The following is a 72,089-nucleotide window of genomic DNA, read 5'->3' on the forward strand; positions in this document are numbered from 1 at the left end:
ACGTTGCGCTTTGGGGCGTTTCCAGTCGCGGGCGCTAGGCCTACCCACACAAGTGAGGTATCATTTTTATCGGGAGACGTGGGGGAACGCTGGGTGGAAGGAAATTTGTGGCTACTCTCAGATTCCAGATCTTTCTGCCACAGAAATGTGAGGAACATGTGTTTTTTTAGCCAAATTTTGAGGTTTGCAAAGGATTCTGGGTAACAGAACCTGGTCCGAGCCACACAAGTCACCCCATCTTGGATTCCCAATGGTCTCTAATTTTCAGAAATACATAGGTTTGGTACGTTTCCCTAGGTGGCAGCTGAGCTAGAGGCCAAAATCTACAGGTAGGCACTTTGCAAAAAACACCTCTGTTTTCTTTAAAAAATTTGGATGTGTCCACGTTGCGCTTTGGGGCGTTTCCTGTCATGGGCGCTAGGCCTACCCACACAAGTGAGGTATCATTTTTATCGCGAGACGTGGGGGAACGCTGGGTGGAAGGAAATTTGTGGCTCCTCTCAGATTCCAGAACTTTCTGCCACAGAAATGTGAGGAACATGTGTTTTTTTAGCCAAATTGTGAGGTTTGCAAAGGGTTCTGGGTAACAGAACCTGGTCCGAGCCACACAAGTCACCCCATCTTGGATCCCCTAGGTCTCTAGTTTTCAGAAATGCACAGGTTTGGTAGGTTTCCCTAGGTGGCGGCTGAGCTACAGGCCAAAATCTACAGGTAGGCACTTTGCAAAAAACACCTGTTTTCTTTCAAAATTTGGATGTGTCCACGTTGCGCTTTGGGGCATTTCCTGTCGCGGGCGCTAGGCCTACCCACACAAGTGAGGTATCATTTTTATCAGGAGACATGGGGGAACGCTGAGTGGAAGGAAATTCGTGGCTCTTCTCAGATTCCAGAACTTTCTGCCACAGAAATGTGAGGAACATGTGTTTTTTTGGCCAAATTGTGAGGTTTGCAAAGGATTCTGGGTAACAGAACCTGGTCCGAGCCACACAAGTCACCCCATCTTGGATCCCCTAGGTCTCTAGTTTTCAGAAATGCACAGGTTTGGTAGGTTTCCCTAGGTGGCGGCTGAGCTACAGGCCAAAATCTACAGGTAGGCACTTTGCAAAAAACACCTGTTTTCTTTCAAAATTTGGATGTGTCCACGTTGCGCTTTGGGGCATTTCCTGTCGCGGGCGCTAGGCCTACCCACACAAGTGAGGTATCATTTTTATCAGGAGACATGGGGGAACGCTGAGTGGAAGGAAATTCGTGGCTCTTCTCAGATTCCAGAACTTTCTGCCACAGAAATGTGAGGAACATGTGTTTTTTTAGCCAAATTGTGAGGTTTGCAAAGGATTCTGGGTAACAGAACCTGGTCCGAGGCACACAAGTCACCCCATCTTGGATTCCCCTAGGTGTCTAGTTTTCAGAAATGCACAGGTTTGGTAGGTTTCCCTAGGTGGCGACTGAGCTACAGGCCAAAATCTACAGGTAGGCACTTTGCAAAAAACACATCTGTTTTCTTTCAAAAATTTGGGATGTGTCCACGTTTTGCTTTAGGGCGTTTCATGTCGCGGGTGCTAGGCCTACCCACACAAGTGAGGTATCATTTTTATCGGGAGACGTGGGGGAACGCTGGGTGGAAGGAAATTTGTGGCTCCTCTCAGATTCCAGAACTTTCTGCCACAGAAATGTGAGGAACATGTGGTTTTTTAGCCAAATTTTGAGGTTTGCAAAGGATTCTGGGTAACAGAACCTGGTCCGAGCCACACAAGTCACCCCATCGTGGATTCCCCTAGGTCTCTAGTTTTCAGAAATGCACAGGTTTGGTAGGTTTCCCTAGGTGGCGGCTGAGCTACAGGCCAAAATCTACAGGTAGGCACCTTGCAAAAAACACCTCTGTTTTCTTTCAAAAATTTGGATGTGTCCACGTTGCGCTTTGGGGCGTTTCCTGTCGCGGGCGCTAGGCCTACCCTCACAAGTGAGGTATCATTTGTATCGGGAGACATGGGGGAACGCTGGGTGGAAGGAAATTTGTGGCTCCTCTCAGATTCCAGAACTTTCTGCAACAGAAATGGGAGGAACATGTGTTTTTTTAGCCAAATTTTGAGGTTTGCAAAGGATTCTGGGTAACAGAACCTGGTCCGAGCCACACAAGTCACCCCATCGTGGATTCCCCTAGGTCTCTAGTTTTCAGAAATGCACAGGTTTGGTAGGTTTCCCTAGGTGGCGGCTGAGCTACAGGCCAAAATCTACAGGTAGGCACCTTGCAAAAAACACCTCAGTTTTCTTTCAAAAATTTGGATGTGTCCACGTTGCGCTTTGGGGCGTTTCCTGTCGCGGGCGCTAGGCCTACCCTCACAAGTGAGGTATCATTTGTATCGGGAGACATGGGGGAACGCTGGGTGGAAGGAAATTTGTGGCTCCTCTCAGATTCCAGAACTTTCTGCAACAGAAATGGGAGGAACATGTGTTTTTTTAGCCACATTTTGAGGTTTGCAAAGGATTCTGGGTAACAGAACCTGGTCCGAGCCACACAAGTCACCCCATCTTGGATTCCCCTAGGTCTCTAGTTTTCAGAAATGCACAGGTTTGGTAGGTTTCCCTAGGTGGCGACTGAGCTACAGGCCAAAATCTACTGGTAGGCACTTTGCAAAAAACACCTCTGTTTTCTTTCAAGAATTTGGATCTGTCCACGTTGCGCTTTGGGGCGTTTCCTGTCGCGGGCACTAGGCCTACCCACACAAGTGAGGTATAATTTTTATCGGGAGACGTGGTGGAACGCTGGGTGGAAGGAAATTTGTGGCTCCTCTCAGATTCCAGAACTTTCTGCCACAGAAATGTGAGGAACATGTGTTTTTTTAGCCAAATTGTGAGGTTTGCAAAGGATTCTGGGTAACAGAACCTGGTCCGAGCCACACAAGTCACCCCATCTTGGATTCCCCTAGGTGTCTAGTTTTCAGAAATGCACAGGTTTGGTAGGTTTCCCTAGGTGGCGACTGAGCTACAGGCCAAAATCTTCAGGTAGGCACTTTGCAAAAAACACATCTGTTTTCTTTCAAAAATTTGGGATGTGTCCACGTTGCGCTTTGGGGCGTTTCATGTCGCGGGTGCTAGGCCTACCCACACAAGTGAGGTATCATTTTTATCGGGAGACGTGGGGGAACGCTGGGTGGAAGGAAATTTGTGGCTCCTCTCAGATTCCAGAACTTTCTGCCACAGAAATGTGAGGAACATGTGGTTTTTTAGCCAAATTTTGAGGTTTGCAAAGGATTCTGGGTAACAGAACCTGGTCCGAGCCACACAAGTCACCCCATCGTGGATTCCCCTAGGTCTCTAGTTTTCAGAAATGCACAGGTTTGGTAGGTTTCCCTAGGTGGCGGCTGAGCTACAGGCCAAAATCTACAGGTAGGCACCTTGCAAAAAACACCTCTGTTTTCTTTCAAAAATTTGGATGTGTCCACGTTGCGCTTTGGGGCGTTTCCTGTCGCGGGCGCTAGGCCTACCCTCACAAGTGAGGTATCATTTGTATCGGGAGACATGGGGGAACGCTGGGTGGAAGGAAATTTGTGGCTCCTCTCAGATTCCAGAACTTTCTGCAACAGAAATGGGAGGAACATGTGTTTTTTTAGCCAAATTTTGAGGTTTGCAAAGGATTCTGGGTAACAGAACCTGGTCCGAGCCACACAAGTCACCCCATCTTGGATTCCCCTAGGTCTCTAGTTTTCAGAAATGCACAGGTTTGGTAGGTTTCCCTAGGTGGTGGCTGAGCTACAGGCCAAAATCTACAGGTAGGCACTTTGCAAAAAACACCTCTGTTTTCTTTAAAAAATTTGGATGTGTCCACGTTGCGCTTTGGGGCGTTTCCTGTCGCGGGCGCTAGGCCTACCCACACAAGTGAGGTATCATTTTTATCGGGAGATGTGGGGGAACGCTGGGTGGAAGGAAATTTGTGGCTCCTCTCAGATTCAAGAACTTTCTGCCACAGAAATGTGAGGAACATGTGTTTTTTTAGCCAAATGTTGAGGTTTGCAAAGGATTCTGGGTAACAGATCTTGGTCCGAGCCACACAAGTCACCCCATCATGGATTCCCAATGGTCTCTAGTTTTCAGAAATGCACAGGTTTGGTAGGTTTCCCTAGGTGGCGGCTGAGCTAGAGGCCAAAATCTACAGGTAGGCACTTTGCATAAAACACCTCTGTTTTCTTTCAAAAATTTGGATGTGCCCACGTTGCGCTTTGGGGCGTTTCCAGTCGCGGGCGCTAGGCCTACCCACACAAGTGAGGTATCATTTTTATCGGGAGACGTGGGGGAACGCTGGGTGGAAGGAAATTTGTGGCTACTCTCAGATTCCAGATCTTTCTGCCACAGAAATGTGAGGAACATGTGTTTTTTTAGCCAAATTTTGAGGTTTGCAAAGGATTCTGGGTAACAGAACCTGGTCCGAGCCACACAAGTCACCCCATCTTGGATTCCCAATGGTCTCTAATTTTCAGAAATACATAGGTTTGGTACGTTTCCCTAGGTGGCAGCTGAGCTAGAGGCCAAAATCTACAGGTAGGCACTTTGCAAAAAACACCTCTGTTTTCTTTAAAAAATTTGGATGTGTCCACGTTGCGCTTTGGGGCGTTTCCTGTCATGGGCGCTAGGCCTACCCACACAAGTGAGGTATCATTTTTATCGCGAGACGTGGGGGAACGCTGGGTGGAAGGAAATTTGTGGCTCCTCTCAGATTCCAGAACTTTCTGCCACAGAAATGTGAGGAACATGTGTTTTTTTAGCCAAATTGTGAGGTTTGCAAAGGGTTCTGGGTAACAGAACCTGGTCCGAGCCACACAAGTCACCCCATCTTGGATCCCCTAGGTCTCTAGTTTTCAGAAATGCACAGGTTTGGTAGGTTTCCCTAGGTGGCGGCTGAGCTACAGGCCAAAATCTACAGGTAGGCACTTTGCAAAAAACACCTGTTTTCTTTCAAAATTTGGATGTGTCCACGTTGCGCTTTGGGGCATTTCCTGTCGCGGGCGCTAGGCCTACCCACACAAGTGAGGTATCATTTTTATCAGGAGACATGGGGGAACGCTGAGTGGAAGGAAATTCGTGGCTCTTCTCAGATTCCAGAACTTTCTGCCACAGAAATGTGAGGAACATGTGTTTTTTTGGCCAAATTGTGAGGTTTGCAAAGGATTCTGGGTAACAGAACCTGGTCCGAGCCACACAAGTCACCCCACTTGGATTCCCCTAGGTCTCTAGTTTTCAGAAATGCACAGGTTTGGTAGGTTTCTCTAGGTGGCGACTGAGCTACAGGCCAAAATCTACAGGTAGGCACTTTGCAAAAAACACCTCTGTTTTCTTTCAAAAATTTGGATCTGTCCACGTTGCGCTTTGGGGCGTTTCTTGTCACGGGTGCTAGGCTTACCCACACAAGTGAGGTATCATTCTTATCGGGAGACGTGGTGGAACGCTGGGTGGAAGGAAATTTGTGGCTCCTCTCAGATTCCAGAACTTTCTGCCACAGAAATGTGAGGAACATGTGTTTTTTTAGCCAAATTGTGAGGTTTGCAAAGGATTCTGGGTAACAGAACCTGGTCCGAGCCACACAAGTCACCCCATCTTGGATTCCCCTAGGTCTCTAGTTTTCAGAAATGCACAGGTTTGGTAGGTTTCCCTAGGTGGCGACTGAGCTACAGGCCAAAATCTACTGGTAGGCACTTTGCAAAAAACACCTCTGTTTTCTTTCAAGAATTTGGATCTGTCCACGTTGCGCTTTGGGGCGTTTCCTGTCGCGGGCACTATGCCTACCCTCACAAGTGAGGTATCATTTTTATCGGGAGACGTGGTGGAACTCTGGGTGGAAGACAATTTGTGGCTCCTCTCAGATTCCAGAACTTTCTGCCACAGAAATGTGAGGAACATGTGTTTTTTTAGCCAAATTGTGAGGTTTGCAAAGGATTCTGGGTAACAGAACCTGGTCCGAGCCACACAAGTCACCCCATCTTGGATTCCCAATGGTCTCTAGTTTTCAGAAATGCACAGGTTTGGTAGGTTTCCCTAGGTGGCGGCTGAGCTAGAGGCCAAAATCTACAGGTAGGCACTTTGCAAAAAAAACACCTCTGTTTTCTTTCAAAAATTTGGATGTGTCCACATTGCGCTTTGGGGCGTTTTCTGTCATGGGCGCTAGGCCTACCCACACAAGTGAGGTATCATTTTTATCGGGAGACGTGGGGGAATGCTGGGTGGAAGGAAATTTGTGGCTCCTCTCAGATTCAAGAACTTTCTGCCACAGAAATGTGAGGAACATGTGTTTTCTTAGCCAAATTGTGAGGTTTGCAAAGGATTCTGGGTAACAGAACCTGGTCCGAGCCGCACAAGTCACCCCATCTTGGATTCCCCTAGTTTTCTAGTTTTCAGAAATGCACAGGTTTGGTAGGTTTCCCTAGGTGGCGACTGAGCTACAGGCCAAAATCTACAGGTAGGCACTTTTCAAAAAACACATCTGTTTTCTTTAAAAAATTTGGGATGTGTCCACGTTGCGCTTTGGGGCTTTTCCTGTCGCGGGTGCTAGGCCTACCCACACAAGTGAGGTATCATTTTTATCAGGAGACGTGGGGGAACGCTGGGTGGAAGGAAATTTGTGGCTCCTCTCAGATTCCAGAACTTTCTGCCACAGAAATGTGAGGAACATGTGGTTTTTTAGCCAAATTTTGAGGTTTGCAAAGGATTCTGGGTAACAGAACCTTGTCCGAGCCACACAAGTCACCCCATCGTGGATTCCCCTAGATCTCTAGTTTTCAGAAATGCACAGGTTTGGTAGGTTTCCCTAGGTGGCGGCTGAGCTACAGGCCAAAATCTACAGGTAGGCACCTTGCAAAAAACACCTCTGTTTTCTTTCAAAAATTTGGATGTGTCCACGTTGCGCTTTGGGGCGTTTCCTGTCGCGGGCGCTAGGCCTACCCTCACAAGTGAGGTATCATTTGTATCGGGAAACATGGGGGAACGCTGGGTGGAAGGAAATTTGTGGCTCCTCTTAGATTCCAGAACTTTCTGCAACAGAAATGGGAGGAACATGTGTTTTTTTAGCCAAATTTTGAGGTTTGCAAAGGATTCTGGGTAACAGAACCTGGTCCGAGCCACACAAGTCACCCCATCTTGGATTCCCCTAGGTCTCTAGTTTTCAGAAATGCACAGTTTTGGTAGGTTTCCCTAGGTGGCGGCTGAGCTACAGGCCAAAATCTACAGGTAGGCACTTTGCAAAAAACACCTCTGTTTTCTTTCAAAAATTTGGATGTGTCCACGTTGCGCTTTGGGGCGTTTCCTGTCGCGGGCGCTAGGCCTACCCACACAAGTGAGGTATCATTTTTATCGGGAGATGTGGGGGAACGCTGGGTGGAAGGAAATTTGTGGCTCCTCTCAGATTCCAGAACTTTCTGCCACAGAAATGTGAGGAACATGTGTTTTTTTAGCCAAATGTTGAGGTTTGCAAAGGATTCTGGGTAACAGAACTTGGTCCGAGCCACACAAGTCACCCCATCTTGGATTCCCAATGGTCTCTAGTTTTCAGAAATGCACAGGTTTGGAAGGTTTCCCTAGGTGGCGGCTGAGCTAGAGGCCAAAATCTACAGGTAGGCACTTTGCATAAAACACCTCTGTTTTCTTTCAAAAATTTGGATGTGCCCACGTTGCGCTTTGGGGCGTTTCCAGTCGCGGGCGCTAGGCCTACCCACACAAGTGAGGTATCATTTTTATCGGGAGACGTGGGGGAATGCTGGGTGGAAGGTAATTTGTGGCTACTCTCAGATTCCAGATCTTTCTGCCACAGAAATGTGAGGAACATGTGTTTTTTTAGCCAAATTTTGAGGTTTGCAAAGGATTCTGGGTAACAGAACCTGGTCCGAGCCACACAAGTCACCCCATCTTGGATTCCCAGTGGTCTCTAGTTTTCAGAAATACATAGGTTTGGTACGTTTCCCTAGGTGGCAGCTGAGCTAGAGGCCAAAATCTACAGGTAGGCACTTTGCAAAAAACACCTCTGTTTTCTTTAAAAAATTTGGATGTGTCCAAGTTGCGCTTTGGGGCGTTTCCTGTCATGGGCGCTAGGCCTACCCACACAAGTGAGGTATCATTTTTATCGGGAGACGTGGGGGAACGCTGGGTGGAAGGAAATTTGTGGCTCCTCTCAGATTCCAGAACTTTCTGCCACAGAAATGTGAGGAACATGTGTTTTTTAGCCAAATTGTGAGGTTTGCAAAGGATTCTGCGTAACAGAACCTGGTCCGAGCCACACAAGTCACCCCATCTTGGATCCCCCAGGTCTCTAGTTTTCAGAAATGCACAGGTTTGGTAGGTTTCCCTAGGTGGCGGCTGAGCTACAGGCCAAAATCTACAGGTAGGCACTTTGCAAAAAACACCTGTTTTCTTTCAAAATTTGGATGTGTCCACGTTGCGCTTTGGGGCATTTCCTGTCGCGGGCGCTAGGCCTACCCACACAAGTGAGGTATCATTTTTATCGGGAGACATGGGGGAACGCTGAGTGGAAGGAAATTTGTGGCTCTTCTCAGATTCCAGAACTTTCTGCCACAGAAATGTGAGGAACATGTGTTTTTTTGGCCAAATTGTGAGGTTTGCAAAGGATTCTGGGTAACAGAACCTGGTCCGAGCCACACAAGTCACCTCATCTTGGATTCCCCTAGGTCTCTAGTTTTCAGAAATGCACAGGTTTGGTAGGTTTCCCTAGGTGGCGACTGAGCTACAGGCCAAAATCTACAGGTAGGCACTTTGCAAAAAACACCTCTGTTTTCTTTCAAAAATTTGGATCTGTCCACGTTGCGCTTTGGGGCGTTTCTTGTCACGGGCGCTAGGCTTACCCACACAAGTGAGGTATCATTTTTATCGGGAGACGTGGTGGAACGCTGGGTGGAAGGAAATCTGTGGCTCTTCTCAGATTCCAGAACTTTCTGCCACAGAAATGTGAGGAACATGTGTTTTTTTAGCCAAATTTTGAGGTTTGCAAAGGATTCTGGGTAACAGAACCTGGTCCGAGCCACACAAGTCACCCCATCTTGGATTCCCAATGGTCTCTAGTTTTCAGAAATGCACAGGTTTGGTAGGTTTCCCTAGGTGGCGGCTGAGCTAGAGGCCAAAATCTACAGGTAGGCACCTTGCAAAAAACACCTCTGTTTTCTTTCAAAAATTTGGATGTGTCCACGGTGCGCTTTGGGGCGTTTACTGTCGCGGGCGCTAGGCGTACCCACACAAGTGAGGTATCATTTTTATCGGGAGACGTGGGGGAACGCTGGGTGGAAGGAAATTTGTGGCTCCTCTCAGATTCCAGAACTTTCTGCCACAGAAATGTGAGGAACATGTGTTTTTTTAGCCAAATTTTGAGGTTTGCAAAGGATTCTGGGTAACAGAACCTGGTCCGAGCCACACAAGTCACTCCATCTTGGATTCCCCTAGGTCTCTAGTTTTCAGAAATGCACAGGTTTGGTAGGTTTCCCTAGGTGCCGGCTGAGCTACAGGCCAAAATCTACAGGTAGGCACTTTGCAAAAAACACCTCTGTTTTCTTTCAAAAATTTGGATGTGTCCACGGTGCGCTTTGGGGCGTTTCCTGTCGCGGGCGCTAGGCGTACACACACAAGTGAGGTATAATTTTTATCGGGAGACGTGGGGGAACGCTGGGTGGAAGGAAATTTGTGGCTCCTCTCAGATTCCAGAACTTTCTGCCACAGAAATGTGAGGAACATTTGTTTTTTTAACCAAATTTTGAGGTTTGCAAAGGATTCTGGGTAACAGAACCTGGTCCGAGCCACACAAGTCACCCCAAATTGGATTCCCCTAGGTCTCTATTTTTCAGAAATGCACAGGTTTGGTATGTTTCCCGAGGTGGTGGCTGAGCTAGAGGCCAAAATCTACAGGTAGGCACTTTGCAAAAAACACCTCTGTTTTCTTTTAAAAAAATGGGATGTGTCCACGTTGCGTTTTGGGGCGTTTCCTGTCGCGGGTGCTAGGCCTACCCACACAAGTGAGGTGTCATTTTTATCGGGAGACTTGGGGGAACATAGATTAGCAAAACAAGTGTTATTGCCCCTTGTCTTTCTCTATATTTTTTCCTTCCAAATATAGGAGAATGTGTAAAAAAGACATCTATTTGAGAAATGCCCGGTAATTCACATGCTAGTATGGTCAGCCCGGAATTCAGAGATGTGCAAATAACCACTGCTCCTCAACACCTTATCTTGTGCCCTTTTTGGAAATACAAAGGTTTTGTTGATAGCAATTTTTTACTCTTTATATTTCAGCAAATGAATTTCTGTGTACCCGGTATAGAATGAAAACACTGCAGGGTGCAGCTCATTTATTGGCTCTGGATTCCTCGGGTTCTTGATGAACCTACAAGCCCTATATATCCCCGCAAGCAGAGGAGTCCAGCAGACGTAACGGTATATTGCTTTCGATAATCTGACATTGCAGGGAAAAGTTACAGAGTAAAACATGGAGAAAAATTTATGTTTTTTTCACCTCAATTTCAATATTTTTCTTTTTCAGTTGTTATTTTCTGTAGGAAACCCTTGTAGGATCTACACAAATGACCCCTTGCTGAATTCAGAATTTTGTCTACTTTTCGGAAATGTTTAGGTTTCTCGGATCCAGCATTGGTTTCATGCCCATTTCTGTCACTGACTGGAAGGAAGCTTAAAGCACAAAAAATTGCAAAAATGGGGTATGTCCAAGTAAAATGCCAAAATTGTGTTGAAAAATTGGGTTTCTGATTCAAGTCTGCCTGTTCCTGAAAGATGGGAAGCTGCTGAGTTTAGCACCGCAAACCCTTTGTTGATGCCATTTTCAGGGGAAAAACCACAAGCCTTCTTCTGCAGCCACTTTTTCCAATTTTTTTGAAAAAAACGAAATTTTCACTGTGTTTTGGCTAATTTCTTGGCCTCCTTCAGGGGAACCCACAAAGTCTGGGTACCTCTAGAATCCCTAGGATGTTGGAAAAAAAAGGACGCAAATTTGGCTTGGTTAGCTTATGTGGACAAAAAGTTATGAGGGCCTAAGCGCGAACTGCCCCAAATAAGCAAAAAAAGGCCTGGCACAGTAGGGGGAAAAGGCCTGGCAGCGAAGGGGTTAATAATAAAGACGAATAAAGGTTTTGATTAGAATTGTAACTAATAGGGAATAAAAACGATTAACCTTTTTGAGAGTGATGGTATTTTCTTATTAGGGACATTTTAATGGTAGTTGTTGATTGTAATGCTTATTGATGATCCATTGGTTTACCACTTGGCTATGATACTCCATGCAATCCAAAACGTTCATCGACCTATACGCATTCCCTTGTGAGTTTACTTACTAAGGACCAGGCGTGCTAGCAGTTATTGGTAGCAGTTTGATGGTTAGTTTCCTTGGGGAACTAGTTAAGTGGTGACTAGTGGTCACCACTTAACTTAATGGTAGTAGTTTAAGTTAAGTACAGCTGTTTGTATTTTATGAGGTTTGAATTTTGTTTTCTGAAATGGCAATAGTAGCAAAGATGATATCCCCTTAAACCCAGAAATGACTTTCCCAGATCCTGGATCCCGTTGGTAAGATTGAGTATGTTCTATGCATATTTTTGAGATAGTATGAGAGTAGTAGGTTGCGCTTGCACAGGCTTAAGCAAATCGCAGGTGAATTGTGATGTATGTGAGGTAAAAGTAGGGAGTCTGTATACTCCAGTTAAGGGTTAGTAGGAGTGTGTGTACTCCAAAGTGTGAGAGTAGGGAAGTCATCGAACTTCATATGTGTGTGGTGCTTTGTGCAAAACAATTATCCACATGGTTGTTGGTGATGTACGGACCCTGTGTGGTCTAAGACTCCAGAGTATATTGACAAGTGTAGGAGACACTTGGTTATATGTTGTAATCTGTCTGGTTTAGTAGGTTGATCGGGCGTGGTCAAAAAGTCAGAGTGCATGTTAGTTGAGTAAAAGAAGCTTTGACTGAGATTTGGCGACTCCTATGTGCACCAGGACAGACCCATTAATCAGTTAAGAGTGGAATTCGCGGGTCGAATTTTGCTTGCGAATGTGGGAGAATGAGAAAGAGGAATAGCTAAAGAGCCAGAAAGAACCATTAGTGAAAATCTGTAGGGTCCCTTAAGCGACTGTGTCCCTTCCTGTAGTAAATCAGCAGGTTTGTTTTAGTTATTATTTGGTAAAGGTGCTCGCAATAAAATTGCATTAGTTGAGTGAAATTGAGTTGAGGAAGACAAGCCGCAAGACTTTGTCAGCCACTGTGTGTCAGTGTGACGTCAGTGTGTGTCGCGCTGGGAGAGGTCGGTTAGTGAGAAGAGCCGCAACCGGATTGGCATCCATCCGTAAGAGGCAATTGGTCGAGAAAACGGGTGAAGGGAATCTCAGGAGTAAAAATCATTTCATTTATTGAATTAATAGCATACAAGAACAGGTAAAATTAAGTTTTTCAAAGCATTAAAGAGTGTGATGAGGGGCGATTCTTACATGAAGACGTCAGTGGGGGAGCCAACCCCCCCGGAGGATTCTCCGGCGTATCTTGTGATGACAGAGAAAGGTATAGCTCCGTGTCTCTGGCTAAAGCAATAAAGTAAATTGACTAAGAATCAAAGGACATTAGCTTTTCCAGAGCATGGTACGTTCAATTTAAGAATTTTGGACCAGTTGCGATTGTCATTGTATGACATGAAGCCACTGCCGAGACCAGCCCAGTTTGAGGCTTTAGTAATTTGGGAGGTAGTGGCCAGACAGCAGCAAGAACTGAAGTTCAATAGAAGGATGAAGAAAGTAGAAAAGTCACTAGCAGAAGCTAGATGGGATTGGGAGCAAAAGAGATGGAGAATGGCAACTATGAAAGAGATTAAAATGTTTCCAGCAATTACAGAGGGCAATGAATCAGAGAAAGGGGATAGTACCAAGGAAGAGGAGAGTGAGGGAAAGAAGAAAAGGAAAAAGTCTTATGTGGATGACGATGACTCTGATGTTGAGGATCTCATTACACAGTTGCTGAGAGATAGGCCGCCACCTATGTCGACCTATGCAGGGGGTCCGGGAACTAATGCTACAGCCCCTCCTGCTACGCCTGGAGCATCCCAGGGAGCAGCGGGAGCTGTACAAGCAGAAGGAGGACAGTTACCAGGGTACTACAAAGTACTCCTGTCGCAGGAACTAGTACTGTAGCTCAGGCGCAGATACATCCACATTCAGTACAGAGGATTTATCCAGATGTACCAGTTCTTGAGACTGTTTCAAATATCATGGTGCCGAGGGAGCAGGTGCTTCCAAAGCCAATGTTGATTCAAACAGACCGACACCAATGTTGTTGCCTAACAGGAACTTCGGATTTTATACCAGTTATGAATCAGGCAATGGGAGTACCACTCGCACAAGGTGCAGGTGCTAGGGCAGCTCCAGATGCAATGTTGCTACTGATTACTGTTGAGCCAGCAGTACCTTTATAAGCACAGAAGAAAATGGAAACAAGGGAACAAACTGACATGTCACAGAGTCTGGTGAGAAGGGGAGCGGGAGACTCACCACAATCGATATAATCTGCAGGACATGGTCTTGGTGAGCTTAGATCTCCTATGGGTCCTAGTCCTCTTGTGACATTGCCAGATGCGGTACATGTCTCTAATGCAAATCAAAGCTTGAGACTCCTGACACCGCAAGCTTTGGGAACAATGGCACAGCAGCTGCAAGTCCCGAATATGAGTAATATTTCATTGCAAGGGTTAACAGCTCAGCACTTAAATAATTGGCTGGATAGTCTAAATTCTTCACAAAGTGCACCAAAAGGGGAAGATCAGCTGAACCGAGTGAGGTTAAATATTGAAGCAAGCGAGTTAGTCGAGGCAACAATGGGACTGAATAGGTTAGAATCCTACACTGAAGAAGAGCTGAGATATTTATGCCCAAGGAAATTAGTGGAATTGGCATGACTTTAATCTTAAAACCACAAAGCATTTGAGACAAAGTTACAGATTAGATTTTGAGGCAAAGGATTTTGAACACATGAGATCAGCTGGAATGAAGGCACGCTTAAGGGACTTACTGCAGAATGCACCAATCACGGAAAGTGGGAAGGCAGATGGACAAAGAAAAAGGAGAAAGAAAACGAGATTCCCAAGAAGGAGCAGAGGGAGTCGAGAAAGGGGAATCAGTTAAAATGCTTCTGATGAGAGAAATTCCAGGGGGTCAATTTGTTCATGTCCCATGGCACAGAAGCGATATACTGTCTTTTACAAATGATTATCCCAAGTTGAGAGAGAAGCCAGTTGAATGGTATCAGCAGACTGAGAGGTTTGTGGAGCTCTCTAAATGGTTGTGGGAAGTCTTCAATACCTTATTGGAGATAGTTGTTCCAGCCGACTTATGGGTTGAGTGTAAGATGGCAGTAGACTGGCCAACGAGTGAACCCAAGAGGGATAAGGTTACAGGCGCACCGTCACCTGAGGTAATGAGGAATTATTATAAGGTGATTGAGTTCCTGAAGACTAGGATTTCTCCTAAGAACATTGATTGGCAGCGGATTGATAGGAAAGTCCAGGAGTCTAAGGAGTCAATACATACCTACTATGAAAGGTTATTGAAGGCTTTTAAGGAGTACAGTGGCAAAGAAGCAGTTGAACCAAAAGACATGTTACATTTTGTGTTTAGATTTGTTGAAGGGTTGAGACCTGAAGTAGGGCAGATGATTAAGAATCATTTGATTTGCTGGCAGGCAATGCCGATTAATGAGGTGCTGCAGTACGCTAAATATTGTAGTGATGAGACTAAATTGAAACAAAATAAGTTGAAAGAAAAGGCAATGGTGATGCAGATTAAGGCAGCCCAATCAGGAGTACAGGGAGCTTTAGTGCCGCTGATTCCGCCGCAACAGAGAGCTGTCATGTTTCAACCTCAAGTGAGGGGTAGAGGACGCGGAATGGGTATGATACGTAGTCCGGATCTAGGCACTGTGGTTGTTCAGAATGACATGCAGGGCATGAAAAAGATGTTGCCATGTCATTTGTGCATAAAGGTGGGACACTGGAAGCGGGAGTGCCCATTGATGGTGCAGGAAGAAATGGTTCAGCAAAGTGATGTTGGTGCAGCTCAAACTGTAAGGGTCCCTAAAATGAGGGGCATAGTTCTGAATGCTCAAAATCAAGGTCAGAATTTCTTGCCTGTACAACGGCTGCAGGTGCCTCGAGCACAATTTACTTCTCTATCACCAGTACAGCAGCAGGTTTCTATGGTGCCTAGACAGTAAGGGCCTGATTCTAACTTTGGAGGACGGTGTTAAACCGTCCCAAAAGTGGCGGATATACCACCTACCGTATTACGAGTCCATTATATCCTATGGAACTCGTAATATGGTAGGTGGTATATCTGCCACTTTTGGGATGGTTTAACAGCGTCCTCCAAAGTTAGAATCAGGCCCTAAATGCACATACCCCAAGCACTGATGGAACAGCAACAAGTTATGGTTGCTCAACAGGTCACAGGTCAGAGACAGGTCAATAGTAACAATACAGTACACCAGTTTCCATTTCACAGTGAAGATGAAATAAATGAAGGATGGATGAGTGATAGTTCGGATGAGGGAGCCTGTATTCTTGCTGCCTCCCTAGAGGTAGATCAGAGAGGACCTTTTGTGAAAGGAAAAGTATGGGACATAAGGTCTCGTTCTTGGTTGACACCGGAGCCACGCACTCCACAGTGAGGAGTGTGGAAGTACCGAATTTACCCCTTTCCGGCAGGACAGTTCAGGTTGTGGGAGTAGAGAATAGACAGTTAACGAATCCTATCACAGAACCAGTGCAAGATGAAATTGGAAATTATTTGGGACTGCATAGATTCGTGGTGTGTGACTCAAGTCCCATGTCCTTGCTAGGCAGAGATTTATTGTGCAAGACCAAATGCTCTATAAATTGTACAGATGCAGGGATAGAAGTCCAAACAAATAGTGATGATGAGGAGGAACAGGCGTCAGCCATGGTATTCAATAATGCTTGTGAAGAATACCCATTGATTGAAATTTTCCAGAAGTTCACTAAAAAGGAGTTGTGTGCAGGCTTGCAGGGAACCGTAAAGGAGAAGGTTTGGGATTTGACAGGAAAGGAAGTGGGTTTGATCAAAAGAGTGGAAACTATTAAGATCACTTTGAAGCCGAATGTTGAATTTCTGAAACTTCCACAGTATAACAAGGCGCAAGATGTGAAGATGAAAGTGGCGTAGATAATTGGAGATTTTCTAAAACAAGGAGTTCTAAAGAAAGTGTTGAGCAGCCCATGTAATTCACCAATAATGGGACTGAGAAAGCCATGTGGAAAAGTACGGATTGTGCAGGACTTGCGAAAAGTGAATTACATGGTGGTTAAGTGCTGTCTGATTGTACCCAATCCAGCAGTGATACTGTTGCAGATTCCATGTGAGGCAGAGTGGTTCATGGTGGTTGACTTGTCACAAGCTTTCTTTTCAGTGCCACTTCACGAGGATAGTCAGTTTCTTTTCAGTTTCAAATTCATAGATTAAGTCTATAGCTGGTGTAGGCTTCCACAAGGGTACATGGAGTCGCCATCCTTGTTCAATCATATTCTAAAGAAGAATTTGGAGTCATTGGAATTACCATGCCAATCAACTCTTGTACAGTACATTGATGACCTATTGATTGCATCCAGAAACAGGGACTATTGTAAGCATGACTCGAGTGCCCTGTTGAATCATTTGGGGGACTTTGGACACAAGGACTCACCTGTGAAATTGCAGTATTGTCAGAAATCTGTCAAATATTTGGGACATCAAATTGAGAATGGGCTGAGAAGAATTTCCCGAGAGATGATAACAATGATTTTGCAGAGAAATCCCCCGACTTCCCAGAAGGATGTACGCATGTTTCTGGGAATGGTAGGGTATTGTAGACAGTGGATCCCACATTTTGGTGAGATAGCCAAACCCCTACAGCAGTTGACTCACAAAGGAGTTACAGATCCCATTATCCTAGATGAGGATCAGATGAGGGCATTCACTGAATTGAGAGAGATTTTGTGCAGAGCACCAGCGTTGGGAATGCCTGATTACACAAAGCCTTTCACATTGTTTTGTCATGAATGTGATGCTTGTTCTTTATCTGTTTTGACACAGGTCCATGAAGGTGCTTATCGCCCAGTAGGTTATTTTTCAGCTACTTTGGACCCGGTTGCAGCAGCGTTACCAGGCTGTCTATGAGCAGTAGCCGCAGCTGGTCAAAGTCTTTGCCAATGTGAAGGGGTGGTCATGGGATACCCAGTGATGGAAATGGTACCACATTCTGTTGAGATTTTACTGACAAGGACGAAAACGCAACATTTTACAGGGGCCAGACTGACAAGGTATGAGACAAGCATTTTGGGAGCTCCAAATGTAACTTTGAAAAGATGCACAGTGTTGAATCCAGCAACATTATTGCCAAGTGATACTGTCGAAATTGAAAAGGAGGAGGACATAGAGGATGATTGTCTGGAGGTGACCGAACTATGTACAAAGCCGAGGCCTGATATTAGAGATACTCGGTTAGAAGAAAATGATCAAAATGTCTTTGTTGATGGCTCATGTCTTAGAGGAGGAACAGGCACCTTGAGCGCAGGATATGCTGTATGTACCATTACAGGAACCCTAGAAGCATCATGGCTTCCTGGTGTATATTCAGCACAAGTAGCAGAACTGATGTCTCTTACTAGAGCTTGTTATGTTTCTACCAGGCTGCGAGTGACAATATACACTGATAGTCAATACGGATTTGGAATTGTTCATGATTTTGGTCAATTGTGGTCGCATAGAGGTTTTATGACCTCCAATGTAACACCAGTACGAAATGGCGACAGGATAAAATAATTATTGTACACAGTTCAGATGCCTGAGGAAATTGCTGTGGTAAAATGCAGTGCACATCAAAAAACGCAAGATTTCATTTCCTTGCGAAATGGGTATGCAGATCAGGTCACAAGGTTCTGCGCCCTGAACTGTATATCATTCAAGGATAAGTGGGAATTGATGCCAGAAGAGGAGACTAATTGTGCAAGTTTTGCATTGAAAATAATCAACACCCTGGAAGAATTGAAAACATTACAAGAAAATGTAGACAAAGAAGAGAAAAAGCTATGGTCAAAGCTGAAGAGTCTACAGAGACCAGATGAACTCTGAGTATCTGAGGAGGGCCAGATGGTATTGCCGAATTGTCTGTTGACTCAGATGGCTCGGTATTACCATGGTCAGGCACACATTGGAAGAGATGACATGATTAGGCTGTTCAAGGTTGATTGGTTCAATCCAAAATTTAGGCAAGCAGTTGAAGCAGTGTGTCACAGATTTGTGATCTGTCAGCAGTTAAATGTGGGAGAAAGAACAGTGGTGAATCTGAGCCACATTGGAAGAGCAGGTGGACCATTCAGCAGAATGCAATTGGATTTCATTGACATGCCTGCATGTGGTGGATTGAAGTACATGTTAGTGATTGTGTGTGTGTTTAGTCATTGGATTGAAGCATACCCCACATGTAGAAATGATAGCCTTCCAGTTGCAAAGTTGTTACTCAGAGAATTGATATCACAGTTCGGCTTCCCGATCTCTTTAGAATGAGATAGAGGAACGCACTTCAATAACGAAGTGGTAAGCTCTTATGCGCAGCATTAAACATTGAACAGAAACTCCACTGCAGCTATCGTCCAGAGCCATCAGGACTTGTAGAGCAGATGAATGGTACTCTGAAATCGAGGATTGACAAAATGTGTGCTGCCACAAATCTGAAATGGCTGGATGCATTGCCACTAGTGTTAATGTCAATGAGAAATATGCCTGACAGGAAGACAGGGCTGTCCCCACAGGAGATTCTTATGGGAAGAGCAATGAGGTTGCCAGCAATACCAGCCAATGCTCTTGTCAATATTACAGATTATATGGTGTTGGATTACTGCAAGGGTCTAACTGATGTGGTTTGATCTTTCTCTCAGTAGGTACAAGCCGTTACCCTGCCACCTATCCATGACCCAGGTCACAACCAAAGAGCAGGAGATTGGGTCGTGATCAAAAAGCATGTGCGAAAGACTTGCCTTGAGCCACATTGGAGAGGTCCATATTGAGTGGTGTTGACAACTACAACAGCTGTGAAATGTGCAGATTTGCCATACCAAGAAAGTGGTGAGTTCTCAGGATCATTATGTTGAGGACACCAACAGCAGCAAAACAAATAGTTCTACCTGAACCAGAACCGGAGCAGGCCAAGTCTGAAGTAGATCCAGAATTGGTGGAAGACAGATTGATCACCCCAGTGAGAGACGAGGGTGCAGAAGTTCAGGAGACAGAACGAGAAATTAACCTGGCAGAAGTGACTGGAGAACCAAGCACAGGGGAGGTTCTCTCAGAAGCAAATGGTGTTGAACCACAAGGAGATCAGGTGCCAGAGCCTGAGGGGGAAAGAGTTGAGACAGGTCAAAGCCAAAGCGATCTGACTCCTCCTGAACCCATTGCAGGTCCATCAAGAGAAGGCACTACAGATAACACGAAGGCGAAAAGTCCGATCTTAAAGAGATTGTTGACAGAAGGGGCAAGAAAAGGAGACCATTGGCCAGAATCTCAAATAGGCAAGAAAAAGGACTTGGTTATAAATGAGACAATAGAAGAAGATACAGATACCACAAGGAAAGACAAATTGAGTGATGGAGAACTAGCGAGACAACGAAAGTTGAAAAGAAAGAGAGTAGCAAGTCGAAGATACGCAGGACCTGAGTGGGCATATGCCGCAACAAGCGATTGGCAAAACAAGTTTATATCTTTTTGCTCTGACAGGGAAGTTCCGAACAGTATTTTGATGCAACTTGAAGAAATTAATAGACTGAGTTGTTGAGCCAAAAGAAAGAGAAACAGAAAATTATTGCCTTTACAGGAAGAGACACTGATAACCTGATATGACACTTAGAATCCCAGAGATGACAGCTGCTAACCAATTTTGACAAAGGACGAAAAAGGGGTCTTTTTGAATGAATCTGAAGCATGACAAAGAAGTATATATATATATATATATTTTTTTTGCACACTAATTAAGAGTTAATTCTACTTTCTGATTCTTTACAGATCATGGCTGGATTAGATAACAACATTGGGTACTGTAGGTATTTGAGTGTACGAATGGCGATTGTGTGTGGTATATATTGTTTGTAATAATGATTGTGAGAATGTCAATTCATGAGATGATAGAGGCTGATGTTACATCTGTATTTGAGACTACTACACTAACAGTTTTAGAGAGGTTTAAATTAGATGAGCAATATTTGCATGATTATACTAACACAAAGGGAGAGCTGTCTTCTAATGTCTTTTATCGGTTGTTGAGTGAATGTGTAGAAACGATGGATGCAAAGGACTGTCTTGTGTGCACCCGAATATCTTCTCCTGTAGAAGAAGGGGTCACTTATCATAGTCTACCTCTGACTTATGGTATAACTTGTAGTTTGCTACTAACTCGATTCTATAATCAGGAGTATATACAATACTTTTATTCAAATTATGACGTTGTATTTTCCTTTGTTCTTATAATTAGATATTTGAGTAAGGTGGCTAAGGATCATGATATAGTATTAGTTAGAGGATACTTTGAGCCTACACTGACCTTTGGCACGGCGTATGCGCATAGTAACAATTTAACTTGCTTATTAACACCTATAGAAAAGAGCTTTATTGGGCATATTGATGACAGGAGAAAAGCACTAAAAGAGAAATTAGAGAAAGGGTTAGAAAAAAGAACTTACAAGAATGATTACGTTTACACTGCTATTAAAACACAGACGAAATTAGCTTTAGATGCATTGTGTAGGGAAGCTTTGTATATATAGGCCAAAATCACGCACTGACACTTTATTTGTGGGAACGAGTGAATGTAGGCATGTGTTTTTGTTTCGGAGTAAATGGACATTGATGCTGAATGGTGCAGACCCCGTGACTCCTGGAATTTATTATATTTGTGGACTTAATGCTTATTACCGTCTTCCTAGAGGATGGTATGGGACATGTTACCTGGGAATAGTTTTTTCTAAGATTCATCAAATAGATGATCTGAAAAAGATACTGAAAAGGACTGAGTTACACCCGATGAGACAAAGGAGATTCTTTAGGGTGATCTTCAGACAAGACTGAGATTTCATCATTGCAAGTGGTGTATTCATGGTATCAGAAATGGTTTCTTTGCAAAGCGTTTCTACTACAGGTAGTTGATCTTCAACTCTGTTAACACTGAAAGGTTGTTCTTTGGAAAGAAATGGAACTGGAGTCTCTTCAGAAATCACCTTTACATTGGTATCTACATTTTCAGCTCTTGCCTTTGAATTGATGATGGTTTCTTGCAATAAAACACTAAGAACAGTACTTATCATCAGATCTTCAAATACAAGATTCAAATTCAAGTCTTTAGTTTTAGTGGGAAATATTACATCTTTCAGCACTTGAGCTTCGGTTTCAGATTGCTGGTTTTCAGGAGTCTTTAGTTTCAGGGACATAGCAGGTGACATTGGTGTGGCTGATTTTATATCAAGATCAGATACCGGTTGCTCAGAGATCTGTTCTTCACTAATCGTGGAGCTGGAAACAGGATACACATTGGCAGGGATCAGCAGGTCAGGATCAGTGGTTGAGGCTGCAACTGTGTCCAGTTCTAGGAGAAGGCTCTCATTTCTTATGACAAGCTGTTTAGTTTCAGATTGCTGGCTTTCTTCCTTGTCTGAAATATCCACAGTTTGCTTTGACACAGAAGAGATTTTTAAACTTTCTGAGAAGTCCATTACATTCTTAGTAATTGGGGGTATTTCTTCACGGTAAGAAAAATCCATTAGTTCACTTGAAACAGGAACTGTCTCTTCATTATCTGAAAATCCTATGATATTGTTTGAAAGGGCAGGAGTATCCCCACAATCTGAAAATTCCGGTGTGTGCGCCATTTGAATATCACTATCTGCAGGTTTGTTCACTGCAAGGCAGGAACCACTGTCATCACTAGATTCAGAATCTTCAACAGTGTTGCACAACTTGCCATTAATCTCCAGTAAAGTCATATCTTGGTTTCTTAAGGTGCAGCTATTGGAGTCTGCATCAGACCTCTCTTCTTTCTTTGGCTTTATTTGTTCTGATAGAGGGGCTGAGACACTTCCCTCTGAAGACTCTGATCCATCCTTTGAATCAAGAGGTGTCAAACCTCTCAGAGATTTGAGAGATTCAGTCATTTGTACAGGAATTTTCACTGGAGAACTACAGGCTGAGAGAGAGTCTGAAGAAGAGGCTGATATATTTATAACTGGAGCTGTCTTTTGACTGTCATTAATAGAAGGGACAATCTGCTCTATAGAAGTCTTTGGAGAGGCACACAAAGTAGCATACTGTTCTTTAAGCCAAAGCTGGTGATCATTTTCTTTTTTCAAGTTTTCAAATTGCCTTGCAGTAGTTTCCATCAGCTGCTCTGTTACTTCTTCTACCTTACAGATAAACAGAATGTCTGGTTTTGGCAACAGTGAAACATGCATTGATGAAAAGAGCCCACATGAAAGATTTCTTGTGTATGTTACAACATATTCATCATAGAAGTCCAATATCTGCCTATTAATCTGCCCAAACTGCTCTTTTAGTGTGTGGATGCTCATATTGCTATCAAACCCACTCAGAATAGAAAAGGGTTTAGCAGAGCTTTTAGGGATTGAGACTGGTATATTATCATCCAGTTTGGGAAGAGCACCAGCCTTTTGAGTTGAACTAAGGAATCCCACAGTTTTTACTGATCCCTTAGATACAGGGTCTAGCCTGCTGACCTGAAAGCTCTGAGGGACTGATAGGTCTTTATAAGAGTCAGCACTGCACTTTGAATTCTGAGAAACTGGCCTAGATGGGCCTAGATGGGCTGAAGCACTCAACAGAAAACAAGGGAATCCGTAATGTGGCTTCTTGAACAGTGTCAGGGTTCATTGTTTTGACAGAATCCTGGAAGTGAATTTGGGATGAACTAGCATGAGGCAAGGAATTAACCAGGTTTTCTTGAGAGTAAATGTCTTGTGCAGAAGTAGCGTAAGCACTTTCACTGTTAGGAACATTCTCTCCTGTTTGAGGTAATAGAACCTCCAAAAACCCATTATTACTTTGTAATTCTTCTACAGACAGGGATTGGGGGTCATAATCACAGATATTATAATAGTTGAACATTGATGGATCAGCAAGCCACGCAATAACAATTACAAGTCTATCCTTTAAACTAAGGCCTTTTTTAGAGGTCTTCAGAGAATGTCTAGGTTTAGAAAGGGGTGTCTTAACATGACAGGAAAGCATTTTAGGTCTGTGTGTGCCTTTGCTGCCTGGGGAGCTTGAAATTTTTGGGTCGTGCATTCTGTCACCGTTTCGGGCGGGTCTGGTTAGGACAGCCCTTGAGGTCACTGAATATCATAAAAAGGTAGTGTGGTGGGGCAGAAGAGCAGCTAAAGGCATAAACGGAAAGGACAGCTATTAACAGGCACAGGAGAGTAAAAGCAGAGCAACCCTTGTGTGAACAAACAGGAAACAGATTACTAATGGACAAACATGCTGGGGTTGTGCACAGAGTAAGGCACAGAACCTCCCACAGTGACAGGGAATGTCAATGCCTCTGTGCAGTTTGCTCTTACAGATAGTCACTCTGCCAGCCCCGTAGAAAGGAGGCAGCAGAAGTGATTCTGTCTCTGGACCCTAGAGCACAAACAAGGATAGTACTTACATACACAGGACACGCTCTTGTGGGTCCAGTTGGAAACACAGTGGCGATTCCTGAGAAAACAGCAATAGCACACTGTCACTGTTAGGCATGAAAGACAACGTGTAACACTAGACAAGGATGGGGGCTGGAATTGCCTCCTGGAAACCAGGAGCCAACCCGAGTACAAAGGAGGACACTTATACACTGGTGAAGACTGATAGAACACTTACCAGACACAAAGAACCAAGAAGAAACAGAAACAGAAGGGAACAAACAAAGAGGCAGAGGCAAGAACTGGGAACAGGCTCAGGCTGAAGTAAAGGCAGGGCTAGGACTTGAAAACAGGGTGCAACCTTCTGGCTGGAACAAACAGAGATAGGACTAGAAAACTGAGAGCAGGCTCTGACTGGAACAGCCAAGGACAGGACTGGAATACAGGGAGTAGGAATGAGTAGTAAACAGGACTGGGAAACAGAGAGCAGGTTCAGGCTGAAACAAGGCAGGACCAGGACAGAGAAACAGGGAGCAGGCTCTGGAAGAAACAAACAGGTACAAGGCTAAGAGATGGGGGTAGACTCTGGCTGGAACAATCAGGAGCAGGGCAGAGAAATAGGAGATAGGATCAAGCTGGAACAGCACAGGAACAAAACTGGACCACCATCCGACAAGGGGTCTGTAACGCAAAGGAATCAAACTCCAATGCACGACGGGGATCTTGAGGAAATGGCTGCTTATAAGCAGTTCCAAGCTGGGCTGCACAGGAGAGGTCTCAGGTGTGTGTAGTTTCAGACACTTCCAAGTCCTGGGGGAGAGGATCCGGTGAAAAGGAGCAACTGGATTTCTCCCATAGAAAACAATGGTAAACAGAATCCGGGCTTTCCTGACTACCAGGCTGTGCATTATGGGATTTGCAGTCCCAGGAAGCAAATGTAGTACTACACAAGTGTACCATGGAGAAAAGAGAAACAAACAGGAGTCAGCAAGGGACTCTAGATAAGTATTTAAGGTGATTCCCAGGCTTCCGGCAGTCCCCTTACAGCGCCCCCTAGAAATGGGACGACAGAGTCATAACAAGCAGACCACCAGGATTTCCGGGGCATTAACACAGCCACCAAAAGCCTGGCAGAAACCCATCATATGAAAGGAGACTCTCATCTCCAGGGACACAGAGGACTCCGTGGCCACCATGAAATCAGAACCGATGCTGTTCCACAACATGACCGTCCAGGAGCACCAACACCGACAAAGACGACAACGGTGAGTACATCTGCCTAGCACACAAGGGAGAGAGGGGAGAGTGACATACACACGCACAACACACACCATACACACACACCACACACCCAGAACAACCTGCAGACTAAATCAACAGCAACAGTACCCAGGAGCAAAGAAAGCTAGGACACATACCTCTGGTCCAACCACTGTAATTATGTTGGATAACAAGCCCAGCTTCAAATAAATAAATAAATATGTACATATTTACAGGCAGGGCCATTGGTCAGTCCAAAGTTTGTAAATGGCCACAGGGCAACGTCCATGGCCCAACTTGACTCCTGACAACCGGGGCACTCTACTGGGCAGGGACATCATGGAGATGGCAGACAGGCACCTCAGGAGGTGAGGAGGTGTTTTTTTGGGGGGTCCTTGGGCTTGGGTTTGGAGGGGGCAGGTCCTTGCCCTTCTGGGTAGTGGGCAGAGAGGTGGCCTTGGGACGGGAGGTGAAGTGCCACTCCTGTTCCCCTTAGTGGCGGGGGAACTCTTAGGGGGATGAACAGGAGTAGAATGAGAGGTGGAGTGACTAGGCTGGGGTAGGGGACTTTCCTCTTATGGGCAGGATGGGGGGTAAGAAAGAGGTCAAGGCAGTAAAAGGAAAATCTTCTTAGGACCAGTGGGACGGGGTGTGGGAGGAGGAATAGGAGTGGAAGTAAAGGAAGTGGTTGTAGGAGGAGGAGGTGTGCCAGACTTGGGTGCAGGTGCATGGACAGTGTGCGTTTGTGAGGTGGATGGCTGTTGGGTGTCTGAGTGGGAGCGTTTATGTGTCTTTGGAGGGGAGCAAACAGGATGGGGGAAGACAAACAGGACGTGTGGATGTATGTTGTGGTGGTGTCTGCAAGTGAGGTGGGTGTGCTGCATGAGGTGGTGATGGTGGTGGTGGTGATTGCGCATGTGGTGTGTGGGGTGCATGTCTGTGGGTCTGCTGTTGTGGTGACTGTGGGCAAGGCTGTATGGGTGGCAGAATCTTGGACTGTTGATGCAGTTCATGCAGGTGTGAGTGCTGATATGACTGTGAGGGAGGCGAAGGATAGGGAGACAATGGAGGCAGAGGCTTTTGTTGTATGTGCATCTCTGTGTTGGCTGTGTGTGTGCTTGTGGAGTGAAGTTTGGTGCCTGTGTTTGTCTGTGCGAGTCCTGTCTGTTGTTGTAAGTGCGTGCTTGTCAGAATGTGTGCATGGGATGGGTTGGGGAGAGGAGACAGAGACTGGGAAGAGGATGTTAGAAGGGGGGGACAGAAGAAACAGTGACATTGGCTGCCATCAGAGAGGAGACTAGAGCCTGAAATTACCTCTGTAGGGTCACCAAGCCTGAGATGCCAGACCCTGGATAGCATTCACTATGGTTGACTGCCCTACAGAGATGGATCTCAGGAGATCAATAGCCTTGTCAATGAGGGCAGCAGAGCTGACTGGGGCAGGGCCTGAGGTGCCTGGGGTGAAGGAGATGCCCACCCTCCTGGGTTAGTGGGCAGGAGCAACTGGGTGGGCAGCTATTGGGAGGGCAGTGTTGGTACTGGGGTGGCGGAAGATATTATAGTTGGGGTTGTCCCAGAGGGGCCCGCCACCACTAGGGAGCTTCCACCAGAGGAGGATTCGGAGTCAGTAGTATCAGCTCCAGTCTCTTTCCTGGTGCTCTCCTCGCCCTCCAACCCCTGGTCCCCTCGCCCTCGGTGGACACTGCCTCCTGGGTCCCGTGGGTTGCAGCTCCCTCACTCACCTGTGCTCCTGCCTCTTCGCCAGATGATGCTAATGCACACATGGATAAGACAACAAAAGGAGAGATGGTGGGGGAGAAAGAAAGGGAGCACAGGGTAAATCACAGCACCAACAGTACAGATGGCATACACATCACAATCACTCCCTGGGACTTACATTGCGCCGTATGGACCACAATGACAAACCATTGTTTAGGTACTAAAGTAGGAAGGAACCCAAACACTACCATCTGCATACCTACTAGGACCAACTAAGCCCTGTCTGGCATGGTATGCTAGCTCCCTAGCAATTCCAATAATCCATGTGGCTCCTGTGCTGCCCATCCAGCTCAGGATTGGCCACCGCCAGTATACGGGCCATTAGGGAGGGGTCAGACTCCGGTGGGCCCCCCTCCCTCACTGGAAGGCCGTTCCCAGCTGGGCCTCTCCGATCTTCCGGCCCAGTGTCTCAGGACCTCGCCCCCTTTCCTGCAGTGGCTGCTCCACCGGCTATGGACCCTTAGGGTTCGCAACGTCATTGCATGCAACAACCCCTTCTTATGATGGGCGCTGAACTGCAGAGGGAACACAGACAGAAGGTCACCATGAACCAGACAATCCAGTCTGTCACACAAATGGCTTACATTCTGCACTTGCCCCTCATCAAGCGCACACACATGACCCATTCCTCTGCATTCACATTGCCTGCAGCCATAACCCCCAAATGCAACATTGCTAGCACACAGACATCTACATGCAGACATATCTCATGAAATGTACCCCTGTGGCACGGGCCATGGCAGGTTCCAGACACAGGTCACAGAAGTGCACGCAGTGGAGATGTATCACCGTGGAAAGTCAGGAATCAAGTGAAGTTGTAGAAAGAAAATGGTGTTCACGTCCACTGGGGTGAACACTGTCACTGTCGGTGTTGATCATATTTGGTTCCCACACTCCATAGAACCCCATGTTAGCCAAAGAGGAATAGCATGGTGGTGCAGACCGCCTACCGCCACAACACCTAACACTGGCGGAGTGAGGTCACTTCCAACTGTCCCTGCATACAGACAATACAGCAAACAAAAGGTGGTAAATGCCATAAGCTCACACATCCAATCAAATGTATATACAGTGTTCTGGGACAAACTCATGTATTGCCGGGTGCCAGCCTGGTGCAACACCCAACCACCAAGGGTGTTGGAAATGCTGACTGATGGCGAGCTGGTGCCTTGCTTCAATGGAACACACCTTGCCCTGTAGGTTGTTCCACCTCTTCCTTACATCATCCCTTGTGCGTGGGTTTGTTCCCACAGCGTTCACCCTGTCCATGATCCTTCACCATAGCTCCATCTTCCTGGCAATGGAGATCTGCTGTACCTGTGCTCCAAACAGCTGTGGCTCTGCCCTGACTATTTCCTCCACCATCACCCGCAACTCCTCATCAGTGAAAGGGGGTGCCTTTGTGGGGACATGGGTGTTGTGTTGTGTGTGTGTTGTGCAGAGGGTGTTTCAAATGATGTGGTGGGTTGTGTGGTGTGTGACGGATGAATGGGTAGTTGTGATGTGTGTGTGCAGTTATCCCTGGGATTGGCCTGGCAAGGTGTAGCGGTCTTCTCCTGTTTGCAAAGGACTGTGGGTGATGTGGGGGGGTGTTTTATAGTGCTGTTAGTGGGTGTGTGGGGTGGGTGTATTTGTGTCAGGTGTGGGTTTTTTGGACTGGCCAATGTTGGCTTTTTTTGGTTTTGGGTGGCCATTTCCGCTGCAACGGTGTGCACGCCAATGATTTACCACCGTTGAATGTCCGCTGTGGTAATTCATAGGTCATTATTTGGAGGGTGTCATTTTGCTGCCGTAACGGTATGGGTGCTAGTTCCGACAGTTTATCGCGTTCATTGTGGATTTTTGGTTGTGGCTGGTTTCTGCCGGTTTTGTGTGTGTATGTCATAATGTAGCGGATGGATATTCACCTCTGCGGCGGTATGTTGGCACCATCACCACGGCGGTATTCGGAATTTACCACCAGTGTCATAATGAGGGCCTTATTCGTTTGAAAATTAAAATCATGACTTGAGTATGTTGGATTTTTGTTGTTTTGCTCTTGTTTTGTTTAGATAAATATTACCTATTTTTCAAAACCTGTATTGTGTCATTTTGTAGTGGTTCACCATATTACTGTGTGTGTTGGTACAAATACTTTACACATTTATTCTGAAGTTAAGCCTGCCTGCTCGTGCCAAGCTACCAAGGGGGTGAGCTCAGGTTAACTGAGTATCATTCTCCTTTACCCTGACTAGAGTGAGGGTCTTTGCTTGGACAAGGGGTAACCTGACTGCCAACCACAGACCCCATTTCTAACATTCACGATGGCCTGCACATTGATGGGGTCGGTATGTTTGTGGTTCCTGTAGAGGTGTTTGGTTGCTTCAGGAGGGACAAGATAGACATGGGTGCAGTTCATGCGGGAAGCCAGCAATTTGGTAGAAACCTTGCTTGGTTCCCTGCTGCCGTTACTGGGTGTTGGGGACCTGGATGTGGTTGGGTGTGAGTCTAATGGTGTCATCCAGGACCTTCGTAAGGAAGGCAGAAAGGGATGGTTGGGAGATCTCACCCACTTGTGCTGCAGTCTTCTGGAATGAACCTGATGCCAGCAAGTGAAGCCAGGAGTTTGGCCATGGGTGGAATTGCTGTGTGACTCTGCACTCTTGCTGTAATGTCTAGTGCAATGTGGTGGAGCAGACGTACAATGAACTCCCACCTCAGACAGTAGACTCTGATCACCCCTTCTTCCCTGAGGGCAAGGATGCTTGAATGCTGGCAAAAGATCCTCTCTCGCCCTCTATGCTGCATTTGTGGTTGCTGTGGTGGTGTTTGTGGTTCCTGCAGTGGTACTGGTGGCACTTGGCGTCATCGCTGTCATCTTCTACAGGTGCTGAGCTGTAGAAATAACACTTCCATGGTGTCCTGTTGCTTTCCAATGCTTCATCTCTGTGTGTGGCCCTCCTTTTAGGACCTGGTCTGACCAGGTGTTAAAATTTTGACTCTAATCGGACTAAGCAACTTTTTTTGAGCTGGTCCTTTGTGTGCGTCGTTTTTCCATGGGGTTCTAAATTTATCGCTAGCAGCCTAATGTCAGTTTTTAGGAGGGACCACCTACCTTGCATATCATTGTCATTAAACGATGCAAGGTGAGATGGCACTCCGAAAAAATGACGCAAAGTCCAAAATTTGGACGTTAAACTGCTCGAGCGTCAAAATATAAATGTGCTGTTAAGTTAGCAACGCTTTTGCATAAAAAAAATGCACTAGGGGCTATTAAATCAGCCCCTATGTCTTATAGATGATATTATATGACTCAGGGTGCAACAGTATCCTAACTTCTAAACGTAATATTATGTTGTTACAATTAATTATCTGCACACTTAAGCATGATGTCACGTAAATAATCACTAAACTGATCTTAACTATTTTGCCAGCCTGCATAATCCATATGAGGTGAGAACAATGAGTTACTGTCAAAATTCTCAGAAACATTTGCGGAGCGGCTTGATTACATTGCATTAAACATTATGGAAGATAAGAAAAATACAGGGGTTATGTAGTGCTAAACTTGATGATTTGTTTTGTCATGGAAAAAAAACATTAAACAAATATGTAAAAACAAAATGTAAAAATATACCCAACCATGATACTCTGTACCACGAGTTACATTCGAGTAGGCTGGGGAGGTGTAGCACAACATACAAGTGTGCCTGCAGCATTCTTTAGACATATAAACATTCTAATTTACTAGCATGCCCTCATGCAGTGCGGAGCAAAGGGACATCATCTTTCAGAGGATTCCAAACTGTTTACGTTATAACCGATAATTTGTGAAAACAAATCAAAGGAAATAGCAATTAGAGCAATTGTACATGTTGAGAAAGTAATTGTAACCTACTGGACTTCGTTTGCACGTTGTATTGCGTTCTTCAGCTGATTTTAAAAGTGTGATGGTTCAATATTTGTATAGCTAGCGTTGTTTAAAATAAATCTTCATTTTCATAGGTAAATGCCCTTTGCTTTTAGACTTGGATAAATGAATGCTTCTTGTAGAATTCATGTCAATTCATTGGGAGATATAGGAATAGGGGGCTCAAGCGGAATATTTATAATTATTGTATTTGTGTCCACAGTAGTCAAAGAGAAATTCAACAGTTATCCTCGATATGTGAAGTTTCGATGTTATGATGATGTGGAGTTTGCCGTTCTCATTGGTGTGCTTTTAAAACATAGAAGTTCCATATTCACAGAAACACATTTTGGGCTAGGCATTTAATTTAACAGCCAGTGTATACATCACCCTACGACCTGACTACAAAGAGCCTTGAAATAGGTGGACAGTAAAACACGATTTATACAAGAAGCAGTAAAGCTGCCATGCTGTATTATGTTGATGGTGATTATGTTGGTGTTTATCCTGCGGTAATACGGCCAATGGCAAATATGTAGCCTCAGCTCATTAACATTTTTTGTTTATCAATAATTTCCAAGATAATTTCCCTTCTCGGAATGGTACTGTGGTGTCCTTAAGGGAATACAAATGCTACTGCAAATGCTTGTAAAGAGCTTGGAGACGCTCACACGTCGAATAAGATAAAACCGCATAGAAAGATGTTCTTGAAATTACCAGGGGCAAATATGCTGAGCTCCCCAGGATATTCACTCCTGCTCTAATTCAGCTTGTGAAATACTAAGCATACTCATGGAATTTATCCAACCAAAAACCTGTTAACAATTGATTTCTACATCTCAGGATCTCTGTAATGATCTATTTTTTCAAGAGACTATGGGGGTCATTATGACCCCGGCAGTCGGCGGTAATATGGAGGAAACTACTGCCAACAGGCTGGCGGTACTGTCCTCCATATTATGACATTGGCGGTTTGGCTGGAGCCAAACTGACAATGTACCACACCGACCGCCACAGCGGTAACAGCTGCCGGGCTGGAGACCTCAATCTCCAGCCCGGCGTCCGTCACTTGCCCGCCTGCGGCATTATGACCCCGCCTACCGCCATGGTTTTTGTGGCATCCTTACCACCACGAAAACCATGGCGGTAGGCACTATCAGTGACAGCGAATCCCTTCCCTGTCACTGATAGGGGCCTTCCTCGCCCCCCTCCCCCGGTTTCATCCCCGCCCCCTCTTCCTCTTCATACACGCCCCTCCCTTCACACATGCACACATGCATGCACACACCCCACCAACATTCATCCACGCATGCATAAATCCATTCACAGACACATCCACACACACTTACATACATACATGCAGACGCACATTCACACAACTCAACATACACACACTCACACGCCCAAACATGCACACACATACACTACGCAACACACACCCGTATACACTCACTCACAGTCATACACACACACACCCACACACACAACATCCCCCACCCCTCTCCCCTTTCGGAGCACCCACTTACCTGGAACCAGGGGGCTCTCCGGCAGGAGATGGGACAAGGCGCTGCTGCCAGCAGCAGCGTCCACCAGCAAAACACCACCAGTCCGTATTAATTCTCATAATACGGCTGGTGGCGGTCTACTGGCGTGGCGCTGCTGCCTTACCACCATCCTACGGCATGGCCACAGCCGGATCTCCGCCAACCTTCTGGCGGAAATCCATCTGTCGTCATGATATGGCGGTCTTTTGGCGGCCATCGCCACGGCAGTAGGCGGTATATACCGCCTGTGTCCTGATGAGGGACAATTTACTCTATCTATTGTAGTTTTTCTATCCAACAGTCTATTGGCACTCTCTCTTTCATAGAGACCCCTTCTGCAATCTAACAAGGTAACACTCTAGCCAAACTAGCACTTTTAGATATGGATACTGTTTGCACTACTACGCGTTCCATGAAATCTGGATGTATTTACTTACTATGTATTTTCTTAATGTCCAAGTACTTTAGCACTCTTCTAACTTCACTCAGTGAAAAAAAAACCTCTGTTGATTCTCTAGTACTTGTAAAATATAGACCAATATCCCTGTTACCTTTTCCTGACAAGCTGCTGGAAAAGCAGGTCAACACATAACTCACAACCTACATAGAATCCAATCATCTTGTAGATTACTCTTATTCCAGTTTTAGAGCCTCCCATGGTAGTGCGATGATTTTATTAGCAGCCATGAATGACATAATCAGAATCTTGGATCAAGACACTTAGATGAACCTAATCGTATTGGACCTCTTCACAACTGTTAACACGGTCTTGTACGCTATCTTACTTAAACATATGCACAAGCTCTGACTCTGCTAATACACCTTTAAATGTTTCAACTCCTTTCTGACTAATAGATCTCAAATTGTTGTTCTCTCCCCTTAACTCTCGGATACTATTTAGAATATTTGCAGATTTCCTCAGGGCGTCTCTCTGAACCACATTTTGTAACATTTTCATGACCCATTGCCTGGAAAGCCACTCTCTAAAGTGAAGTTCAACAAGCTGAGCAAATTGAATGCTCTATTGTTTTAGAAGCATATGATACTCACATCTGCCCGTGAAACCTATGACCTACACGTGGCAAGGTCACGTGGCAAGGTCGTGGCAGATACAGTCCCTCTTAAATACTAACTTCACAAGAGACTTTCATGGATTGTTATGTTGCATTTTAACACATCAAATACCACAGGGATTGTACACTTTTTTCAGGCCATGGGATCTGGACTTGTAAGTACATTCAATACTGTTTTTGGAATAATACCATCAGCCGTTCAGTTACTTTTTTCTAGTGTTTTTGGAGGTTTCCCAAAGTTTTGGTATTAAATTGATAGTATTTTGCTGTTGCTACTTTTAATTTGCAATGGCTGCCCCATTTCAAACATAAAGAGTGATGGAGCTCCCCCAGCCCAACTGTGTCATGAACGCATGATGCAGAACTTTGGAGTATAACTGTTGGAGGAACTTGAGAAAAACTGGTCATTGTCTTTTAGGGCAGTGTTCTGCTGTGTGCAGTCTGTTTTCCATTGCTTATGGTATCCTTTTGAGGATTTGATGGAAGTGTGTCTTGTTCAGCAGCAAGTAATTTCTTTGGACATGAATCTGATGAAGTTGCCGATGAGGGTTAATTCCTGGAATTGTCCTTTGAGATTGTGGTTGTTCTGTGATGCCTTCAATGAGCCATCCTTCATGGACCAGGCCACTTTGGCACCCGGGGCCCCGGCATATGGCACGGCGTGGAATGCTACCCCCTCAGCTATGACTGAGGCTAAGGATCGTGTGTGATCCTTTTGGACGAGGCTCTGGTGGCACTATCGTCTGCCAAAGTGGGGCCACTTTTGAATTCCATCTCCACTGATGTGTTTGATGACCTCATGCAGGATTAGAATGACTTTTAATTGCTACTGTTCTGCTTGTCAACATGGACACTTTTTTATAGTTATTTTATAGTATTTTAATACATTTTTTATTCCTTTTAGGAGATATTAGAATCTGCACTCCAAAACTAGCAAGGAGAGGATGTCATGTGGACCCTTTTTAGTGCGTGGGTTGAGCACCCCTGTCTGAGCTTGATTTCACGTTTTTTGCTTTTTACATTCGTACACATTTATATTCATGTTTTTGCAAGCCTGCTTTTAGCGATTGTTTTCACATATTTTATCCATTGCTTCTTCTAATAATACAAGTTTCATGTTGCACATTTAATCAGCCACTATACTACATGCAACCTGTACCTTTTGTCCAAGGCTGCTACATCTCTATCTCCGAGACATAGCATTACATCAGAACTGTTCTCCAAACGATGACTATGCCATTACATAAACTACACATAGGCCCATGTAGGTTGGAGGGCATTCTGTTGATGACTGTACTTAGACACGTAGTTCACAACAAACAGCCTGGCTGACCCCGGCACTGACTTTCAGCTTCTCAAGAGGATTGCCATCCATATAACAAGCAGATCCCTGCTATTCGAATCAGGTATGGGGTATGGGGGTGTGGCTAATCCCTTAGGTTGGGCTAGGCAGAGGGTTACAACCACTGTGCTCTTAGATCTAGACATCGGGTTTTGGTAGAAATCTCTACGACATCTACAACCTAGCAACATGGCGGTTTGTTTATTTTTAAACTCTTACTGTAATGTTGGTTACTTTGCTTTGTTTCATCTGTCAAATTATCACACCATATGATTTTTAAACTAGAATGTAATGGCATCAATAAAGGAGGTGAAATACAGTTAGCATTTTGTGTCCTGCCTTGGCATCCCCGAGCAACCGAGTGAAAGGGGTATCATCTGTTTCTATGACTTCCCTGAGGAGCCACAGTGAAAATCACCTTTCACCCTGACAAGTTTGGAGGTTTGGGCAAGGCATTGTGAGCTGGCCAGGAGGTAGGCTGATACCTATCAAGCTACCTGGGCTGCACTCAGTCTCCAGCGCCCTGTGGTGTTGCTGTCCTAAACAGGCATTTGTATTACCAAAATAGGAACCACATAGCAGTCCCTACAGCTGGTCCACACTCCATTACTGTCATCCAGAACTTTGGATATTCTCCAGCCTAGCATGATCCGAGTTGGTGTTATAAGCTTTTAAGACTACATATGCAGTTATTCTTTAAAAATTCAGAACTCGTTTTCTACATATTGGATTTTTGTCATGTTGGTCTTGTTTTGTTCATTAAATTAAGATCTATTGTTTTAATTTGCTGTGGATTATGTTTGTGTGGTGTTTTTACTGTTGTACTGTTTAAGCGATGCACAAATACTTTACAAATGGCCTCCTAAGTTAAGCCTTCCAGTTCTATGCAAAGCTGCTAGAGGGTGAGCATAGATTACTTTGTGGTTTGTAACTGACTTACCTGAGTATGTTTGTAGTTCCTGCTTACAGGGTGCATAACTCTGCCAACCAAAACCTAATTTCTAACATTGGTGAGGATAGGACTTGGTATACGTTGTCTTCCATATAAGACCAATTCAAATCACTTGTCTCTAATCCCCGTTTGCATTTTCCCCCACTATCTCTGATTGGCATTTTTAATGTTTTAATTCTCCATTGTTGGCATTTTTGTTTTCCTCTATAATAATATCTCTGATTGAAGCTCCCACATCTGCACCTGCAACTGCAAAGATGGACTGTGAGATGGCCAAACTGGAGAGTTACACTGTGGCCCAGCGCAAGGACTTTTGAAAGTGATTTGGGCTTTCAACAAGAGGCTTCGCCAGGAAGGTGAAGCTACGAAAGGTGATGAGGGCCTGATTAAAAGTCCGGGAAGTCTGGGATGCACCTGTGACCCCAGAGAAGGAGGAGATATTAAAGGGTGGTGTGAAGCTGCACCAGGATTCACTGAAACTGTATGTAGGGCAGGGTGCTAAAAGCATGGAGGCTCCCCAATCCCCCAGGGCAGGGAGCAGCATCTCATCTAGAGGGCTACCCCCAGAAGAAGTAGGGGACAGGAAGGAGGAGAAGAAATTAAATTTGGAGCTGGCTAAGCTGAAATAGGAGAAAGAGAAGACAGATAGAGCCTTGAGGGCGAGAAGGTTGGCCATGGAGGAGGGGATAATTATGTTGGCTCAGGAGTTGAGCCTGAAAGAGCTGGAACTTGAGGCAGGAGGACAGAGTCCAGCCAGGATGGTGGCAGCAGTTCTTTAGTGCCCTCTGACAAGAGGACCCACATACCCAAGGGTCTGGTGTCTGACTTTGTGGTGGAAGATGACATAGACAGATGGTCTGAGGGCTGTGAGATAGCTTCACAGATGTGCAAGGTCCCTGAGGCGGATTGGGGAGCTATTATATGGAGGCACATTCCTAGTGAGAAGAGGGACACTGTACTGGCTCTAGAAGGGAGAGGGAGTATGAGGTATCCCCCATGAAAGAGGACCTACTCAGGAAGTTTGTCCTCACCCCAGAAAAGTACAGGCAGAAGTCTGGGGACAGACAGTAGCTATCCAAACAGACATTGGTAGATTGTGTTGGTTCTTTTTGCAAAGCACTGATGGTTTGGTGAAGTGCAGTGATGTAAACGATTACCAGGGGCTTAGTAGCTTTGTTGCAAAGGAGCACATGTTCAGTCTTTGTTTTCCAGATCTGCACCAACATCTTGTTCATAGTAAGCTCTCTGAGCCCAGGGTTCTTGCTATGGAGGCATACAACTGGGTCAGCCCCAGGGTCCACAAGAAGTTATCTGGGGGGGAGATCACCACAAAGGTAGGCAGGGTCCTCATCAGAAGAAGGCAGGGCAGGATATAAACAAGAGCAAGGATCTCTCCAGAGGGCCACAAACTAGTTCTGTTGGTCTGGGCTCCCATTCCACTACTGAGAAGTAAAATAAGTGGTTCCCTTACAGCTGGAGTTCAAGTAAGGCACTCCCTAAGTGCTAGGAGTGTCAGCAGGAAAGACACTACAAAGGGGATGCCAAGACTACCAAGCAGGTCTTCCCCCAACAGTAGGCAGTCACTTGGGCTAGCTAGAGTAGCACTTGGGGAGGAGATTGTCACAGATAGTTTGGGGGACAGCACAGAGGTTACCCTAGTGTCCTTGGGTGACAGAGAGATGCTGCAAAGAATCTATATGCCTGACAATACTAAGAAGTACAGTCAGTGAGTCACCATCAATAGGCAGAGGATGGAAGCTCTGACAGACACAGGAGCCAATATAACAACTGTCAGGTGTCATCCGGTGTCTTCAGAGCAGGTAGTCCCTAATGTGTTCTATCCAGTTGTTGCTGCTGACAACTATAAGAGTTACTACCCAGTGGCTTTGGTTCCCTTTGAATGGGGTGGAGGGTGAGTGTGTTCCATCCATGCCTGAGGATTGTCTGCTTGGTAACCAGCTGAAGCACACCATCTGGAATTAGATGGAGATCAGGTCATACTTGGGACTGTTGGGGTTGCCTGAGTTTGTGCGCCTGACCACTTGTTCCATGGCAGTTCGAGAGGGTGGTCAGAAGGACCTAGAGAATGAAAGAATGGCCCAGTGTCCTGCCAAAAAGAGGAAGGGCAAGGGGTACATGAAACCTACTCCTGAGATTCCCACAGTCCGGGAATGAGGCTGAATCTGAAAGGGGTCCTGGTACCTGCAGGGGAAGAAGTGGCCAAACTTGGCAACCTGCCTGAGCTCTCCAACTGGCAGCAGGAAGGTGGTCATTCCAGGGAGGAGTTCTGCAAGGTTAACAGGGAGTGCCCTACTCTTGTAGTCTTCAGCAGCAGGCTGAGGCCTAGGCAACAGGTAATGCCTCTGGGAAGCACATGATCTACAGAATACCTGTTTAGTGGGCCTAATGTTCCTGAGCCTGATGCAACACGTGTTGGTGACTCCCTCAGTGCTACAGTTCCTTCCTACTGGGTCTCAATAAAAAAATATATATAGAGCACACTAATCACCTGTGAGGGTATCCAGGTGCTGGGATCCAAGCTGAGCGGGGGCCATCAGTTGAAAAGCCACACCTTGAGTCCCCTTCTGAACTCCTGAAGAGAGGGTGAAGTACGGAGGAAGAAGGGGAGGCTGTTCCAGGATTTCCCAGTAAGGTGGGAGAAGGAGCACCCTACACTGTTGTCTCAGCAAATATGGGGGTGTGAGCAAAGGAGGAGGAGGTGGATTACAGGATTCTGGAGGGTTGGTGGAAACTCAGGCGATGGTTGATGTTCTCTGGCCCTTGGTTGTATAGGGTTTTGTAGGTGTGGGTCAGAATTTTAAATTGGAATTTCTTGTGGACTAGGAGCCAGTGGAGTTTCTTCAGGTGTGCTGTGATGTGGGTCCATCTGGGGAGGTCAAGGATGAGTGTGGCCCCTGAGTTGTAAATAATCTCCAGTCTCTTTGGGAGGTATGAGGTGATTCCTGCATAGATTGCATTGCTGTAGTTCAAGTAGTTGCATTTGGTGAAGACTGGGAGCCATTTGGAGAATCAGGTGGAGATGACTGCGTTGATCTGGTTGTTCAGGGTGAGTTTGCTGTCCAAGAGGATGCTGCGGTTCTGGGCGTGGTCAGAGGGTGAGAGAGGGTCTCAGGTCACCAGGCCACAAGGAGTTGTTCTGCAGTGAGATTGTGTTCTCAAAGATCAGAACCTCTGTATTATTGGTGTTGAGCTTGAGGCAGTTGTCTTGCATCCAGTTGGTGACGCTGGTCATGCACAGGTGGAAGTTGGCCTTTGTGGTGAAGGGACTTCAAATAGAGGGAGGATGAGCCTGGTGTTGTCCACATAAGTGATAATGTTCAGTCCGTGTCTTCTGATGATGCTGGCTAGGGGGTCATTAAGGCATTGAACAGAGTGGGGCTGAGGAATGAACCTTGGGGGATGCCACAGATGATGTTCTTGGGCTCTGAGATGAATGGTGGACTCTGTGTTTTTCCGGTGAGGAAGGATGCTATCCATTTGAGGGCATCCTTTTTGATTCTGATCTGATAAATCCTCTTGATAAGGGTCAGTTGGAACACAGTGTTGAAAGCTGCTAAAAGGCCAATGAGGATCGGGTAGCTGTTTCTCTCTGGTCTAGGATGGTTCTGATGTCATCAGTGGCAGTGATCAGGGAGGTTTCAGTGCTGTGACTTTTGCAGAATCCGGATTGGGATGCATCCAGAAGATCGTTTTCAATGAGGTATTGGTTGATGACCATTGGGGTGAAAGGGGAGCAGGAAGATTGGCCATTAATATTTTGACTTGTTGGGGTTGACCAACGGTTTCTTGAGGAGCTGGTTGACTTTGGTGTGTTTCCACTCATCTGGGAAGGTTGTGTAGGTGGTGGATGTTTTGAAGATATCTGGGAGCTTGTTGCTGATGGTGTTGTTCCCAAGGTTAACAGGGATCCGAGGGAGCTCATGAGTCAATGGAGTGCATGACATCAGTGGTGCCCTGCTCAGTGAGCTGGTTACAAGCGGTGATCCTGTGGTCGGGGGTAGTGCCTGTTGGGGCGAGGAGGCTGAGGATATCAGTGGCAGTGGGTTGCGGTTGTAGATAGTAGAGATATTGTAGATAGTAGAGATCGTGTTGTAGAAAAAGTCTGCCAGGGTGTCGCAGAGTCCTTGGGAGGGAGTGATGATGTCTTCAATCAATGAGGGGTTGGAGAAGTCCTTGACAATGTTGAAGAGTTATTTGCTGTCATTGGAGCTGGCTTTGATGCGTTTGGCTAGGGTGTTCTTTCTTATTTCTTTCAGGGGTCTGTGGTACTGGTTGAGTGACATCTTGATGGTGGTTCGGTCAGTGGGTCCTTTGGTAACAAGCTATAGCCTTTCCAGTTGCTTGCAGTTGCGTTTCATGGTTCTCAGATCTGGGGTGTATCAGCTGGCTTGTTTGGAGGATCTGCTGAGTTTGGTGGATTTGATGGGGGGTGATTCTGTTGGGATTGTTGGAGATCTAGGAGGTAGAGTTTTTAATAGCTTGTTCAAAGTTGGTAGAGATGTTGAGGTGGAAGATGTCAGCCTATTCCTTTTTGGACAATGTTTGAGCTGCAATGTAAGGTGGAGGCGGTCTTTTTGAGGCACCAGGCCTGCTGTGACAGTGAAGTGGACAATTGCGTGGTCCATCCAGGTAAGCTCAGTGGTGTGGCTGTACTTGACTCTGTTGCTGGCTGTGAACATATGGTCCACTGTGTGTCATGCAATGTGCCTGTGGGGTTAGTGGCTATCTAAGTGAGGCCTATGCTGTGATGAAGGTTGCCTGAGATGGTGTTGTTGGGGTCGCCAAGCTGAAAATTGAAGTTTCCGAGGAAGATGAAATGTTCGGTGTGGATGGCTTTTGGGGGTGATGAATTTAGAGACATTGTTACAGAAGCGGGACATGGTTCTGGAGGTCTCTACTCAAGGGTGCCTCTAATAGTGATTTACTGTTCATTCTGAGTTGGAAGTTGACGTGTTCCATGACCTGGGTGGTGTTTTTCATGGCGGTGGTGCAGTGGATGGATTTTTTGTAGATGATGGTAATCCCACCTCCGTCTTTGTTGATGTGGTCCTGGTGTGTTATTTTGTTGCTGTTGGTTGTGGCTGCAGTGATGTGGGTAGCAGATGCAGGGTTGAGCCAGGATTAGGTGAGAAAGATGACATTGGGGTGAGGAGGTGATGATGTCCCAGATCTCGGTTGTGTGTTTGCAGAGCTGTTGAGCAAAAGGCAGTGAAGTTTATTTTGTGCATTCCTGGTTGGCATGATGATGGCTGTTGCATGTGCGGGTGTTCCAGTATTACAGGAGAAGAAGCAGTGGTGGTAAGCAAAGGGACCTACTGTTGAACGAGGAGAGGTATGGAAGCAGTTCTTGTTGTGGAATCTGGAGTCCAAGGCTATGAGTTCAGTGCTGATGTAGCTGCGGATGAGGGAAGAACCAGAGTTCCAAATGTTGGGAGTGGCCCAGGTGTGAAGGGGCATAGGTGGGCTTGCCTTTGGAACCCCTTTGGTTCCTCAGTGTTGGGCCTAATGAATGCATCTGCTATGCTTTCGAACTGTGGCCTCCATTAGGTAGGTCCTGGGAAGAGGGAGGGGTGCTGGGAGACAGGAAACAGGAAAAAAAGGAAAGGCAGGATATGGTAGGAAAAGTGAAAATCAGCAGGGGAGTGCCAGAGATAAGGGGTGAGGCAAAGATAGATTGCTAAAGAGAAGGACTGATTAAGAAAGAAAAGAGCACGAAAACAGCAGAAGGCAGAAATAAATGGCAAGACAAATGCAGGCAGAATGATGCAAAAAGCAAATGGAGAGGCAAAAGGCATAGAGACTGGCAGGAGTCGAGGCAGAGAACGGGTGAAAGGAGGCAAGCCAAGCGCAGGCAGAATGGAGGGAAGGCGGCAACAGCAGCAACGCAGGGAGGGGATGGCACAAGGACAGGCTGGCCAATGTTATGCCACTGGCAGATCATTTGGGGCAAGAGAAGACCTTTGATAGGATTGTCACCCACTTTTACTGGCCTCAAATAAGGAAGGCCTCAGATGCATTCTATTGGTCAAGTTCTACATTTCAGGTGAGTGGCAAGATAGGGGAAGTGCAAAGCTGCCCTACAACCTTTTCCTGTCATTGGCACCACCTTTGAGCAGGTGGGCATCAATATCATTGGGCCTCTGGACCCCATAACAGCCAGGGGCAACAGATTTGTTCTAATCTTGGTGGACCATGCCACTAGTTACCCGGATGCTATCCCTCTGAATACAGTGACTATACCCACTGTGCCCAGGGCGCTGATGGGAATTTCACCTGTGTGGTTCCCCAAGGAATTGGTATCTGATAGGAATACCAACTTCATGTCTGACTACAAGCAGGTAATGTGGAAGGAGTGTAGGGTAACCTACACATTCCCCAGTTCTTACTACTCTAAACCAATGGGTTGGTTGAGAGATTCAACTGATCCCTCAAGACCATGATTATGAGTCTACCCAAACATGTTAGTCGTAAGTGGAACATTCTCTTGCCATGCCTTTTATCTGCATACAGGGAGGTACTGCAGAAGGGGGTTGACTTCAGCCCCTTTGAACTTCTGTATGGGTACCCTGTGAGAGGGCCTTTAAGTTTGGTAAAGAAGGTTGAGAAAGCTCCCAGGTGAGCCCCCTAGGGTCTGGTAAGCTACATGTTGGCCCCTCGCAACCAAACAGCCTGCTACCGGAAGCACACCCAGGAGAACCTGGAAGCTAGCAAGGAAGAAACTAAATGCTACTAGGACCTGAATATCACTCTGGTTGAGTTTCAGTCTGGCCAAACAGTATGCATAACAGAGCTCGTGGAGCCCCGAGCTCTGCAAGACTGTTGGACTGGGCCCTATGTAAAAAGAGAACAAACGCGATGTCGCCTTCCTAGTGTACCTCAAAACTCCTAGTACTGATTTTAGGGTTCTGCATGCTAATCGCCTCAAGTCTTACTTTGAGAGGTCTGTGTTTATATTGCTTTTGGTTGCTGATGATGGGATAGAAGATTAGACCGAACCTCTCCCCAACCTTCTGTCTTCCAAGGAGCAGGATGAGGCATTGGAGGGTATCAACCTCTCCCCTACACTGTAGTCCAGCTCAATGGTGTCCCCAAGTCTTCCCCTCCAGGTGTCACCCCTGAACTTAGGTCCCATGGGAACTGGCACACACCCCATCCCTAGAGCTGATGATCTTATAGCTCGGCTGCCAAGTTCCTCAGCACCTTTGGCTTCAACATTGGGGTACTGGCAGGTTGCCTTGACCAAGGGGGCAAAAGAGAGGTCTGCATTCTTTACCCAAGAAGAGCACTTCCATTTATGGGTCATGCCCTTTGAGTTGAATAATGCCTCTCCTACCTTCCAAAGGACTGTCAACCAGGTCCTTGCTGGGTTGAGGAAGTTCAGTGCTGCCTACCTAGACGACATAGGGGTCTTCAGTTTTACTGGTAGGAGGGAAATGCTTCATACTTTGCAGAGGGTAGGCCTGACTACTGTATCAAGGTCAGTAAGTTCCAGATAGAGCAGGGTTCTATATTCTATCTGGGACACCAATTGGGAAGGGGCACAGTGTAGCCCCTCCAGGCCAACATTGAGACCATTCTTGCTTGAGAACTTCCCCAAGACCCAGACAGGCATGAGGGCCTTCTTAGACTTTACTGGTTACTACACAACATTTATCAAGGGACATGGCACCACTGTTGCACCCTTGATAGAGCTGACTTCCTGGAAGCAGCCATGCCAGGTGATTTGGGCGGAGGCATGTCAGAAAGCTTTTGACACCCTAAAGGAAGTCAGGTGCATGGGGCCTGTGCTCAAGGCCACTGACTTCTCCCAAGAATTTATTGTACAAACAGTTGCCTCAGAGCATAGTGTAGGGGGCGATCTCTCACAGCTAAATGAAGAGGGCCAGGACCAACCTATAACCTTTATCGGTAGGAGGATTGATCCCAGGGAATAAAGGGGGAACACAATAGAAAGAGAAGATTTTGCTGTTGTCTGTGGACTGAAGAAACTAAGGCCATACCTGTTTGGCACTCACTTCTGGGTTCAGAAAGACCACAGGCCCCTCAGATGGTTAATGCAGATGAGGGATGAGAATCCCAAACTGTTGAGGTAGTCTGTCTCCCTGCAAGGAATGGACTTAAGGTGGAACACCATCCTGGAACAGACCACACCATAATGATGGTCTCCAGGTTTTTCCACCTTACTGAAGAGAAATCTCAGGGGTTTGGGTAGCTCTCCCCACTTTCAGCTTCGGGGACACGTGTTATACCTGGTAACCTTGGCGTGGCCCCTGGCTTTGCCTTCTGACCACCTGTTTTTCTAACTTTGTTTTTGCTGGATTTAGGATTCTGGACACTTAACAATTGCTGATGAGTACTAAAGTGCATTTGTTCTTTCCCTAAAACATGGTAACATTGGCCTATCCACAAATGGCATATTTAATTTACTTTTAAGTCACTATTAAAAAGCACCCAATGTGCCCAGGAGCTGTAAAATAAATGCTACCAGTGGGGCTGCAGCACTGATTTTGCTACCTGCTTTAGTAGCTCTTTAGTGAGAAGGACTGAACCTGCATCTTGAGATCCCCAGAAGCATAGTGGCTCCAGGGGTTTGCTGGCTTGTCTTCTGTTCTGAAGTCTCAGGAAGGACATCAAAGATTTCACTCATCTCTGCTACAGCTTCTGGACTCTGACAACTGTGAGTCATACCCTTCCATGTGGTACCAATCCAGTCTTGGGCCCCTGAAAGTGGGTTCTGTAACCGTTTCCTACAGAAGTCCATGCATCGTTGTCACTGCGCTGATTGGAACTGCTGGATCTCTCTTTGACACTGATGCATCACCACTGCCGCTGAGAACAAAGACATCGCAGGACCAATTGTGTGGCTAGGAACAGGCACGTCACCCTCAGTCCTGACATATCAATTTAGCATCGCATGCTGCGCAGCTTGACCATGAAGCATTACCTTAATCATAAAGGCCCTCATTACGACCCTGGCGGTCGGTTATAAAGTGGGGGTAATACCGTCAACAGGCTGGTGGTAATTACCGCCAAATTATGACCATGGCGGAAAGATCTCCGAAAGACAGCCAATGCACCACACCGACCACCAGGGTGGAAACAACAGCCACCAAAGCAGTAGCTGCCTACAGCCAGGGGAAAGTCAATGTTCCGCCCACAATATTATGACATGCCAAATCGCCACCTTTTCTGGGGCGGTAACAATGACATCAAAAGCCTGGCAGAAACAGAGCACAGAAGTGAAGGGACTCACCTTTGGAGACACAGGGAACATCCACACCACCATGGAACCAGAACTGCATGTATTTCTGATGATATTCTACGTTCTGCTCCACCACGAACACCAATGCCAGCGAAGATGACGACGGTGAGTACAGATGCCTAGCACACAAGGGAGGGGGAAGGAAAGCAGGAGGGATATACACAAGCACCCCACACACACCATAAACACCCCCCCTAATTCAGCTGAACAATGCAAGAACAAAAAGAATTCACTAAAGTGAGTGTGAGAAAATAATTTAGCGAATGTTACAGATATCCACAAATGTACAGAAAAAGGGACACTGTATAGTCTTCAGGTCGCGTGGGCCACATGGCCACAGGGCAAAGTCCAAGGCCCCACTTGTCGCCTGCATCAATACGGAGAGAACACTGTAGGGGCACCAGTTGGCAAATAGGCAGGCACCTCGGGGGGCACCCCAGCCGGGAGCAGAAACAAGACCACTGGTTCTGGAGGGGCCAACTTGCACTGTGTTGGTCCTGGGGAGTGCAAGGCCACAGTCCCTCGAGTGGGTGTCTCCCACACTGGTTCTGGAGGAGGCAACAAGCCCTTTGCTTGGTCCTGGGGAGTGCAAGGCCACAGTCTCTCGAGTGGGTGTCTTCCACACTAGTTCTGGAGGGGGCAGCCCGCACAGCAGCCCATGGAGGCAGGATCACACTGCGTTCACTGGCGATGACGGCTGCACTGTGGCGGTGCTGGTTCATGATGTTGGTGGTGGGAGGCTCCTACACATCCCCTGCACCCTCTGATGTATGCACTGTGGTGGTGCTGGTGATAGGAGGCTCCTGCACTTTCCCTGTACCCTCAGATTGATGCACAACCATGCTTGGTGGTTGGGGCTCCATGACAGCTGCTGGTGCATGCTCCTTGTCCTTCTTGCCTGCTGGTGCAGGCTCCTGGTCCTTCTTGCCTGCTAGTGCAGGCTCCTTGTCCTTCTTGCCTGCTTGTGCAGGCTCCTTACCCTTCTTGCCTGTTGGTGCAGGCTCCTTGCCCTTCTTGCCTTATGGTGCAGGCTTCTTGCCCTTTTTGTCTGCTGGTGCAGGCTTCTTGCCCTTCTTGTCTGCTGGTGCAGGCTCCTTGCCCTTCTTGCCTGCTGGTCCAGGCTCCTTGGCTTTCAGTATATGTGGCCTGGAATCCTTTCCACCACGGGTAGGTGCCGATGGAACTGGGGCCTTGGACTGTCTGGCTGAGGTGCTTGGCTGGGTTTGTGATAGCCTGGCCATACGTGCAGGATGGGGGGAGGGGTAGGGAAGAGGTCAATGGTGGATAGGAAAAGTTTCTTAGGGACTTTGGGGTGGGAAGAGGGAGAAGGAATGGGAGTGAAGGATGAGGGAGTGGTTGTTGGAGGTGTCTGCTGGATTTGGGTGCAGGTGCATGGGTTGTATGCTGTTGTGAGGTGGATGGCTGTTGGGTGTATGAGTGCTTGTGTTTGTGTACTTTAGGGGGGGCAGACACAGTGGGAGAGGACACAGGAGATGTGTGCATGGATCTTGAGGAGGTGTCTGCCAGTGAGGTGTGTGTTCTGCTTAGTGTGGTGAAGATGCTAGTAGTGGATCATGATGTAGTGCATGCAGCTGTGAGTTTGGACCTGACTGGGAGGGAGGTGGTGGAGGGGGAGGAGGGGGAGACAGTGGAGGCAGTGGATGTTGTAGTGTCTGCAACTGTGTGATGTTTGCGTGAGTGCTTGTGATAGTTTGTGGCCTAATGTGTGTGTCTGTATAGTGCTTAACTGTGTCTCTTAGGATCTGCTAATCAGAACCTCAGGGCTTATGTTCTCTCTGCTTTTAAATGTGTCACTATAGGCTTGTGACTTCATTTACCAATTTAAATTGGCACACTGGACCCCCTTTATAAGTCCAGAGTATATGGTACCTAGGTACCCAGGGCATTGGGGTTCCAAGAGATAGTTATGGGCTGCAGCATGTTTTTTGCCACCCATAAGGAGCTCAGAAAAACCCTTTCACAGGACTGCCACTGCAGCCTGCGTGAAATAGTGCACACATTATTCCATAGCCATTTTCACTGCACTTAAGTTATTTATAAGTCACCTATATGTCTAGCCTTCATTTAATGAAGGTTAGGTGCAAACTTACTAAGTGTGAGGGCACCCTTGCACTAGCAAAGGTGCCCCCACATAATTCAGGGCCATTTCCCAGGACTTTGTGAGTGCGGGGACGCCATTACACGTGTGCACTACATGTAGGTCAATACCTATATGTAGCTTCACAATGGTAACTCCAAATATGGCCACGTAAGCTGTCTAAGATCATTGAATTGTCCCCCCATTCCAAATGTGGTATTGGGTAGCCAATTCCATGCACCCTGGGGGCTCCACCATGGACCCCCAGTACTGCCAAACCAGCTCTCTGAGGCTTGCAATGCAGCTACAGCTGCTGCCACCTCACAGACAGGGTTCTGCCCTCCTGGGGTCTGAGCAGCTCAGCCCCAGGAAGGCAGAACAAAGCATTTCCTTTGGGAGCAGGGTGTTACACCCTCTCCCTTTGGAAATAGGTGTTACAGGCTAGGGAGGGGTAGCCTCCCCAGCTTCTGGAAATGCTTTGAAGGGCACATATGGTGCCTTCTTTGCATAAGCCAGTCTACACCAGTTCAGGGACCCCTTGTTCCTGCTCTAGTGCGAAAATGGACAAAGGAAAGGGGAGTGACAACTCCCCTGTCCATCAGCACCCTAGGGGTGGTGCCCAAAGCTCCTGCAGTGTGTCCCAGACTTCAGCCATCTTGCTTTCTCTGGAGGACTCTAAGTGGCTAGTGCCAGTAGGTGAAATCAGAGACCCCTCCTGATAGGTCCATACCTGATAAGGTAGCCAATCCCCCTCTCAGGGCTATTTAAGGTCTCTCCTGTGGGTTCTCTTCGGATTTTACTTGCAAGACTCCAGCAGGAATCCTCTGCAACTACTACTTCATCCTCTGACCTCGGATCAACCGCAGCCTGCTCCAGGAACCACTATAACAGCAACAAAGTACCCAGAAGGGATACTTTTCCTCTGCAACTTCAGCTCCAGCCAGCAACTTTAACAGTTGCCATGGTGTGCATGCTCTGAGGACTCCCGGTCTTCACCCTGGACCAGAAGGACCAAAGAAATCTCCCGAGGGGTGACGGAGTCACTCCTCTGCTGAAGCAGGCACCTTCTAAGTCGACGACCTTTCTCTTGGACTCCTCTCCTGGTGACGAGCATGCTCCTTGGAACATAGAGGGTGTACCCCATCGACACAGACTGTCCTGAGGTCCTGCTGTCGCAATTTGGAGGAGGTAAGACCTTGCCTTCCCCCAGAACGACAGTACACCTGTGCACTGCATCTTCTTCACCTCCTGAGGCCTCAGTGCACTATTTGCAAAATTCCTTTGTGCACAGCCTGGGCCAGGTCCCCAGCACTCTATCCTCTGACGCTCAACTCACTGAGTTGATCTCCGGTGGCGTGGGACCTTCCCTTGTAGTGGTGTACCAACCGCAGTTTGCACCTCCTTTGTCCCCGTGTCCTGGGACTCCCGTGGGTGCTATCTGGTGCGCTGAGGGCTCTATAAAGGGCTGAGAGCCCCCTATTCCTCCTCACACAGAGTTGAGGCCCCCAGATCCATCCTAGGTCCAGATAGCGCCTACTTGACACAAAACACGACTTTGATGGAACCAATTCTTGTTGGAGGAATCCAGTGCCAAAACTTACCTGCATCCAACTTCACGACGTGGGACATCCAGTGCATCATGCAGGACCCTGCTGACATCTACCTAGGGTGCATTTCTACAGTCTTTGTCTAACCGGGGACTCTTCTTTTGCACCCTCTTCTGGGTTGGCAGAGGCTCCTGTACTTCCTGGAACTTCTTTTAACTTCTGGACTTGGTCTCCTTCTTTTGCAGGTCAGGTCTTCAGGTCCAGGTATCAACCATTTGTTGTTTGCAGACTTGGTTGGTTCTTGCAATAACTCCTAAGGAAACCTGCAGTACTTTACTCCTGCTTTCTGGGCTCTGAGGTTGGGTAATTTACTTACCTTGACTGTATTCTTACTCTCCCAGCTCTTCTGCACACACTACACTTGTCTAGGGGGGAGTTTGCGATTCGCATTCCACTTTCTTGGTATATGGCTTGTGTTGCCCCTAGACCTATTTTCTCCCATTGCATTCTATAGGATTTCCTTCTGTTTGCATTGTTCTATGACTATTTACTTGCCTAATTTTGGTGTCTACTGTATATATTGTGCATAATACTTACCTCCAGAAGGAGTATTGTCTCTAAGATATTTTTGGTACTTTGTCACCCATATAAATACCTTTATTCTTGGTAACACTGAGTATTGTCTTTACTTGTGCATAAGTACTGTGTAACTATAAGTGGTATTGCATGAGCTTTGCATGTCTCCTAGTTCAACCTAAGCTGCTCTGCTATAGCTACCTCTATCAGCCTAAGCTGCTAGAACACTACTACATTCACTAACAACGGATAAATGGACCTGGCGTAAGGTATAAGTACCCAAGGTACCCCCTACAAACCAGGCCAGCCCCCTACAGTATGTCCTAGGGATGTTACCACTATTAGTACCTTTGTCAATGCTCAGGAAGGTAGATAACTGCAAACGTAAATTTGTGTGGGGATCCCTCAGACCACGGCTTTCCAAAGCTAAACTCATTGCACAGTAGGAATGCGGGGTCTGGGTTTACCTTCCATAGAGCACTATGTGCTGGCACTACACCTTATGCTTTGGGGAGTACCAGACCCACCATTGTGGGTCAAGGCAAAACAAGTCCTCTCGAACATGCCGCCGGACCTGGATCTGCTTTATGGTTCTAGAGCCCGCCAGCCACAACCTGCTTATCCAGTTGTACAGACCATGATGCACTCTTGGTGTCAGGCTCACTGCATTCTGGGAGTGAATCCGCAGATTCATACACATGCGCCACTCTGGGGCAATGCCGGTTTACTAATAGGGGGGGGGAAATTGGTTGACTGGGAGGTCTGGTGGGCTAAGACCATCCTATCTATTGAGCAACTCCTAGATAATGGGACACTGAAATCATTCCCGGCACTGCAAGCTGAGTTTGGACTCCCTGACCAATGCTCTTGGCAACACCAACAGCTCTCACACTGTCTCCAGAGCCAAATGGAGAACCGCCCGTGGATCTTACAACATTCACTGATGCTCGAGTATTTACGAACCTGGGGTTCCTTCCGGGGAGGGATGTCAGGGCTGCACAATCTACTGAATCTGCTTTTATTCTTTCTGCCCTTTCTAACCTCCCTCAGGGTCAGATGGCAAAACCAATTGCAGGTAGAATATGATATGGAAGAGTGGACTGACCTATTGGAGGCAGAGGAGCAGGGGCTCAAGAGGCAAGAATGGAATTTTGCCTTTTCAAGACTTTACTCAACTGGTACTGGATGCCCCAGAAGCTTAGAGCATCTGGACTATTGTCCCACGTGACTTGCTGGTGCTGCCCCCACCTGCGCTGTGAATTACTACATATATTATGCGACTGTCCAAATATACAACTATACTGGGAGGCAGCTGGGGTCACGCTGAGGGAGATCCTGCCCTTGCCGCCTTCTCTCCTGAAACCCATGTGTCTTTTGCACGACACTGGCGATATCCAAGGCCTGTCATGCATACAACTATGCCTCTTGAATACAGTGCAGATCGAGGCTAAACTTTGTATTCTTTGACACTGGCGTGTGGCAATGCCCCCCCTCACACAATGAATGGCTGTTGGCAACGTTCCAAACAGCTGCCCATGAACGTAGTATTTACAACCTACAGGATAGGACAGATAGGACGACTAGTGAATAATTAGATCTCTCATTCATTTCTCTATTTCCTCCTAACATCCCCCACCCCTCAGCCGGTCATGCTCACTCGCCCTCTCTTTCTTGCTCATCCTCCTTCTCCCTCTCTTGCTTTCTCATCCTCATTCTGTTTCTCTCTATTCCTCCTTCTTTCTGGACCCTCCTTCTTACCTCCCTTTCTTTTCTTCTCCCTCCCCCCTCTCTCTATCGCTTTCTGTTTTATACCTCTCCTTGCTTTTCTTACTCACACCCCCTCCCCTTCTCTAGCTCTCTATATTCCTTCTACATACATAACCATCTCCTCTCTCTCTCTATAATAACTCCCAGTGCTTAATAATATAGTGAATCTTACTGTGACACATATATACACAGGGTCCTGGACCTGTTATTGATGCCCACCACCTCTCCCATCAGGCGAGAGGACACGTGATGCCTCGGGCCTACTGTTCCTATGAGTTCTGGTGTTGAGCCCAGCTCTGTTCCACCACCTGTGGTCAACAATGTCACCTACTAATACCTGGTCTCCCCCACGGTTGGCAAAGCTGAGAGTTTTGTCCATGCCCCCATATAAGCTTGCGCTCATGCCACTCATTTCTTATAACATTATGACACTGCAGGTTCCTACTGAGTTTCCGACTGCTGTTCTCAATCTGGGCATATTGCTACTGGAGGAGGCTTGTTGTTCTGCCCCCTCGCTTTCCTCTTTCATTATGCTTTTGTGTAATGTCAAATGTCATGCATAACACTGTTTTCTTCTTTATCATTTTCAACAAGAAAAAGAATGTTAGCAATGCGTCATTCAAAAAATGTGAAATTTAGTTAGGAGACTCAACTATGTGGAAACTCCAGCTTCCAGGAGGAATGAATAGAGCTCTATTGCATGGTACTGGGGCAGAGATAGAGAAAGTGTGTGAAGAGGAGTATAGTGTAAATGTGGAGGTAGTGACTGGAGGTGTAGAGCAATAAGACACAGAGGGGGTCATTACAACATTGGCGGTAAAAGGCGCTTACCGCCGTGCAGAAGACCGCCAATACACCACCGCGGCGGCGGTAGTCCTCCACAGCTATTATGACACACATCTCGGAATCCGCCGAAATACAGACACCCACACAACTCCGCCACACCAAAGGTCAGAGTAAAAGTGGCGAAAACAAAACCTCCACCTCCACGCCAACAGAAACACGCCCATGCTATTACGACCCACGAATCCACGCAGCGGTCTTTCAACGCGGTATTCCATTGGCGGTACACACCGTCGCGCTCAAAATACACACACATCTCCAAAACACCGCCACATTGGACAATTCAAAATACACACACCTGATACACATACAAACAACACTCCCACACACCCAACTCAATATAAAACACACACCCACATCACCCACAAACCCCTATGACAAAAATTCACGAATGAAGGCCAGAGAGACAGCACAGCCAAGACAACACCACCATACAGAGGCACACAACACCATCACCCACACCACATCCACGCACAAAACACCACACACCACTACACATCACCACACACATCAACACTCACACCGCCCCACAAACCCCATGTCAAGCCAAAGACACCCCTGCTTCTCCGAGCTCTGGGTCATGGTGGAGGAAATCATCCGGGTAGAGCCACAGCTATTTGGCTCACAGGTCGGGAAAACCTCCATAGCCAGGAAGATGGAGCTATGGCGAAGAATCGTGGACAGGGTCAACGCTGTGGGACAGCACCCAAGAAATAGGGAGGACATCAGGAAGAGGTGGAACGGACTACGGGGGAAGGTGCATTCAACGGTCTCCAGGCACAACATAGCGGTTCAGCGGACTGGCGGCGGACCCCCACCTCCTCCCCCACACCTAACAACATGGGAGGAGCAAGTCTTGACCATCATGCATCCGGAGGGCCTCGGAGGAGTCGGTGGAGGATGGGACACTGGTAAGTCAAATCTTAACTATCATATCCCCCAATCTACCTGCATGCCATCACACACCCCTACCCTCATCCCCTCCCCTATCACCTAAAATCCTCACTAATGTACTAATAACACAAACCACCCATCCCAACACCAAGCCCTGCATGACACAACTAAGCATGGACACCCAGCATTAAAGCATGCCCACCGCACATAGCCAGAACAACCCCCTAACTATCATCACACAAGCCCCCACACAGGAATGCCTGCACTGGGGTAGACAGAAACCCACCCATTGCACACCATCACACACACAAATGCATTAATCATGCTCTTATGCCCCTGGAGGAACCCGAAGGACCGTCACCACACCAGAGGGTCCAGGCAACACCACTCCACCCCCAGAAGAGGCCCACAGTGAGGATAGCAGCTCTGCCCTACTGGATCCTGATGACCAGCCCGGACCATCATGGGCCTCAGGACAGTCGGTTCCAATAGCACAGGCACAGCCCAACACTGACCTTCAACCCTCTGGTAACACCAGCACAGCACCCACCCAGCGGGCCCAAACCTCCCTATCCAGGACAGGTCAATCAGCGGTGTGTCCACCACTACAGGGAACCCAGGATAACCCACCACCCCAACAACAACAGGGACCTGGGGATAGTGGTAGTGGGCACACGGTCCAGGGGACGGAGGCCCAGGAACACAGGGAAACGGGGAGGGCTGCTGTGCGACAGGGGGCGGACAGGCCAAGGGAACCCACCCTCCACAAGGCCCTATCCTCCATCATGGGAACATACCACCACTCCCAGGAGACGATGGCGATGGTCCTGGTCAAATTTCAGGAGACCCAGCGCCTGCAGGAGGACCAGTATTTGGGGTTCAGGGAGGAGCTCAGGACCATCAGCTCTGCCCTGGGCACCATCGTAGGGGTGCTGAGGGACATACAGCAGACCCTGAGGGACACCGTGGCACTCCAAGGGGCCCCTGACACCAGCCAGGATGATGAACTGCCCACCACCTCCACCGGCGCTAGTGGACAGGACGCCCCGCCACAGGACAACCACACCAGCACCCCACCCCCTGCAGACGGACAACCACCACGCAAGCGGTCCCTGAGAGCCAGGAGCAGGACACAGCAAGATGGCAAGACCCCCGCCAGGAAATGAGAGCACCCTGATTGTCCCCCCACTGTCCCAATGTGTTACCCTGTCCATACTTGAACTGCCCCAGCTCCACTTCCTATGCCCATATGGGCAGTGCACCTGTGAGACTAATGGACTGGACTCTGCCATGGACATTCCTCCACCAACACCCATCCTCATTTTACAACCCCCTCCCATTTCTGAGCACTTCAATAAACACCCTTGAAACACAAAACAATCTGGAGTCAGTCTGTGATATTGTAAATATGTATTATCAATGACAGAGTCATAATGCGTTTCCCATTGTAAAGCCAACATACCTATGTCACAAATAACAAGTCCTTGAAGGATGCAAGCAGATGACACACGTTGGTAACCACACCTGTGAAACCGTAATGGAAAGGTACAACTCAGTAACCAAATACTGGTTGAAATCGACAGACAGGATAGAGGTAGACGTGTGAAAGTTAATGTAATGGTAAAAATTTAAATGTTCTCACCTGTGTCTCACTGGAAATATTGGTGTATGACTGACTCCCTGTTGTCGTTGTCTTCTTCCTCAGCTTCCTCCTCATCACTGTTCAAAGGCTCCACAGACTCCACAGCTGCCACAACACCGTCATCTGGACCATCCTCCTGCAGAAAAGGCACCTGGCGTCGCAAAGCAAATTATGAAGCATCGAGCAGGCGATGATGATCTCACACACCTTCTTCGGTGAGTAGAATAGGGAACCACCTGTCATATGGAGGTACCTGAACCTGGCCTTCACTAGGGTCAATAGCCATGACAGGTTGGGGTAACCAGAGTCCCCCAATAGCCATACACGGTGCCTCTGGAGTTGGCCCATCATATCAGGGATGCTGCTATTCCGCAGGATGTAGGCGTCATGCACTGAGCCAGGGAACATAGCATTTACCTGGGAGATGTACTGGTCTGCCATACAGACCATCTGAACATTCATGGAATGATAACTCTTCCTGTTTCTGTACACCTGTTCACTCGTGTGGGGGGGGCCAGAGCTACATGGGTCTCATCAATGGCACCTATGACGTTGAGGATATGTTCAAGGGCATGGAAGTCACCTTTCACTGTAGGCAAATCTTCTACCTCAGGGAAAATGATGTATCTCCTACGTGTTTCAGCAGGGCAGACAACACTCTGGACAAAACGTTGGAAAACATAGGCTGGGACATCCCTGATGCCATGGCCACTGTTGTCTGGAATGACCCACTTGCAAGGAAATGGAGCACTGACAGCACCTGCACGTCAGGGGGATTCCAGTGGGACGGCGGATTGGTGATATCAGGTCTGGCTCCAACTGGGTACATAGTTCCTGGATTGTGGCATGGTCAAACTGGTAGGTGACGATGACATGTCGCTCTTCCATTGTCAACAGGTCCACCAGCGGTCGGTACACCGGAGGATTCCGCCATCTTCTAACATGTCCCAGCTGACGGTGCCTACGAAGGACAACAGCGACGAATCAGTCATTTTTCCTCCAGGTATGTACCCACAGTTCCACACAAGACTACACCAATCACAAAACCCTTCCTGTATGTGTGTTGAGTGTAGGCCTAGCTATGTGTGACGCAGAGGTAAATGAAGCCATGTGGGCCCCTGAAATGGCGGCTGCCTGACCTCTAAACTGGGACAATGGGATTGTGGGGTAACAGCGCTGGCGTTGCACACCGTGGTGGTAGGCGGTCGTAGACCGCGGCGCAATGCTGCATTGGTTAACATTGGGCCCTATGGGTCCCAGGAGCCAATGAACAGGTGCGCCGGCGGTGATGATGCGCACCGCCGCGGACGTCACCGCCACAGACGTCACCGCCATTTTCTATCTGCTCAATCACTAGATACCTGACCTTCGACAGGAGAGGACCTACACTGCGAGTGCTGCTGTGACCTCGGTCTGGAAGCGACGATGGCTGCTGCGTCTGGGGAAAGGGCCCCTGCCTTCACTGCTCAGGAGTTGGAGAAACTGGTAGACGGGGTCCTCCCCCAGTACACGCTACTCTATGGTCCTCCAGACCAACAGGTTAGTATACAGGGAGCACGTTGTATGGGCTAGGCCTGGGTGGAGAGGGCTGGGTGGAAGAGGGAAGGGGGCAAAGTTCAGGGAACATTAATGCATGTGAATGAATGGGCCACATGGCCAGAGTAGGGAGGGGGCCACTCACATCGACGGTGCAGTTGGTAATGAAGACCAGAAGAGGGACATTTGGCGTGCTATCGCCAAGGAGGTCCGGACCCTGGGGGCCCACCAGAGATGGGACACCCACTGCCAGAAAAGATGGGAGGACATTCGCCGCTGCAGCAAGAAGACGGCAGAGGCTCAGCTGGGGATGGCCTCCCAACGTGGGAGGGGTGCCCGTCGCACCATGAGCCCCCTGATGTTCCAGATCCTGGCGGTGGCCTACCCGGAGTTGGATGGGCGCTTGAGGGCATCACAGCAGACACAAGGGGGTCAGTACAACCTCATTCTGCGGACTTTCTGCGCAGTAGTGGGGTGTGGGTGGGGGAGGAGGCCTGTGGGTGTACCTAGGCCAGCAAGAAACACGAAGACTAGGCCCCTCTGTAATGCAGCCCATGTGGCACTCTACCACACCTAGGTATAGTGCCAAGTCGAGGTATAGTTGCCCCTGTGGCATCCATGTGTGCAGATGTCCACCATTGCCATGTAGGCCATATCCCAGAAATTGCATATGCAGAGGGCAGGAGCACGGCGTAATGCAGGGGGCTGCTGTGTGCATCTTGTCCGCCAACGGTAGCGGTATGCCATGCACTCAACCTGTCTTTCTTCTGTCCCCCCCCCTTTTCTGCTCTCCCTGTGCTTTTGTACATCAGCATCATCAAGCGGAGGTACAGTGGCACCGGAGCATGAGGGAGCTGCATCCCACATGGCCATGGAGGGCCACATTACGGACTCTGAATGCACCAGTGGGACGGAGGGCGAGGGGAGCTTCACGTCGGACACCGGATCACCAACCAGCGACACGACTCGTCCACCGATGGGGGCTCCCTTGTGGTGGCGGCACCATCTGTGCGCCCCACTTCTACAGGTACAGCCGCCACCTCCCCTACCAGAACCGCCCTCCCCAGAAGGGTGGGCATCACCTTCGCCCCAGGCACCTCAGGCCCTGCCCCAGTCACCCCTGATGCCCTCAGTGAGGACTAGATTAGTTAGAGGTGAATTCCCACTTCAAAAATTACTAATAATAGGCACAATGCTTCAATAGTTGTTTATTACATATAAGAAAAGGGGTCAGTTCCATAGGTTTGTAGTCCAATTAATTTATGACAATCTTGAAGCTGAGATTAAGTTCCAAGGATCAGCAACATGATAGTCCAATCAACTAATACCAAGGTTGGAGAGAGATCAAGTAGCAATATTCGATGGAGTAACAGCCAGCACGTGTTTCGCCCCTTTAGCGAGTAAGCAGGGACTTTCTCAAGGCTGTAGAAAATATATATGGACAATATAAGTCACATACCGAGCAAGAGTATTACCAGATTGAAAGCATGCTTTCAGTGAAAGTCATGCAAGGCATGTTGTGAACCCTCTGGGTGAAACCTATAGATATAAAAGTATAGTCCATAGCAGACTCCCCAGTGTGAGCCAAGGACTAAAGTCATAAGAAGAATATTAAAGTAAGGCCATAAGTGAGATTGGGAGAGTTCATTTCACTGCTCATTGGTTTATAGGAAAACAAAAAGAAAGATAAAATTGTTATTGTCCTATCTTAATGATGGGTAAAGCAAGAAAATGCATGCTGGCACTCGCGTGATGTTAATACATGCTTAAGAGAGATGCATGCGAACAAATACTATTAGAGACATCCTGTGAAGAATATTAGTGTGAAAGAGATAAAAGACACTAAGGGATTGGTAACATACCCAGTTCAGAGCATAATGAAAAAACTTCTGACATCAATTGTCACAATTGTGGATAGAAATCTAAACATGAAAACATGTATTGAAGACACTCATATACAAACAATGGGGGTCATTCTGACCCTGGCGGCCGGTGACCGCCAGGGTCACCGACCACGGGAGCACCGCCAACAGGCTGGCGGTGCTCCCAAGGGCATTCTGACCACGGCGGTTCAGCCGCGGTCAGAAAGGGTAAACCGGCGGTCTCCCGCCGGTTTACCGCTGCCCCATTGAATCCTCCATGGCGGCGGAGCGGGCTCCGCCGCCATGGGGATTCAGACACCCCCTACCGCCATCCTGTTCATGGCGGGAAACCCGCCATGAACAGGATGGCGGTAGGGGGTGCCGCGGGGCCCCTGGGGGCCCCTGCAGTGCCCATGCCAATGGCATGGGCACTGCAGGGGCCCCCGTAAGAGGGCCCCACAAAGTATTTCAGTGTCTGCTTTGCAGACACTGAAATACTCGACGGGTGCAACTGCACCCGTCGCACCCCTGCAACTACGCCGGCTCAATTCTGAGCCGGCGTCCTCGTTGCAGGGGCATTTCCGCTGGGCCGGCGGGCGCTCTTTTGGAGAGCGCCCGCCGGCCCAGCGGAAATGTTTGAATGGCCGCCGCGGTCTTTTGACCGCGGTGCGGTCATTTGTCGGCGGTACCTTGGCGGACGGCCTCCGCCGTCCGCCAAGGTCTGAATGACCCCCAATATTTGCTACATAACACAAATAAATGAAAACACCCTAATGTATATGGTATCAAGTATCAAACTTGCCCCCTTTAACCATGTCACAGATTTGTAAACCAGCAATGTTAAATTGTATATATATCAAATGGAAAATAAGAAGATATCATGATGTAACGAATAAATGTGAGCGACATGCTTGTGATTAGCTTTGCCACAAAAAGCCTTTAAATCCCCTTTAACCATGTCACAGATTTATAAACCAGCAATGTTAGATTGTATAAATATCAAAAGGAAAAATGAGAAAATATAATGATGTAACGAATAAATATGAGCGACATGCTCGTGATTAGCTTTACCACAGAAAGCCTTTAAATCATTAAATAATGCTCCCCTTCTAACGAGCTAAAAACGTTTCTAAGGCTAGATAACTTGACTAGGTAAATGCGATCCAAGCTCTCGGTAAATAAATAATCTATGAATAAAAGGAAATATTTTTACCTAATGAGACGGTGAGCAAAGGAAGTACTGCCGAAAAGTCACCGGCGCGTCCTGCGTTAAATCGCTAAGACGCCGTCTGGCAGCAACGCGGTTTTCATAACTAAGCGTCCCTTCTCTGTTTCGAAAGCAACGAGACAGAGGAGGGACACGGCGTGCGAGGTGCAATAGAACAGTGGCAGCCATATTGAAAGAGGTCGAGGCTGCGGCTAACGATAAGTCCCACAGGACAGTAGTATGGGCAACAGTATAAAAAGGTAGGAGATGTAAGAAATTAAGAACATGCACAACAAAGGAGGAGTAACAAAAGAGAGAAAAATAGCCTGGGAGAAAAATAAAGCATAATTAGGGGAAAAGTGGGAAACAATTTGTGAAAAGAATTTATTTGGAAAAGGATATTTGAAAGAAAATTTTGAAAAAAGTAAGTATAAAGCCCTATATGGAGACAGTAAGCTAATATAGAAACAGGTAGACATAAAGAACGGAGATGATCAGAAAGTAATCAAAGAATGGAAACATACCATTGAACTGCAAATAGAGTCATGGAAAATAAATAATTGGAGAACTAACCAGATAAAGAGGAATAAGAGCCAAAGAAAGAACAGATTAAAGCTCATGGTGAGAACCAGCAGTTTGAAAGGGAGGAAAGATAGTGGTAGGTAAACAAAGTGTCATTCACTACTCACAACTGTATGATATTGAATATGCTACAGTTCTGTTTAGAGAATAACTACTTTCTCTTTGACGGCCAGTTCTACCTACAATTACAGGGCACGGCGATGGGGCCAAATTTGCACCTCCATATGCCTGTATTCTCATGGGAGCTGTAGAACGGGAGTGGTTGTGGAGCGATCAAAATTAACGTTTTTCCCACAATATCATTTTCTGGGGACGCTATATTGATGATATTTTGTTGAATTGGCAAGGGCAAAGATCCCTACTAATCCAATTTCTGCAGTCCCTAGTACCAAACAAATGGGACATTGACATTACATATAACATTTCGGATTCACAGTTTGAGTATCTTGATTTACTGGTTTACGTGGAAAATGAGAAATTGCAGACTCGATTCTTTAGAAAATCAACAGCGGCGAATGCAATTCTGCATGCCACCAGCTGTCATCCTCCAAGTATAATTAAAAACATTCCACAAGGCGAGTACAGACGAGCTAGAGTTAATTGCACTAAATCTAGTGATTATGATCTGTTCTCTTCACAAATAACAGAGAGACTCTTGACCAGGGGATACAATCATATGTTACTGACCACTTCCAACAGCAAATTGGGCAAAATGGACCGCAATAAGATGATCAATTCATCACAACGACGCAAAGAGGATACCACTATTCGATTTATCACCCAATTTCATAATGGTCATCACTTAATACGGAAACATTTTCAAAAGCACTGGTATCTTATTAGCAGTAATCCTTCCATCCAACAATTCATTACTCAACATCCACAAATAGGGTTCCGCCGGCCCCCCAATCTTCGAGATAAACTCTGTCCTTCCTTTTTTCAACAAACAGTTTCTGAACCTTATTTTCCCAAACCTAAAGGATTTTTCACCTGTACCAAGTGTTCAATATGCAAATTGGGACTTAATAGATCGACTACATTGCACATCAATGACAAAGAACTCATGATTAAGGACTTTATTAATTGTGAAAGCAGAAATGTGGTATATTTGATATTCTGCCCATGCCAAAAGGCTTACATTGGAAGCACGATCCGCCCCTTAAAACTTCGAATTCAAGAACATTTTCGGAACATTCTGAAACTGGAGACCCAGGCGCCTTTAGTGGAGCACTATAAAACATTCCATCACACTGAACGATCCTTCAAATTCAGTGAAATACACCGAATTACTCCGTCCCCACGGGGTGGTAACCTACAATTACGACTACGTCAAGAGGAAAGCAGGATGATCATTCATTATGATACGGTGAACAATGGTTTGAATCAGGATCATGAATGGCACTATTGGCTATTGTAAATGATGTATTGTTTCAGTTGTTCTGATGGACTGCAGTTCATGTCTTTGTTGACCTACCACTATCTTTCCTCCCTTTCAAACTGCTGGTTCTCACCATGAGCTTTAATCTGTTCTTTCTTTGGCTCTTATTCCTCTTTATCTGGTTAGTTCTCCAATTATTTATTTTCCATGACTCTATTTGCAGTTCAATGGTATGTTTCCATTTTTTTATTACTTTCTGATCATCTCCGTTCTTTATGTCTACCTCTTTTCTATATTAGCTTACTGTCTCCATATAGGGCTTTGTACTTACTTTTGTCAAAATTTTCTTTCAAATAACCTTTTCCAAATAAATTCTTTTCACAAATTGTTTCCCACTTTTCCCCTAATTATGCTTTATTTTTCTCCCAGGCTATTTTTCACTCTTTTGTTACTCCTCCTTTGTTGTGCATGTTCTTAATTTCTTACATCTCCTACCTTTTTATACTGTTGCCCATACTACTGTCCTGTGGGACTTATCGTTAGCCGCAGCCTCAACCTTTTTCAATATGGCCGCCACTGTTCTATTGCACCTCGCACGCCGTGTCCCTCCTCTGTCTCGTTGCTTTCGAAACAGAGAAGGGACGCTTAGTTATGAAAACCGCGTTGCTACCAGACGGCGTCTTAGCGATTTAATGCAGGACGCGCCGGTGACTTTTCGGCAGTACTTCCTTTGCTCACCGTCTCATTAGGTAAAAATATTTCCTTTTATTCTTAGATTATTTATTTACCGAGAGCTTGGATCGCATTTACCTAGTCAAGTTATCTAGCCTTAGAAACGTTTCTAGCTCGTTAGAAGGGGAGCATTATTTAATGATTTAAAGGCTTTCTCTTGCAAAGCTAATCACGAGCATGTCGCTCATATTTATTCGTTACATCATGATATTTTCTCATTTTTCCTTTTGATATTTATACAATCTAACATTGCTGGTTTATAAATCTGTGACATGGTTAAAGGGGATTTCAAGGCTTTTTGTGGCAAAGCTAATCACGAGCATGTCGCTCATATTTATTCGTTACATCATGATATCTTCTTATTTTCCATTTGATATATATACAATTTAACATTGCTGGTTTACAAATCTGTGACATGGTTAAAGGGGGCAAGTTTGATACTTGATACCATATACATTAGGGTGTTTTCATTTATTTGTGTTATTTAGCAAATATTGTTTGTATATGAGTGTCTTCAATACATGTTTTCATGTTTAGATTTCTATCCACAATTGTGACAATTGATGTCAGAAGTTTTTTCATTATGCTCTGAACTGGGTATGTTACCAATCCCTTAGTGTCTTTTATCTCTTTCACACTAATATTCTTCACAGGATGTCTCTAATAGTATTTGTTTGCATGCATCTCTCTTAAGCATGTATTAACATCACGCGAGTGCCAGCATGCATTTTCTTGCTTTACCCATCATTAAGATAGGACAATAACAATTTTATCTTTCTTTTTGTTTTCCTATAAACCAATGAGCAGTGAAATGAACTCTCCAAATCTCACTTATGGCCTTACTTTAATATTCTTCTTATGACTTTAGTCCTTGGCTCACACTGGGGAGTCTGCTATGGACTATACTTTTATATCTATAGGTTTCACCCAGAGGGTTCACAACATGCCTTGCATGACTTGCACTGAAAGCATGCTTTCAATCTGGTAATACTCTTGCTTGGTATGTGACTTATATTGTCCATATATATTTTCTACAGCCTTGAGAAAGCCCCCGCTTACTCGTAAAGGGGCGAAACACGTGTTGGCTGTTACTCCATCGAATATTGCTACTTGATCTCTCTCCAACCTTGGTATTAGTTGATTGGACTATCATGTTGCTGATCCTTGGAACTTAATCTCAGCTTCAAGATTGTCATAAATTAATTGGACTACAAACCTATGGAACTGACCCCTTTTCTTATATGTAATAAACAACTATTGAAGCATTGTGCCTATTATTAGTAATTTTTGAAGTGGGAATTCACCTCTAACTAATCTAGTTCTGTAATTATTGGGAGGCTTAGGGTCCAGGCCTTCCGGTTTGGAGTTCCCACAACTGTTTTATAAATTCGGCATTCTAAGGAAGTCAACTGGCTGGACTCCCTTTTCTCTTTCCCTGTAGCAACTAGTTGCACACGTACAGACTTCCTGTTTAAGCCTTGCCGTATCATGTCTTTCACGCTTAATAGAAGAGAACAACGTAATGTCAAACTGGATCAAGTTTTTAATACATCGGATGCTGGCACTTCCAATTCGGGAAATACTAACTTGACTTCTGCAAAAAGCACTTTTTTGGCTTTGGAAATGTCACTCAAAAAGGAAACAGCTAAATGGTGGGAGGTGGCTTCTCTCAAAAAATATCTGGAAAACGATCGTATCCCCCGGGGGTTACGCATATTGATTTTTCCACCTACTGATACCACCTCCCAAGAGAGCCTTCAGAAGTGGGAAGCTAACTTAAAAATGGCTTCGATGAATATGATTCAACAACTTATTGACATCTCCCAGGAACAGTATGAGCATCACAAACAAGAAGTTGATCAACTTACTCAACGAATAGACGAGGCCAATTGGGGTGACATCTCAACTAAGAACTATGCCATTCTCAATAACATAATTGACAATTATGAGGCAGACATTATCCAGAGGAAAAACCGGAAATTCAGACGAGATCTCTGTGATTACCAGCAGGGGAGAGTGTATACCTTTAGCAAGAAGTATGATCATGTCCAGGATTCCAATCCCCGTTAGACACTATAAGTTGCCCAGACACCATTCCTTCTTCAGAAGTTGAAACATCTGATGACTCAGATAGGGACTCTTCTACCAGACCTAGGGTTAATTTTTTAGAGAAAGCAAGGCGATTCCGCCTTGGATCCCTACAAGAAACCCGGTCAAAACCAACAGATACTACAACGGCTACACTGGGCACTTCCGGTATACAAACACGGGCCCGCAGCAAGAATCTTCGGCCTCTAAACACGATGACCAACTAGTAGTTAATCTTTCAGATTATTCTCTTTCTCCATCTGAATTACATATTCTTAATAAAGGCCTGTCCTATTGTCCCACAAAATTTTGGAACATAACACAAACCAAAATTGACCTTTTCAAATTTATACGCCAACTCAAACTTAAGTCTTTTTTCTCTACATTCACCTTCCCTCCCCCCCAGCCCTCTTTTTCACCACCTTCTCAAGATATCTCTGTCCGGGACCTTGAAGATATTGGGCTCCTTTGTAATTTAGCCAATATTTCTGAACCAGATCTTCCTCTTCGTACACTAGCAGAACAACTAGAGTTAAATACTAATCAGTATTACCCCTCGGGCATGAGACCAAAATCTACTTTCACTCCCACCCTTCCAGCAGGTAACTCCATTGATCTTTTTGCACAAGCAGTCCTGAAAGACCGTGACAAAGAGTATAAACGTTACTGTGACAAGCGTAAATTCTTCCCTCTAAATATTACTCGTCAACAAATATCAGCTCTGTCCAATTTAAGAACGTATCCTAATATCATCATTAAGGAAGCAGACAAGGGAGGGAACATTGTTATTCTAAATACTTCAGATTACCTTCTAGAGGCTTATCGCCAACTACACAATTCTCAGTGCTATAAACGTTTAGACTCGAATCCAACAGCACACATACAACAGCAACTTTCAGTACTCCTTGACCACTGGCTCTCTCGTCAAGTCATCTCACATCAAGAAAGAACTGCTCTATTTCTCTCCCACCCAATTGTTCCAACCCTATATCTACTACCAAAAATTCACAAAAAAGATTTTCCCCCTAAAGGCAGGCCTATAATATCAGGCGTCAATTCTATTTGTTCAAAATTAGGGACTCTAATTGACCAAGTACTCCAGCCCTTCATGACCAACTTACCATCCTTTGTGAGAGACACGAAAGATATCATTCGCAAACTCCAAGATATCGACTGGCAACCTGACTATCTCTTAGTGACTATAGATATAGTCAGTCTTTATACCTCCATCAAACACCAGGATGGTCTAGAAGCTGTTAGACAAGCACTCTCGACAAAACCAGTGTCATTCACTACTCACAACTGTATGATATTGAATATGCTACAGTTCTGTTTAGAGAATAACTACTTTCTCTTTGACGGCCAGTTCTACCTACAATTACAGGGCACGGCGATGGGGGCCAAATTTGCGCCTCCATATGCCTGTTTTCTCATGGGAGCTGTAGAACGGGAGTGGCTGTGGAGCGATCAAAATTAACGTTTTTCCCACAATATCATTTTCTGGGGACGCTATATCGATGATATTTTGTTGATTTGGCAAGGGCAAAGAACCCTACTAATCCAATTTCTGCAGTCCCTAGTACCAAACAAATGGGACATTGACATTACATATAAGATTTCGGATTCACAGGTTGAGTATCTTGATTTACTGGTTTACGTGGAAAATGAGAAATTGCAGACTCGATTCTTTAGAAAATCAACAGCGGCGAATGCAATTCTGCACGCCACCAGCTGTCATCCTCCAAGTATATTTAAAAACATTCCACAAGGCGAGTACAGACGAGCTAGAGTTAATTGCACTAAATCTAGTGATTATGATCTGTTCTCTTCACAAATAACAGAGAGACTCTTGACCAGGGGATACAATCATATGTTACTGACCACTTCCAACAGCAAATTGGGCAAAATGGACCGCAATAAGATGATCAATTAATCACAACGACGCAAAGAGGATACCACTATTCGATTTATCACCCAATTTCTTAATGGTCATCACTTAATACGGAAACATTTTCGAAAGCACTGGTATCTTATTAGCAGTAATCCTTCCATCCAACAATTCATTACTCAACATCCACAAATAGGGTTCCGCCGGGCCCCCAATCTTCGAGATAAACTCTGTCCTTCCTTTTTTCAACAAACAGTTTCTGAACCTTATTTTCCCAAACCTAAAGGATTTTTCACCGGTACCAAGTGTTCAATATGCAAATTGGGACTTAATAGATCAACTACATTGCACATCAATGACAAAGAACTCATGATTAAGGACTTTATTAATTGTGAAAGCAGAAATGTGGTATATTTGATATTCTGCCCATGCCAAAAGGCTTACATTGGAAGCACGATCCGCCCCTTAAAACTTCGAATTCAAGAACATTTTCGGAACATTCTGAAACTGGAGACCCAGGCGCCTTTAGTGGAGCACTATAAAACATTCCATCACACTGAACAATCCTTCAGATTCAGTGGAATACACCGAATCACTCCGTCCCCACGGGGTGGTAACCTACAATTACGACTACGTCAAGAGGAAAGCAGGATGATCATTCATTATGATAGGGTGAACAATGGTTTGAATCAGGATCATGAATGGCACTACTGGCTATTGTAAATGATATATTGTTTCAGTTGTTCTGATGGACTGCAGTTCAGGTCTTTGTTGACCTACCACTATCTTTCCTCCCTTTCAAACTGCTGGTTCTCACCATGAGCTTTAATCTGTTCTTTCTTTGGCTCTTATTCCTCTTTATCTGGTTAGTTCTCCAATTATTTATTTTCCATGACTCTATTTGCAGTTCAATGGTATGTTTCCATTCTTTGATTACTTTCTGATCATCTCCGTTCTTTATGTCTACCTCTTTTCTATATTAGCTTACTGTCTCCATATAGGGCTTTGTACTTACTTTTGTCAAAACTTTCTTTCAAATAACCTTTTCCAAATAAATTCTTTTCACAAATTGTTTCCCACTGTTCCCCTAATTATGCTTTATTTTTCTCCCAGGCTATTTTTCACTCTTTTGTTACTCCTCCTTTGTTGTGCATGTTCTTAATTTCTTACATCTCCTACCTTTTTATACTGTTGCCCATACTACTGTCCTGTAGGACTTATCGTTAGCCGCAGCCTCGACCTCTTTCAATATGGCCGCCACTGTTCTATTGCACCTCGCACGCCGTGTCCCTCTTCTGTCTCGTTGCTTTCGAAACAGAGAAGGGACGCTTAGTTATGAAAACCGCGTTGCTGCCAGACGGCGTCTTACCGATTTAACGCAGGATGCGCCGGTGACTTTTCGGCAGTACTTCCTTTGCTCACCGTCTCATTAGGTAAAAATATTTCCTTTTATTCATAGATTATTTATTTACCGAGAGCTTGGATCGCATTTACCTAGTCAAGTTATCTAGCCTTAGAAACGTTTCTAGATCGTTAGAAGGGGAGCATTATTTAATGATTTAAAGGCTTTCTGTGGCAAAGCTAATCACGAGCATGTCGCTCATATTTATTCGTTACATCATGATATTTTCCCATTTTTCCTTTTGATATTTATACAATCTAACATTGCTGGTTTATAAATCTGTGACATGGTTAAAGGGGATTTAAAGGCTTTTTGTGGCAAAGCTAATCACAAGCATGTCGCTCATATTTATTCGTTACATCATGATATCTTCTTATTTTCCATTTGATATATATACAATTTAACATTGCTGGTTTACAAATCTGTGACATGGTTAAAGGGGGCAAGTTTGATACTTGATACCATATACATTACGGTGTTTTCATTTATTTGTGTTATTTAGCAAATATTGTTTGTATATGAGTGTCTTCAATACATGTTTTCATGTTTAGATTTCTATCCACAATTGTGACAATTGATGTCAGAAGTTTTTTCATTATGCTCTGAACTGGGTATGTTACCAATCCCTTAGTGTCTTTTATCTCTTTCACACTAATATTCTTCACAGGATGTCTCTAATAGTCCTTGTTTGCATTCATCTCTCTTAAGCATGTATTAACATCACGCGAGTGCCAGCATGCATTTTCTTGCTTTACCCATCATTAAGATAGGACAATAACAATTTTATCTTTCTTTTTGTTTTCCTATAAACCAATGAGCAGTGAAATGAACTCTCCAAATCTCACTTATGGCCTTACTTTAATATTCTTCTTATGACTTTAGTCCTTGGCTCACACTGGGGAGTCTGCTATGGACTATACTTTTATATCTATAGGTTTCACCCAGAGGGTTCACAACATGCCTTGCATGACTTGCACTGAAAGCATGCTTTCAATCTGGTAATACTCTTGCTCGGTATGTGACTTATATTGTCCATATATATTTTCTACAGCCTTGAGAAAGTCCCCGCTTACTCGCTAAAGGGGCGAAACACGTGTTGGCTGTTACTCCATCGAATATTGCTACTTGATCTCTCTCCAACCTTGGTATTAGTTGATTGGACTATCATGTTGCTGATCCTTGGAACTTAATCTCAGCTTCAAGATTGTCATAAATTAATTGGACTACAAACCTATGGAACTGACCCCTTTTCTTATATGTAATAAACAACTATTGAAGCATTGTGCCTATTATTAGTAATTTTTGAAGTGGGAATTCACCTCTAACTAATCTAGTTCTGTAATTATTGGGAGGCTTAGGGTACAGGCCTTCCGGTTTGGAGTTCCCACAACTGTTTTATAAATTCGGCATTCTAAGGAAGTCAACTGGCTGGACTCCCTTTTCTCTTGCCTTCAGTGAGGAGGCCATTGACCTCCACAGGTCACTCACTGTTGGGCAGTCTACCATTGTGAATGCCATCCAGGGTGTAGAACGAGAGTTGCAACACGGTAATGCATTCCTGGAGGGCATTCATTCTGGTCAGGCTGTCCTTCAGCGAACCCTGCAATCTCTGGCCTCAGAACTGATGGCAGCCATTGTCCCTGTGTCTAGCCTCCCCCCTCCAACCTCCTCCACCCATACCCAATCCCCTGTACCCCAGCCCATACCAAGCACACCTACAGACCAGCATGCACACAAGTCAGCACACACAAGTAGCTCAAGCAAACATAGGCACCACACATCCCATAGGCACTCACGCAAGCAACACACACATGCAGACACACCAATATCCACTTCCTTCACTGTGTCCCCCTCCTCCTCGTCTCCCTCCTCCCTCCCAGTCTCATCTACACTCTCACCTGCATGCAGTACATCTACAGGCACTAGGACTCGCACCAGAACACCCAGCACCACACCCCGCTCACTTGCACTCACCACCCCCACTACCATTTACACGTCCCCTGTGTCCTCTCCCAGTGTGTCTGTGACACCCCCTCCCAAAGTACACAAACACGGGCACCCACACACCCAACATCCATCCACCTCACGACAGCCTCCAGTACGTGCACCTGCACCCAAAACACCTAAAGTGACACCTCCTACAACCACCTCCTCTTCCTCCACTCCCAGAGCCCCTCCAGCTACCCATCCCAGTGTTCATCAGAAACTGTCCCTCTGTAAAGTTGACCTTTTTGCCCCCACCCCCCCCTCCAATTCATCAGTCATGTCGTAGTGCCTCAGCCAAAAAGCCTCCAATACCAGTGGTGCCTGTACAAGGTATGTGGAGTGCACCGGCCACCAGGGCAGGCAGTGTGACCTGGAGCCAAGGCACTGGCAGCCCACCCCCTGTAAAGGCTCTGAAATTGGAGAGTGGACGACGGGACCGTGTGAAGCCTCCTGGTGGGAAAACAACTCACATGGGTTCCAAGGGGATTGGAGAGTCAGCTCTGACTCCACCAAAGGTGGGGAAGGGCCAGAGGAAGTCTGCCCAGCCTGTTGTGAGTATCACGGCGGAGAAGGGCGCCATCATTCCCGGCGGTCGGGACGCCACCGCCAGCACCGTTGTCACTGGTCAGGAGACCACCGCCAGAGTCATAGCCCAGGAGGGCCAAAGTATTGTCACTGGTCAGGAGACCACCGCTGGAGTCATAACCCAGGAGGGCCCAAGTATCGTCACTGGTCAGGAGACCACCGCCGGAGTCATAGCCCAGGAGGGCCCAAGTATCGTCACTGGTCAGGAGACCACCGCTGGAGTCATAGCCCAGGAGGGCCCAAGTATCGTTACTGGTCAGGAGACCACCGCCGGAGTCATAGCCCAGGAGGGCCCAAGTATCGTCACTGGTCAGGAGACCACCGCCAAAGTCAGTGCCCAGGAGGGCCCAAGTATCGTCACTGGTCAGGAGACCACCGCCACCGCCAGAGTCATAGCCCAGGAGGGCCCAAGTATCGTCACTGGTCAGGAGACCACCGCCGGAGTCATAGCCCAGGAGGGCACAAGTATTGTCACTGGTCAGGAGACCACCGCCGGAGTCATAGCCGAGGAGGGCCCAAGTATCGTCACTGGTCAGGAGACCACCGCCGGAGTCATAGCCCAGGAGGGCCCAAGTATCGTCACTGGTCAAGAGACCACCACCACCGCCGGAGTCAGTGCCCAGGAGGGCCCCGGCTGCCACAGCCCAGGTGGGCTATGAGGGAACGTCATGCCACACACCAATGCCCAGTCTAGGGAAGGTCATGCCACACACCAATGTCCGTACCAGAACCGCCATGGCAAAGCACCGCTGAACAGTCCAGAACCGCCATGGCAAAGCACCGCTGAACAGTCCAGAACCACCATGGCAAAGCACCGCTGAACAGGGCAAGCACCGCCATGGCAAAGCACCGCTGAACAGTCCAGAACCGCCATGGCAAAGCACCGCTGAACAGGGCAAGCACCGCCATGGCAAAGCACCGCTGAACAGTCCAGAATCGCCATGGCAAAGCACCGCTGAACAGTCCAGAACCGCCATGGCAAAGCACCGCTGAACAGGCCAAAGACCGCCATGGCAAAGCACCGCTGAGCAGGCCAAAGACCGCCATGGCAACCCACCCACTGTAGAGACTTGAGAGACTGTGGCTTTGCACTCCCCAGAATGGTCCAGTGGGCAAGCCACCCACTTGTTAGACTTGAGAGACTGTGGCTTTGCACTCCCCAGGATGGTCCAGTGGGCAACCCACCCACTGTAGAGACTTAAGAGACTGTGGCTTTGCACTCCCCAGGATGGTCCAGTGGGCAAACCACCCACTGTAGAGACTTGAGAGACTGTGGCTTTGCACTCCCCAGGATGGTCCAGTGGGCAACCCACCCCCTGTAGAGACTTGAGAGACTGTGGCTTTGCACTCCCCAGGATGGTCCAGTGGGCAAACCACCCACTGTAGAGACTTGAGAGACTGTGGCTTTGCACTCCCCTGGATGGTCCAGTGGGCAAGCCACCCACTTGTGAGACTTGAGACACTGTGGCTTAGCACTCCCCAGGATGGCACAGTGGGCATGGAGCCCCATCGTGGATCTGGCTTTGCAGTCATCCGGCTGAGGTGCCCCCCCTTCCCTTCCCCCTGAGGTGCCTGTAGTATTTCTATCTGATGCCCTGGCAGTGTTCTCTCCGATTGTGGTCAGGTATCTTTTGTGAGCCTCGCCCATGCATTTTCGGACGAGTGGTGCACGGACATTGATATTTACATATCTGCACTACTTCTCGTAATGTATATATTTCTGCCTGATTTTCACATATATCTGTATATTTTTGCAAGACATGTATATTGATACATTACAATGTTTGAACGGATTTCGCTTTGTCTTTGCATTCTTCCGGGGAGATTGTGGGTTGTTACTTTGATTTTTGTGGATGCATTGGTGTGTATGTTGTAATATGCGAGGGTGGGGGTATTTCGTGGGTGTCCCCCTAACTTTTGCCTCCCACATGTCGTAGATGCAGTACTCAGCGTTGTCTTCGGCGCCTACGTAGATGGTGGTCATAGAGGAGCAGAAAGACAAGCGCAGGGAGTATTTGGAGTTCCGGCTCCATGGAGTCCTCGTTCCTCGTGGGATGTGTTCAGGTGAGCGTTTTCCCATTGCAAAAGCTGTTTCCGCCGTGTTTTTATCCATGGTGAATCCGCCCCGGAAAAGGTGGCGGATTGGCGGGTTGTGATACTATGGGCGGAACATTGTCTTCCGCCTGTCTGTTGGCGGTGACCGCCGCGCTGCTTGTCTGTACCGCCGTGGCGGGCGGTGTGTTAAAGTGGCTGTCTTTGTTGGCGGTTTCCGCCAGGGTCATAATTCCCTTTTTTTTTCGCTGGCCTGTTGGCGGTATTACAGCAGCTTTAACACCGTCCGCCAGGGTTGTAATGACCCCCAGAGTTTGCTATTGAGAAATGTGCACAAGAGATAGCAAAGGTCAACACAGTATCTTTAGAGAAATCAGAGTGTTCTTGCATTGGTTTTTGCCACACTCACTACAAAAGTCAAACTCATAAAGTAGTTGTATTTTCTTAAACAGGCCAGAAAGACAGAGATAAGTGGCAGTAAATTGGTGCACACTTATAGGCAGAGGATCGCTTTGATTTAGCAACAAAGGAAACACTGTCTAAGTATTATTAGGATTAGTTAGAGGATAATAACATGCCAGTAACAGCAATACATAACAGATTA

This window comes from Pleurodeles waltl, chromosome 6 (genome assembly GCF_031143425.1).
Source record: "Pleurodeles waltl isolate 20211129_DDA chromosome 6, aPleWal1.hap1.20221129, whole genome shotgun sequence".
NCBI classification, from domain to species: Eukaryota; Metazoa; Chordata; class Amphibia; order Caudata; family Salamandridae; genus Pleurodeles; species Pleurodeles waltl.